This window comes from Nerophis ophidion, linkage group LG06, assembly GCF_033978795.1.
Source record: "Nerophis ophidion isolate RoL-2023_Sa linkage group LG06, RoL_Noph_v1.0, whole genome shotgun sequence".
Taxonomy (NCBI): Eukaryota; Metazoa; Chordata; class Actinopteri; order Syngnathiformes; family Syngnathidae; genus Nerophis; species Nerophis ophidion.
Window position 1 is genome coordinate 64,291,467 of NC_084616.1, and position 71,119 is coordinate 64,362,585.

General features: G+C 42.5%; 4 protein-coding genes and 2 non-coding genes across 11 annotated transcripts in view; all 6 read right to left on the bottom strand.

The window, feature by feature from the left end:
- LOC133555095 (aquaporin-4) overlaps positions 1-174 on the bottom strand; it is a 19,065-nt gene extending 18,891 nt beyond the window's left edge. Inside the window, exon 1 of the mRNA XM_061904574.1 lies at positions 44-174. Coding sequence (XP_061760558.1) covers positions 44-55 — 12 coding nt within the window. The 5' untranslated portion in view covers positions 56-174. The remainder of the gene's footprint in view (positions 1-43) is intronic.
- A 13,476-nt stretch (positions 175-13,650) lies between these two features.
- Positions 13,651-31,475, bottom strand: baz2a (bromodomain adjacent to zinc finger domain, 2A). 4 transcript variants are annotated; one of them, XM_061904577.1, is made up of 31 exons: positions 30,983-31,200; positions 27,319-27,442; positions 24,895-25,644; positions 22,910-24,601; positions 22,565-22,810; positions 22,127-22,486; positions 21,987-22,047; positions 21,687-21,795; positions 21,511-21,612; positions 21,184-21,406; positions 21,049-21,110; positions 20,198-20,263; positions 19,723-20,109; positions 19,398-19,652; positions 19,097-19,311; positions 18,942-19,016; positions 18,671-18,836; positions 18,533-18,595; positions 18,305-18,449; positions 17,613-18,220; positions 17,213-17,531; positions 16,986-17,141; positions 16,745-16,905; positions 16,604-16,669; positions 16,231-16,514; positions 16,018-16,153; positions 15,798-15,944; positions 15,477-15,721; positions 15,257-15,400; positions 15,012-15,191; positions 13,651-14,923 (listed from the first exon to the last, which is right to left on the bottom strand). In XM_061904577.1, exons 2-30 carry the CDS (start codon positions 27,440-27,442, stop codon positions 15,032-15,034), a joined length of 7,527 nt encoding a protein of 2,508 aa, XP_061760561.1. In that variant the 5' UTR covers positions 30,983-31,200; the 3' UTR covers positions 13,651-14,923; positions 15,012-15,031. The 4 variants fall into 4 exon arrangements, with proteins under 4 accessions (XP_061760561.1, XP_061760560.1, XP_061760562.1 ...); XM_061904576.1 differs by lacking the exon at positions 30,983-31,200 and adding an exon at positions 31,454-31,475 and having other exon boundaries at positions 13,651-15,191; XM_061904578.1 differs by having other exon boundaries at positions 13,651-15,191; positions 21,049-21,107.
- Positions 31,476-38,894: 7,419 nt separating this feature from the next.
- On the bottom strand, positions 38,895-55,586 carry LOC133555097 (prostaglandin E synthase 3-like). The gene is made up of 8 exons (XM_061904579.1): positions 55,421-55,586; positions 49,181-49,294; positions 48,968-49,037; positions 48,798-48,896; positions 47,008-47,097; positions 43,882-43,938; positions 39,935-39,962; positions 38,895-39,842 (listed from the first exon to the last, which is right to left on the bottom strand). Coding segments are annotated over exons 1-8 (480 nt in total). The 5' UTR covers positions 55,423-55,586; the 3' UTR covers positions 38,895-39,822.
- An 8,814-nt stretch (positions 55,587-64,400) lies between these two features.
- The window catches only part of naca (nascent polypeptide associated complex subunit alpha), a 15,317-nt gene continuing 8,598 nt past the window's right edge, over positions 64,401-71,119 (bottom strand). Inside the window, exons 3-10 of one of the 3 annotated variants that reach the window (XM_061904581.1) lie at positions 68,281-71,119; positions 68,211-68,244; positions 67,797-67,882; positions 65,402-65,479; positions 65,173-65,319; positions 64,951-65,079; positions 64,738-64,860; positions 64,401-64,526 (exon numbers count right to left, since the gene is read on the bottom strand). The exon at positions 68,281-71,119 is cut by the window's right edge and continues 313 nt beyond it. In XM_061904581.1, the coding sequence (XP_061760565.1) occupies positions 64,512-64,526; positions 64,738-64,860; positions 64,951-65,079; positions 65,173-65,319; positions 65,402-65,479; positions 67,797-67,882; positions 68,211-68,244; positions 68,281-71,119 (3,451 nt within the window). In that variant the 3' untranslated portion in view covers positions 64,401-64,511. Of the gene's footprint in view, positions 64,527-64,737; positions 64,861-64,950; positions 65,080-65,172; positions 65,320-65,401; positions 65,480-67,796; positions 67,883-68,210 lie in introns of all 3 variants that reach the window. The other 2 variants (XM_061904580.1, XM_061904582.1) reach the window with 2 other exon arrangements.
- Positions 64,592-64,664, bottom strand: LOC133555308 (small nucleolar RNA SNORD59). The gene has a single exon (XR_009807328.1). It is a non-coding gene; the product is annotated as a small nucleolar RNA SNORD59 (small nucleolar RNA).
- Positions 65,551-65,623, bottom strand: LOC133555309 (small nucleolar RNA SNORD59). The gene has a single exon (XR_009807329.1). It is a non-coding gene; the product is annotated as a small nucleolar RNA SNORD59 (small nucleolar RNA).

Here is a 71,119-nt window from a genome sequence, read left to right on the forward strand (position 1 = left end):
AAAACAAGGTTGAACCAAACAGGAAATAAGTGAAGATGCTCACCTCACGCCACATCCTTTCAACACCCACAGAGTGCCTCGTCAGGGGCGTCTTTCGCTGGTGCGGCCGTCTGTTGGGCTGTGAGGCGCTCAGGGTCGTCACTCCATCCCTCGTTAGCGTCTGAGAGTCCTCTGATGAGCGCAGCCTCCTCCCACACACCCCCCCTCCTCCTCCATATCACACACCTCAGTGTGTAGTGTGCACATTAGTCATCATGGCCATGAAAGCGTGTGTTTGTGTGTGTGGTGTCTTATCTGTCTCGTCTGACGGATTCCTCTCCACATGTCTTGGGTGACCTTGAGCAATTAGGTCCATCTTGAAGGAGCTTTAAGGTGAAGTGATTGTGTTTTCTCCAGAATGGCATCATGCAATTGGAAGAGAGAATTGTGCAAAAGACAAAGTCATTTGTATAAATACGCTGGTGTTTTAACTGATGACTACCTCACTTTTAAACCTTTTATTGATAAACTAGTGAAGAAACTGACACTTCAAATTGGGAGTTTTTGTTCTGTAATAAGAGATGTTTTCTTCTCTTTTTTAATCGGTGCTAAATGATGGTGGCCTTTTTTTATATGAATGCTACTCGTTCTTCTTTGATGTTCATCACAAACTGGAGAGCCATGACACACTACTGTGACCCTCTGTCATTGGTACACTTTTATTTGCAAGGCTTTTCTACTATTTCCCGACTACATTTGTGCATTGATTACACAGAGAAATACGAACCCTTATGCTCTAGGATCCAACGATCAGCTGTTGCTTTCGTTCATTTTTACTCGGACTGAGCTTGGGAAAAAATATGTTGTCTACAGTATGCCAGAGTTTTCAGCGCCTCTCCCGAAAACCATCCATCCATCCATCCATCCATTTTCTACCGCTTATTCCCTTTCGGGGTTGCGGGGGGCGCTGGCGCCTATCTCAGCTACAATCGGGCGGAAGGCGGGGTACACCCTGGACAAGTCGCCACCTCATCACAGGGCCAACACAGATAGACAGACAACATTCACACTCACATTCACACACTAGGGCCAATTTAGTGTTGCCAATCAACCTATCCCCAGGTGCATGTCTCTGGAAGTGGGAGGAAGCCGGAGTACCCGGAGGGAACCCATGCATTCACAGGGAGAACATGCAAACTCCACACAGAAAGATCCAGAGCCTGGATTTGAACCCAGGACTGCAGGACCTTCGTATTGTGAGGCAGACGCACGAACCCCTCTGCCACCGTGAAGCCCTCTCCCGAAAACCTCCCGGAAGAAATTTTCTCCCGAAAATCTCCCAAAATTCAGCAGGAGCTGGAGGCCACGCCCCCCCTCCCCTCCCCCCCAGCTCAAACATGCACAGTTCAAAGCTTGAAAAGGAGGATTGCAGGCGGATCTTACGGCATTTAAATTCATTTTTAAAAACGACTGCTAATCCTGCAACCCTGTAACGACTGCCTTTTCGGCCGGACGACCATGGAGAATTCAAGTAGGAACACTCCGGAGGCAGAAGTTCATTACGAGGGGCGGACTCACCGGCTCTCAGCCATGTTTCCGTCACACAGAGGAAGTCAAGTCCGCCGGAAGTGAAGAAATCCTTCAGGATGAACGTTTTGTTTGTCAAAGATCTCGCGTTCACAAGACCGAACCTGGCGGGGGTCAGCATGTCCAAGGGCGCAGCTAATCCAGGTGGGGCCCGACACACAGCCCGCACGTGGCGGGGAGAGGAGACACGAGGCGGGAAAGGAAGGCAGGAATCCGGCCAGGTGAAAAAGCTGACTGGGATGTCGAAAAACCAACGTCGAAGTTGATCATATCAGGGGAGAGGGGCAAAGATCCTACAGTGTTTGGCGGTCATACACAAGCATTGAGCTGACAAGAGACGAAAATAGACGCAAACAACACAAAAACAAACAGAGCTGACAGCGAGAGACAGCAGGGCAAAGCAAATACTGGCGCCATCTTCTGGAAACTCGGAAGTGACGTTACTCAAATAGTGAAAGGTAAGTGTTGTTGTTGTTTTTTAGTAACCATGAATTGATTAACGTGGACCCCGACTTAAACAAGTTGAAAAACGTATTCGGGTGTTACCATTTAGTGGTCAATTGTACGGAATATGTACTGTACTGTGCAATCTACTAATTAAAGTATCAATCAATCAAAAAAAAGCAAGCACAGTACAGTTAGTAGAACAACTGTGTTTTTATTACTGTGTATTTGATAGGTGCCGTCTGAAATTAAACTATTTTATTTATATATATATAATAAAATATATATAGCTAGAATTCACTGAAAGTTAAGTATTTCATACATATATATATATATATATATATATATATATATATATATATATATAAACATATATATATATATATATATATATATATATATATATATATATATATATATATATGAAATACTCGAGTTGGTGAATTGGCTGTAAATATACACCCCTCCCCTCTTAACCACGCCCCCCGCCCCAACAACGCCCCCAAACCACGCCTCCGCCCCACCCCCGACCACTCCCCCACCCCCCGAAATCGGAGGTCTCAAGGTTGGCAAGTATGGTCTTGGTAGATTATATCATTTCACCTAATTGGGTTAAAAGTTGGTACATTTTAAGTCTACTTTATACCTTTTTGTGCCGTTGTGTACGTGATCATTTACATCCTTATTTATCCTTTCCATCCTTTGTAACTGAGCTACTGTGTGGAAAATGTTCCCTTGTGGATCATTATAGTTTGCAAACCAGTAATTATAATCAGTGTCGGTGCTGTCCAGAGCTCGGAAGACTAACCCTGTAATACTCTTCCATATCAGCAGGTGGCAGTAGGGAGCTAATTGCTTTGTAAATGTCGGGAACAAGGTTAGTCATGACCACAATATGCAGCCGACAGCGTGAGGCAGTGTGCAGGTAAAAATGTATCTAATTTTTAAACCAAAAATAAACAAATGGTGAGTGCACCTAAGAAAAGGTATTGAAGCTTCGGGAAGGATATGCGGAACAAAACAAACTGAGCTGGCTACAAAGTAAACAAAGACAGAATGCTGGACGACAGCAAATACTTACAGCGTGTGAAGCAGAGACGCCGTCCACATTCGTACCCGACATGACAACCAACAATGTACACACAAATGTAAATAGTTTTGATTCCTAAAACAAAGTGGGTGAGGGGGATAGCACTCAAGGAAGACATGAAAATGTAACAGGAAAATACCAACAAAACAGGAAACGCTACCAAAATAGGAGCGCAAGACAAGAACACTACACACAGGAAAACAGCAGAAAAGTCCCAAAAAGCCAGGGTGTGATGTGACAGGTGGTGACAGTACACCTACTTTGACATAAGAGCTACATTGACGCAAGGTTGGTTATAGTTTGAATTCGTATCCAACACTTTCGACTTTTTACTCTCGATACTGCTGAGTTTCATTTTTTAATGATTTCTGCTGGTGGTGTGCCTCGGGATTTTTTCAATGAAAAAAATGTGCCTCGGTTTGGAAAAGGTTGAAAAACACTGGTCTGTGCAGCTTGTGCTTGGAACATGCTACAAAGAGACTGGAAGCTCACTGAATGTTTATCCTTGAATAAATTTAAATCAAACCTGAGAGCATCCGGAAAGAGCCTCAGTTATCTGTAACTGTTTTACTTGATGTCTATCCTGTCATTTTAACGTGTAATGTCCATGTCATTTTATTTGTAACTTTGCTGCCTCCTGGCCAGGACTCCCTTGAAAAAGAGGTGTTTAATCTCCATGGGATTTTTTCCTGTTTAAATAAAAAAATAAAAAAATTGTGAACTTGTGTCTTAAACAATTGTTAGCGGTCTAGAGTAGAGATTCTCCAGGCAACTTCAACACTTTACGAATACCCTCCTCCATTCACATCCCATCTCCCTGGATTATAAACAACCTAATGTAAATAATCAAATATACTTCTAATGTATATACTTGTTCTTATGCTATCTGAACTCACTATGTTCTCTGCTGGCTGTACATATCCTACTAAATCAGACCTACACTGTTTCAATGTCCACATTTCTCTGTTGATGCAATTGTTGATGACTGAAGTACTGATATCAACCAAAGCTCCTCATCCCACCCCCCGGATTGTAAATAATTCAATGTATATACTATGATGATTAACCTGTGTGATGACTGTATTATGCTGATAGTATATATTTGTACCATGAATTGATTAACGTGGACCCCGACTTAAACAAGTTGAAAAACTTACCATTTAGTGGTCAATTGTACGGAATATGTACTGAACTGTGCAATCTACTAATAAAAGTATCAATCAATCAATCAATCAATGGTGTGTGTACCACTAAGGGTACGCCAAAAAGTCACCTATAATTAAATATTCAAACAGTGTTACTGTTCAAATTGCATGTACTGTTTCAGTGGCCCAAAATATTAACCACGCCTTGTTTTTAAATTATTAAGGCCTAATACGCTACTGTATTCTAATGTTGATGAGGCGGAATACGTTGGACCACCACTGCTCCTAAGCACAAGTCTATGTACTCTTGATGGTCTCTGCAAATCTCTCTGGAGCTAAAATATCACATAATTTTTGTACAAATGTTATCATGAATGTGCCTGTTACTACATTATTTTACACCATGTACTGTATATAAAAATCTCTCTGGAGCTAAAATATCACATCATTTCTGTACTCTAACAATCTTTCACAAATCCATCCAAGTATGCATGCCACCTATCAGCTCGCCATGTTATATTTTAGAGAAAATATTTATTTTACAATTTTAATCGTGTATGCCAGGTGTGTCCAAACTTTTTTCCACAGACATGAAAAGATGCAGAGGTCATTAATTACCAACATCCAATCGGTGGACATCCCAGTCAGAGCCGACATTGTACAGTAAGTGATTGTTTTATTATGTTTGAAGTTTCTTGTTTAATACTTAGCCATACTGCTACATGATGCTTAAGTGTTTTATTGTCGTTGGGTCTCTAATCACTCAGCCTTTTAAGACGCATCCTCTACATATTCAGGCTCAAAAATATAAGGTTCTAGATCATCATTTGTGTCAACTACTCATTGTTGTCTTTCATGAAGTCTGCCATGATTAGTAGATGTAGTTGTTCGCAAACATTGTGATGCACACTGTAAAATCAATGTCCTCAGGGAAAAAGTAAACGTAATGCTTAAAATGAGAAAAAATACGTACATATTAAATGTTATGAATGTGCCTGTTACTACATTATTTTACACCATGTACTGTATATAAAACTCTCTCTGGAGCTAAAATATCACATCATTTCTGTACTCCTAATAATCTTTCACAAATCCATCCGAGTATGCATTCCACCTATCAGCTCGCCATGTTATATTTCAGAGAAAATATTTATTTTATAATTTTAATCGTGTATGCCAGGTGTGTCCAAACTTTTTTTCCACAGACATGAAAGGATGCCGAGGTCATTAATTACCAACTTCATTATGAGCTGACTGAAGAATACATCTCCTCTCTGAGCTGCAACCTTATCGTGGTAGAGGAGTTTGCGTGTCCCAATGATCCTAGGAGCTATGTTGTCCGGGGGCATAAAGCCCCCTGGTAGGGTCTCCCAAGGCAAACAGGTTCTAGGTGAGGGATCAGACAAAGAGCAGCTCGAAGACCTTTATGAAGAAGAAAAATCATGGACCCAGATTTCCCTCGCCCGGACGCGGGTCACCGGGGCCCCCCTCTGGAGCCAGGCCCGGAGGTGGGGCACGATGGCGAGCGCCTGGTGGCCGGGCCTGTTCCCATGGGGCCCGGCCGGGCACAGCCCGAAGAGGCAACGTGGGTCACCCCTCCAATGGGCTCACCACCCATAGCAGGGGCCATAGAGGTCGGGTGCATTGTGAGCTGGGCGACAGCCGAAGGCAGGGCACTTGGCGGTCCGATCCTCGGCTACAGAAGCTAGCTCTTGGGACGTGGAACGTCACGTCACTGGGGGGGAAAGAGCCTGAGCTAGTGCGCGAAGTCGAGAAATTCCGGCTGGATATAGTCGGACTCACTTCGACGCACAGCAAGGGCTCTGGAACCACTTCTCTCGAGAGGGATTGGACCCTCTTCCACTCTGGCGTTGCCGGCAGTGAGAGGCGACGGGCTGGGGTGGCAATTCTTGTTTCCCCCCGGCTCAAAGCCTGTACGTTGGAGTTCAACCCGGTGGACGAAAGGGTAGCCTCCCTCCGCCTTCGGGTGGGGGGACGGGTCCTGACTGTTGTTTGTGCTTACGCACCAAACAGCAGTTCAGAATACCCACCCTTTTTGGGCACACTCGAGGGAGTACTGGAAAGTGCTCCCCCGGGTGATTCCCTTGTCCTACTGGGAGACTTCAACGCTCACGTTGGCAACGACAGTGGAACCTGGAGAGGCGTGATTGGGAAGAATGGCCGCCCGGATCTGAACCCGAGTGGTGTTTTGTTATTGGACTTTTGTGCTCGTCACAGTTTGTCCATAACAAACACCATGTTCAAACATAAGGGTGTCCATATGTGCACTTGGCACCAGGACACCCTAGGCCGCAGTTCCATGATCGACTTTGTAGTTGTGTCATCGGATTTGCGGCCTCATGTTTTGGACACTCGGGTGAAGAGAGGGGCGGAGCTTTCTACCGATCACCACCTGGTGGTGAGTTGGCTGCGATGGTGGGGGAGGATGCCAGACAGACCTGGGAGGCCCAAACGCATTGTGAGGGTCTGCTGGGAACGTCTGGCAGAGTCTCCTGTCAGACAAAGTTTCAATTCCCACCTCCGGAAGAACTTTGAACATGTCACGAGGGAGGTGCTGGACATTGAGTCCAAGTGGACCATGTTCCGCACCTCTATTGTCGAGGCGGCAGATCGGAGCTGTGGCCGCAAGGTAGTTGGTGCCTGTCGGGGCGGCAATCCTAAAACCCCTTGGTGGACACCAGCGGTGAGGGATGCCGTCAAGCTGAAGGAGGAGTCCTATCGGGTCCTTTTGGCTCATAGGACTCCGGAGGCAGTGAACAGGTACCGACAGGCCAAGCGGTGTGCAGCTTCAGCGGTCGCGAAGGCAAAAACTCGGACATGGGAAGAGTTCGGGGAAGCCATGGAAAACGACTTCCGGACGGCTTCGAAGCGATTCTGGACCACCGTCCGCCGCCTCAGGAAGGGGAAGCAGTGCACTATCAACACCGTGTATGGTGCGGATGGTGTTCTGCTGACCTCGACTGCGGATGTTGTGGATAGGTGGAAGGAATACTTCGAAGACCTCCTCAATCCCACCAACACGTCTTCCTATGAGGAAGCAGTGCCTGGGGAATCTGTGGTGGACTCTCCTATTTCTGGGGCTGAGGTCGCTGGGGTAGTTAAAAAGCTCCTCGGTGGCAAGGCCCCAGGGGTGGACGAGACCCGCCCGGAGTTCCTTAAGGCTCTGGATGCTGTGGGGCTGTCTTGGTTGACAAGACTTTGCAGCATCGCGTGGACATCGGGGGCGGTACCTCTGGATTGGCAGACCGGGGTGGTGGTTCCTCTCTTTAAGAAGGGGGACCGGAGGGTGTGTTCCAACTATCGTGGGATCACACTCCTCAGCCTTCCCGGTAAGGTTTATTCAGGTATACTGGAGAGGAGGCTACGTCGGATAGTCGAACCTCGGATTCAGGAGGAACAGTGTGGTTTTCGTCCTGGTCGTGGAACTGTGGACCAGCTCTATACTCTCGGCAGGGTTCTTGAGGGTGCATGGGAGTTTGCCCAACCAGTCTACATGTGCTTTGTGGACTTGGAGAAGGCATTCGACCGTGTCCCTCGGGAAGTCCTGTGGGGAGTGCTCAGAGAGTATGGGGTATCGGACTGTCTTATTGTGGCGGTCCGTTCCCTGTACGATCAGTGCCAGAGCTTGGTCTGCATTGCCGGCAGTAAGTCGAACACATTTCCAGTGAGGGTTGGACTCCGCCAAGGCTGTCCTTTGTCACCGATTCTGTTCATAACTTTTATGGACAGAATTTCTAGGCGCAGTCAAGGCGTTGAGGGGTTCCGGTTTGATAACTGCAGGATTAGGTCTCTGCTTTTTGCAGATGATGTGGTCCTGATGGCTTCATCTGACCGGGATCTTCAGCTCTCGCTGGATCGTTTCGCAGCCGAGTGTGGAGCGACCGGAATGAGAATCAGCACCTCCAAGTCCGAGTCCATGGTTCTCGCCCGGAAAAGGGTGGAGTGCCATCTCCGGGTTGGGGAGGAGACCCTGCCCCAAGTGGAGGAGTTCAAGTACCTAGGAGTCTTGTTCACGAGTGAGGGAAGAGTGGATCGTGAGATCGACAGGCGGATCGGTGCGGCGTCTTCAGTAATGCGGACGTTGTACCGATCCGTTGTGGTGAAGAAGGAGCTGAGCCGGAAGGCAAAGCTCTCAATTTACCGGTCGATCTACGTTCCCATCCTCACCTATGGTCATGAGCTTTGGGTCATGACCGAAAGGATAAGATCACGGGTACAAGCGGCCGAAATGAGTTTCCTCCGCCGTGTGGCGGGGCTCTCCCTTAGAGATAGGGTGAGAAGCTCAGCCATCCGGGAGGGACTCAAAGTAAAGCCGCTGCTCCTTCACATGGAGAGGAGCCAGATGAGGTGGTTCGGGCATCTGGTCAGGATGCCACCCGAACGCCTCCCTAGGGAGGTGTTTAGGGCACGTCCAACCGGTAGGAGGCCACGGGGAAGACCCAGGACACGTTGGGAAGACTATGTCTCCCGGCTGGCCTGGGAACGCCTCGGGATCCCCCGGGAAGAGCTAGACGAAGTGGCTGGAGAGAGGGAAGTCTGGGTTTCCCTGCTTAGGCTGTTGCCCCCGCGACCCGACCTCGGATAAGCGGAAGATGATGGATGGAAGAATACATAAACAATACAGTATGAGTCTCTTGCACTGAAGGATAATGTCGCTTATTAGTTCATATTTTATCAGTTGAAGTGGCAATGCAATTAAGTGGCTTCCTCCCACTTCCAAATACATGCACCTGGGGATAGGTTGATTGGCAACACTAAATTGGCCCTAGTGTGTGAATGTGAGTGTGAATGTTGTCTGTCTATCTGTGTTGGCCCTGCGATGAGGTGGCGACTTGTCCAGGGTGTACCCCGCCTTCCGCCCGATTGTAGCAGAGATAGGCGCCAGCGTCCCCCGCGACCCCAAAAGGGAATAAGCGGTAGAAAATGGATGGATGGAGTGTATGACATTTTATAATTATATACTGAATATTGTTAGATATCAGGTGATTATGCAATGTATTATGCCTGATTGATGGATGGAGGACATTCTAAGCTTTGCTTCTTCCTGCTCCTTTTCCGACACGTTTTTTTTTTTAAAGTGCAATTTTTGTTTTTAGATATAAATTGTTAATTAAATCATCCACAATCATTACATGAGAGAAAAACATGAGTCATTCTCTTTTTAATGCATTGTAGATCATAAATAAACACTAGCAAGAGGAGGTTAGATGAGAGTCATCTATTCCACCTATAGAGCCTTCTAAAAAACATCTGAAAACTGCCAAAAATACTTAAGTTTACTCTGAGTTGATAAATGTTTGCATTAGACTATAAATCTTGCTTCTCACTTGTTTAGTACAAGGTTGAAAATCAACTCAGACCTGAAGGCGTCAAGAAAACCAGATGCTTGTTTACTTTCAGCACTTTTTGACAGAGTAGTGAGGATTATGATACATTTGATCACCTAAACTGTGAGTAGAAGTCTGCTGAAAGATCTAATAAACATCCAATCGGTGGACATCCCAGTCAGAGCAGACATTGTACAGTAGGTGATTGTTTTATTATGTTTGAAGTTTCTTGTTTAATACTTAGCCATACTGCTACATGATGCTTAAGTGTTTTATTGTCGTTGGATCTGCTTATCACTCAGCCTTTTAAGACTCATCCTCTACATATTCAGGCTCAAAAATATAAGGTTCTAGATCATCGTTTGTGTCAACTACTCATTGTTGTCTTTCATGAAGTCTGCCATGATTAGTAGATGTAGTTAGCAAATATTGCAATGCGCACTGTAAAATCAATGTCCTCAAGGAAAAACTAAACGTAATTCTTCAAATGAGAAAAAATACGTACATATTAAATGTTATCATGAATGTGCCTGTTACTACATTATTTTACACCACGTACTGTATATAAAATGTCAGGGCTTTTGGATGTTTTTAAGAGGGATTAATACGCAAAATATATCAAATCCCCATTACCTGCATTGTTAGCTGCTCCTTGCTCGCACTTTTTTATGATTCAGAATACACAATAAAAGAGAAAAACGTGTGAGCCTGTCTTACATAAGGATTGTGAATGATAGGCAAGTTTCTAAAAAAAAAAAAATTGTACGTACTTCCCCTTTAATATTACTATTATTTTTACAAATAATGTATAGGCGATGCTATTTTTCTTACTCGTGTGGATGAAAAATATTTGTGTTGTGTCCAAAATAAATAATAAACATTATTTGTCCTACGTGTAAAGAAGGTGTGTCTGGTAGCAGTATGCCAAAGAAAAGGAAAGCCATCAAGCTTGGGTGTGAAAACATAAAAAACTCAGGGACAGGAACATCTACACTTGTTAAAGATGAAGACTGTACCGTATCCTTGAGCATGTTAAAGGATCTGCTCCAATGTAAGAGACACTAAAAACCTAAGCAGCGTAGTGGTCTCATATTTAGAGGGAAAGGTTGCTTTGTCTGGAAGACCAGAATCAAATTGTTTTTTGTGTTTCTTATTACTGCATTGTATGTACAGTGGGGCAAAAAAGTATTTAGTCAGCCACCGATTGTGCAAGTTCTCCCACTTAAAATGATGACAGAGGTCTGTAATTTTCATCATAGGTACACTTCAACTGTGAGACAGAATGTGAAAAAAAATCCAAGAATTCACATTGTAGGAATTTTAAAGAATTTGTAAATTATGGTGGAAAATAAGCATTTGGTCAACCATTCAAAGCTCTCACTAATGGAAGGTTTTGGCTCAAAATCTCACGATACATGGCCCCATTTATTCTTTCCTTAACACGGATCAATCGTCCTGTCCCCTCAGCAGCAAAACAGCCCCAAAGCATGATGTTTCCACCCCCATGCTTCACAGTAGTTTTGGTGTTCTTGGGATGCAACTCAGTATTCTTCTTCCTCCAAACACGACGAGTTTAGTTTATACCAAAAAGTTCTATTTTGGTTTCATCACATGACATTCTCCCAATCCTCTGCTGTATCATCCATGTATCCATTTTGATATAAACTCAACTCGTCGTGTTTGGAGGAAGAAGAATACCGAGTTGCATCCCAAGAACAGCATATCTACTGTGAAGCATGGGGGTTGAAACATCATGCTTTGGGGCTGTTTTTCTGCTAAGGGGACAGGACGATTGATCCATGTTAAAGAAAGAATGAATGGGGCCATGTATCGTGAGATTTTGAGCCAAAACCTCCTTCCATCAGTGAGTGCTTTGAATGGTTGACCAAATACTTATTTTCCACCATAATTTACAAATAAATTATTTGAAATTCCGACAATGTGAATTCCTGGATTTTTTTTTCACATTCTGTCTCTCACAGTTGGAGTTTACCTATGATGAAAATTACAGACCTTTGTCATCATTTCAAGTGGGAGAACTTGCACAATCGGTGGCTGACTAAATACTTTTTTGCCCCACTGTATAAGTATATAAAATTCCACTTAAGAGATGTAGTACGGTGTTATAGGACCACCTGTGTATCACACATATCACCTCCTGCTGTTCCAAAAGTTTTAATGGAGTAGTACTTTTTAGGCCACATAATGCAGCATACTGTGACAAATCATTGTGAAACTGTATCGTCATTATAATTCAGTGTTGTGAGCAATATTTTCAAACAGACCAAAGTGCCTGCTTTGACCATATCTGCCACACCTCCACAACATCCATCATTTCTCAAAATTACTTGTGCAGCGTCCTCATGTGTCATGATGGTGTTGCCATGGCACTTATTCTGTTGCTGCATCTGGACATGCTTAACTGTTTTTTTTCCCCGTATTTGATTAATAAAAAACCCTTGTGTTTTGAAATAGACGTACGGCTTCTCTGCTTTTGGGGTTTAAACAGCTTTCGGCGGCACAGAGGATGCTATATGGGCCTTGGCATCAGGGGGTCATGGGGGTGTTTGAATTCAGACCTTCCGGGCGTCAGGGGTCCAGAATGAACTGGTCGGTGGGGAAGGGACTGATGTCCTGTTATGAGGTGGATAAGCCACTACTTACCAAAGCAACTGTTAAACTGTCATCCCCCCTTTGTGGGAAGCTTAAATGTGTGCGGTGTGGCGGGTGGGGGCAGCTCACTGGAACCCGCTAGCGTGGGGAGTTTTCGTCCCCTTCCACCCAAAGTGCTGACACAGACACAATTTCACCCACTAACAAAGTGCCAACTCGGTGATATGAGGGAATGACGGGGTGAGATGTATAGGAGACATTGTGTCTTGTGTGCATGTGAGGAGGGTCCTACTTGAGGGCAGAGCAGCTGGAAGTGATGGCAACGCCTCCCACGCGGCATGTGCCTCGGACAGGAGTCTCCAGGGAGGTGCTCCACGATCTGCAAACACTCCACATTTTCATCAATCTTGTTTCTGCATTTTTACAATGATATACGGTACTATATCGAGAATGCATTAAAGCAAGTATAAGACATTCATTCAATTTTGAAATAAAATGTTGGTGGCATGGCTCAGATGGTAGAGCGGTCGGCCAGAAACTTGTAGGATTTGAATCCAGCTTCTGCCATTCTAGTCACTTATGGTGTCTTTGGGGCAAGACACTCCCCCCACGTTGCTCCCATTGCCACGCACACGGATGTAAATATGGCTTACATGTAATGGGGTTTGTCAATGGAAAGCACTTTTGAGTCACTAGAGAAAAAGCGCTATATAATCTACATACATTTTTCAATTCACTCAGTTCACGGGCAAGGTGTGTGACACTAATATAGGGTGAAACAGCAGTAAGTGTCGTAGCAAGTGAAAAAAAAAACACAGTACTTCAAAATTAATTTTATCACCACAGTGCAAATGTCTGGACTTGGCAACTATCTGCCCAAAAATGCTTATGCAAAATTGCCTGGTTGTTAAGACTTGAAGTGATTTTACATTTGGCTTCGGCTACCATAGGCATTAGAAAAAACTACCATATTTCTCGGACTCTAAGTCGCAGTGAGACTTACACTCAGGAGCAACTTATGTGTGAAATTATTAACACATTACCTTAAAATATAAATTATTATTATTTAGCTCATTCATGTAAGAGACTAGACGTATTTAGCGATTAGGAGTGACAGATTGTTTGGTAAACGTATAGCATGTTCTATATGTTATAGTTGTTTGAATGACTCTTACCATAATATGTTACGTTAACATACCAGGCACCTTGTTCACTATTTATTTATTTTAAATTGCCTTTCAAATGTCTATTCTTGGTGTTGGGTTTAATCAAATAAATTTCCACAAAAAATGCGACTTATGTTTTTTTCCCTTCTTTATTATGCATTTTCGGCAGGTGCGACTTATACTCCGAAAAATACGGTACTTCCCGTTTTAAGATTGATAAAGATGATGTATCCAAACAAACTGGGCAGAAGGATATCGTAAACACAAGGAAGTCCAAATTACTACTAGATGTGTTTTTTATTCAACTCACAGTACATTCTACAGATGCACACGTGTTACATTACCTTAATACAACAGAATCTGATAATACCTCATCTTTAAAAATGAATTGGTCCTAAAAATATAAAGGAACAAAATTTGAAGTCACCAAAACTGTACATTATTAAAAATTCACATGACACCACATTTGGTTTTCTGGTCTTTTTTTTTTTTTTTTCCTTTTTGTAAAACATTTTTAACGTGTAATAAGGAACAATGTACTGTATATGTTCTAACCAACTGATCTGAGGTCAGTGTAAGAAATATGTTTAAATAAAAGCTGGACTGTGGTGCGGTCCTGTTTGTCACACGCGCCAAAGAAGCCGCTTCATCATACACTACTGGCCCACAAGTGAGATTAAAAACAAACAAAAAAGGAATGTAACCCAGGTACAAATGCAGCCAGTGCTTTGAAGTCATTTGCAATTCCTGTACAGCACACAATGTTCGATTATTTTACACACAGTGTCACAACATATGAGCAAGCATTCAGCGTCATCTTTCCAATAGACAGACCAACCGGTGCAAGTAACAGTTCTATACAATCTGTTTACTACTGACTGCTGCTTCTTCACTGTGCAGTGAAATACACATGGACTGACTGACATCAAGTATCCTCCAGTCTTCCACACAGCAACAGCAGTAGAAATGTGTGTGTAAGTGTGTGTGTGTGTGTGTGTGTGTGTATGCGCGCATGTGCAAGACTGAATGGAGGTTATACAAAGTCTACCCAAAAAGCTATTTCTTTTAGTTGATCTGGCCTTTTTCAGAAATCTGCTCGACCAGTCTATGAGGTCATCTGTACAGTCACTACGAGCTATTGCTATTAAATAATCCCAGCTATTGTCATCTTTATATATATATTTATATAGAATATATAATGAAAATATATAGCGCAACAAAACTTCTAGGTATATAAGACCGCATTACGTGACATTTCTATTGAATAGGTGAGAAATGGTCAATTATCTATTGTGTTTGTTGTGGATCGATTACCAGGTCCAATGTCAGTCGCTCGACTGCAAAAAAAAAAAAAGACAATAATTTAAAAAAAAAAAAAAGGCAATGAAAAAATTTGAGACTTTAAATCCTCCGGGCCTGAGAACGAATCATCGCCCCCCCTCCCCCAGAGATGGACTTGACCCAATGCCTCGCTACGATACAACTTGTGAAACAGGTGTGGCACAAACAGGAGATGAAGAATGACAAGTTCAAGTGAGTTCAGTTGCAGGCCTGAAGAACGAGAGACAAATATTAAGTCTGTACAGATATACTTTTACAGGCGAGGATACCGTCTTTGCAGTAACGAAGGGTTGCTTACAGCACCGATAGTCATGTGTTCTATTTGTCTTTGTTCGAGTAGAACTCAGCCCAGCGGCTCTCGAAGAAGCGCCTCATTGAGTGTCCCGCCATCCCCACCACAGAGGTGTCCTCATTGAACAGCACACAGTTGTTAAAGACCAGCTGAGCATCTGCAGCAAACTCCTCACAGCTGCAGTACCTGCAACACAGAAATGAGGGACATTAGCAAGTGGGACGTCGTAAGAGACACACAAGAAAGCTTACCCTCCCTGCAGCAGCCTTTCTCTCATGGTCAGGAAATCCATGGGGTTCTTGACAATTCGGCGGTAACCCGACACCAGACGCGGGTTAACAGGCTCGAGGAACGGCCATGCGTCTGCATGAGCCTCCATCTCCATCAAGATGATCCTAGCAGGATATCAAAAGATTAACATCCACCGACCACATGGTACTGTTAAAAGAAAGCATTAGGTTGACAACTCACTCGCAGAATGTGAGGTCTGGCTGGTTACGGGTGGTCATCCGACGTCGCTTGGCGGCCCCTCCTTCTGCTGGGCTACGAGACGACGAAGAAGTTGCAGTCATGGTCGTCGCCACCACCACTTCCTTGTGCCGCGTTGCCATGCCAGAGCTCCTTCGGGTTGTGGTGTCATCATCTGAGCTGTTTTCTTCATATCTCTTCTTCTTCACCCTGGTCCTCTTTTTAGGGTGCGGTGACTTGCTCTCGTCCTGAAAGACAGAAGACAAGAGCTGACCATCTGCTGCAAACACTGACATGGAGTTGCTTCTCTGCTTGAGTTCTGACCTTGGCAGTGCATGTTGGACAAAACCAGTCCCCTTCAGGCACCTGAGTGATCTTGGGCTTCAGGCAGTACATGTGACAGCCTCGATCGCAGCCGTCACAGAGCAGCAGACACTCGTCGTTGTCACCTTTCCTGCACACCTGGCACGCCTGGAGGAAAGAGTCTTAGTCAAATTGACACACCTGAAGTTCAGTGGAATTGAAAGATGGTAGCTCTTTATACCACTTTAGTCACAGATCTTTCCCAAGCGATTGCTTTCTCCAGCTGCATCAGACAGAGACACAGCTGAGGGGCACTGCGGCAGCGATCCAGAGCCTGCCGCCATGTTCTGAGCCTGGATGTGATCTCACTTTCCAAGCTGGAAGGGAAGAGAAGCATCTTAGAAACACAAAAAAGTATTATTGTGCCATGTACTCCAAAGGCAGTTCTACTAACCTGATGACATCCATGGGTTGTTCTTCTCCAGGGGTTGGCGTGAGAGGAGCGAGCCGCATCACCTCAGCCGGGTTCCAGAGTGGCTCCTTTAGGTAGCGCCTCTCGATGTTCCGTTCCAGGTTGGCGAGGCGCAGCACAGCCAAGTCCAGCGGGTGGGTGGCGATGCGAGGCAGGCCAGACCACTCCTTCTTGGTGCGTACTGTCCAGTCATCACGGGGGTCGGCGTCATGTTCGTAGTACTGGAGGTCCTCGCGGTTGGAGTCTGGCTCTGGGATTGTGTACGGCTTACATGAGGAGAGTGAGTCCAAGTTAGCCACATTTGTGAGTGTGTGTGTGTGTGTGTGTGTGATGCTGTCCAATCTGATTATATTACCTGAAAGTCTATTGCTGGTACCTCAACGCTTGACTCAGCTTCATTGACCACACTCTGAGGGGGAGCCTTCAATAGAAATGAAACAACAATATTTATTAAATGTCTAGTATTTATTAAAATGTGTTATTGTTGCTTTCTCACCTTCAGGTGAAGGTCAGAAGCCATGACTCGCTGCTCTAGGTTCTCTACCCACTGGAGGGCGCTGAGGTCTACATCCATTGCCTTTTCCTGCACTTGCCAAGGTTGCTGCAGAGCCTCTAACAGCACCTCCTTCTTCTCCTCCTTCAGCTCAAACATGGGATCTAATGGGAGATAGTTATTACAGAATAAAATGAGCAGTTCAGACAATTTTCAGAGTTTTATGACTCAAATATTTGCTCACCATTGATAGGCTTGGTACACATCTCCTTTAGGCTCTCCATATTTTTGGCCAGGTGTTTATGGAGTATTTTTTCTCTTACTCCTCGTGGATGGAGAGCTTGCAGGGTGCTAAATAGCTCTTCTGGATCTTTGATCCACCACCAGCCGCGCACCATTGCTGCAAAAGATATGAAGTATTGTGACCACAGTGTTGACGAGGTAAGAACATTTCAAGTGTTTTCTACTTACATGCTGGAATGGGCTTAACCACCAGCTGTGTAAAGTACTGCTGCTCGAGGTCATGGAGAAGCGATGCGGGAGGGGGACCTCTGCGCTTGGCTGAGGCTCCACGTGGCCCCCTGCGGGCAGGGCTACTGCCTCTGCTGCCTCTTCTTCGCCTGCGACCTGGCCTGGCTGGGGTGGTAGGAGCCCGTTTGGCAGCATGAAGGAGTGCGGGCTTACACTCAACAACAGGTGGTGTTTGTGTTGTTGAGAGTACTTCTTCTGTAGCAATCTCCTTCTGTGGGTCAGCAGAAACTTCGCCAACAGAAGTCAAGGGTGGGTCCAACTGAAGGATAAAATTGAACATTTAAATGTATTTATAGAAGTTGCATTATAAAAGTTTACTATGTTATGGTTAACATCAAACCTGTATGAATGGGGCAGCAAGATCCTGCGAGGGCGATTTAGGGGGTGAGGAGGGCATGTTGGGCTCACTCAGACAGTTGTCATCACTTTGTGTTTGGGGGAGTGGAGTAAACCATTGGTCTTGCTTCTCTGCAGCATCCTTTACAGTCTCTTCTGTTTGACCGCCCTCTAGAGGTTCTTTAAGGCAAGTGTCACTGGGTACTGCATGTCTTGATTGGCTGAGCCAGTTCAGGAAAGCAGACTGCGAGAGATCTTGAGTACAGGCCCCAACTGGAGAGCCTAGACCATCTTCCCCCGCTGACCTGACGCTACTTCGACGCTGGCGGCGGATCTTTGCAGTGCGAAGGTGGAGCTCCACCTCAGGTTTGATTTTTCGCGGTCGCCCTCGTCCTTTTTGGCTGCTCATGAGGGATGCAGTGCCAGGGAGAGGGTCTTCCTCTGGGGACAATGTCTGCGTTTGAGGGGTACCAGAGAAAGGCGAAGAAGGCAGAGTCTGAGGGGGAGTAGTTTCCATTGGAGTGTCTTCTGCTTTGACAGGCATCTCTTCTGTTTCAGCCTCCTTTTTGAGGAACGTAACAGGCACCTCTGCTATGACCACATCTCCTGAAGCTATAAGATAATGAAAAACATTGGAAAAATCAACAAATCAGCAATTTGTTTAAAGTTTATTGTAATGTAAACACATGTACTTACTTAGAAGCTCTTCTGGACCCTCAACTAAAACTCCTCCGAGATGAGGGAGAGCCAAGTACCTTCTTCTGTACCGGTCCTGGCCCAACATTACAGACCGCATGGAATGAGACGACTGAAGCAGCTTTTTCCGGAAGAACGCTTGCCGCTGAAGATGGCCAAAGGAAGAGGATCATTTCACTGCTTGAAACAAAGATTATTAATGCTGTGATAGAAAAGCATTAGTCTTACCTTAGTTAGCTTGTCTATCTGCCTTTCAAGATCAGGAATGCTGGCATTGGTAGGACTTTCACTCTGTAGAAAAAAAAACCCAAATATTTAAATAACGATTTTCTGGTTCTAGTACATGCAGTTACTGCGCATACATACATCACTGAGTTTGGCGTCTTCTTTGCGACCACGGCGACTGCTTCTGTCTGAAACAACACTCTGCTCCAGATTGTCCTCCTCAGCTACCCGAGCACTACGTCGTCTATCCTCTAAACAAAGTTCTTCTTCTGAGCGTCCTGTGCGACGCGCCAGCGCAGTCTTAAGTCTGTGAGGAAGTATGAGGAAAAAAAACAACAAAAAAAACCTTTAACATCCAAGTCATCTACCACTTTTTCTTGATCAAATTTGTAAAAGCATGGATGGATCTTACTTGCGCAATTTGCCCTCAATGATCCACTTGTTCTTCCTGTAGCTTGACATGTTTTCCAGCGTGTTGTCAATGTCACTGAAATGTGAATTTTTTTTTTACAAGTGAGAACCTCTTATTGCCGAATACGAACGTATTCAAAAAGCTCTTGTTCTAACCTTGTCACAACACTGCTCCCGTTCAGCTCCTCCACCACAAAACCCAACATAGATGCCTTGGTTTCTGGTGACAAGGAGTGAAAGGTTTTGGTCCTCAGTGTGTTGCACACCTCCGTCTCATAACCATGTGATTCCAAAAAGATGCGAAGAACCTCAGAAACTGTGCTGCGCGTCAGCTGCAGATCAGTCAGTTTATCACCAAGAATCTTTACAGACTGTGGGTGAAGAGCAAAACGAAACAGAGGTCTGAGTAACATCTCCAGAATTCAGATTGTGTTAAAAAAATTGATGTATCACACACCTGATAACAGGATGGCAGGCCTGGATCACGGAGAGCAACCTCAATTAGCTTTATGAGCAGGTCTTGAACCTCCCCCTGGCTTTCTCCTATACCAAGCAGACCTTCCTGCAGGGTGGCAAGACTGGGGATGTCTTTGGGTACATTGAGACCCACCAGTTTCCCATAACCATGAAGAAACTCGACCACAGCTAGGCAGTGAGAAAAAGCTGTGCCAGAAAGAACCATACCAGGCACACGGGACAGATCTGGCAGGGGCTACAAGAGGAAGAGTCATTATCGCCATAATCTTTGTGATCGCATGTTAAAAATGAAAGTAAAAACTCACTTTGTGGTCAGTAAGACACATGTCTTCGGTGGGTTTTCTCAACTCTTCTGCAATCAGCTGTTGTCTCTTGCGTTCCTCTAGTCGCCTCTGGGTCTGCACTCTTCGCTCTGCGGTTCTCTTAGCTGCCAGGGTGGCACGAGCTGCTGCCTCGGCCTCAGCCTGGGCCTTGGCCAGAGCCTTGGCTTTACCACGAGCACTCAACACTCTCTGGCCCTGAGCTATCCTCTCCTCATCTGTCTGCTGGATTAGAGGAGTTGCCTCCACCTTGACTGACCTTCGTCGGCCTGGCTTCTTGGGCTCGGCAACAGACTGTTTCGCATCCTCTGTGAGCGGTGATGCTGTCAGGTCTTGTGGCTCGGCTTTTACCTCTAAATTCTGGGTGTCTTGCTGTTGCAGAAAACAGTACACACACATACTGCTGAGTAAGTACTGGTGTAAGGGATTATGTAATGATAGTGACATTTTTGGGCAAAACCTTGGCTCTCTTTTTTTCTTCTCTTATCCTCTTCATCTTCGCATCCTCCATTCTCTTCATTCTGGCCTAAGTGTTGAATACAAAAATCAGGAGAATGGACAGACCTCTGCCGCACTCAGTAAACTGCAATTTGTTTTAGTTGAGGCGTGTTGTTTACGAATGACCACCCACAGGAGGCTTGCTTGCCTGGCTAAAGACATAGTAGAGGCGGTACTAAGTTATGTATACTCATCTCTATGGTGGCAAAAATAATTTCTCCAAAAAAAATACACTTCTCACAAGTTTTCACACAATTCTTTCATTATCACTGGAGGACGAGAAATAGCTAAAGAGAGCAGCAGGAGTCAAGAAGTCGTGCTAACCGCTAAACAAGCTTGAATATAAAATAGCAAAACAGAAGTGCTTAGCACACTTCAGCGTTGAGAGTTACCAGTTTTTGAAACGAAACTAAAGAGCCAAGACATACACGTTTGAAAACATAAGAATATGCTACTGTACAACCAGCAGCCAGAGGAGCCTTGCAACCTGCTGTGCAATGATTCCATCAATAATATGCCCTGTAAGATATTGAGATAGTGTCATCGCAAGACACTATGGATGTTTAACAGGTTACTAAGATTCTGGAAATCATGTTTTAACCCAAGTGTAGAGGTTACACATATACTTGCCTGCTTTCAGCCCAATTCATTATAAGACAGAGCAAAAAAAAAAACTGATTTGGATATAGTCAGAAAACTCCCCAAATAAGTCAAAAGATTAGAAAATTTGTCATTAAGTGCAGCAATAAAGGAGACATGACAACCACATCATAGTAACATCATAAACAATTACAAACAATTACAAGTGCAAACCTTCTTCTTCATCTTCTTCTTGATTTTTGACATTTTCTCTTTGTCTTCCTCTGTGAGGCCTTCTAAAATAACCAAATAGAAGATAGTAATCACATGACACAGCCATCACATTAAAATCAATCATCGCTCACTCACCCTTAGACTCAAGTCTCTTCAACAGTTTGGCATCAACTTTAGTCAGGAAGTCAATCATCTTGGCTTTGGGGGGTCTACCTGGGCGGCGTACCTGCCCTGTCTTCAGGCTACAAATCCTGCTCGGTTTCTCTTTGTCAGGGTTTGGCGGTCGACCTCGCTTGCCGGTGATGGCCATGATCATAGAGGGGATCTCCTCATTAGCCAAGATAAACCACTTCATACCCTGCCACACATCATAAAGAATAAAGTGTTTGCATGTTTTATATTCTTGCAGAAACTGCAGTTTTTCATTTATTGGCAAGCAATTTATTAAGTGCAATTATTAACCTCAGGGCTCTCTCTTTCTTCATAAAAGTCTCCAACAGGCATGCGAGGGCTGAAGCTGAAGTGTTCTCTAGTGACAATACTGTCATGGTGTTTCTTCAAGTACTGAAAGATGCAATGTAGGGATACGATTATAAACGCCTTTATCCCACCACCATAATCAACAATCACAGCACTACCTTAATAATTTCTGGGAATTGCTTCATTCTCCTTCCGCAGGGTGCGTAGTACCAAGTCTCACCCCTCATGCGGTCATCTAGTTTCCTCACACGAATCTCTCTCTTCCATCTATTATCAAGAGAAAGCTTTATTACATCACAGTCAAATATATTTTGGAATGTCCTTTTAGTGTATGATAGCTTGATATGACAGCCGTTTTATCAAGCTTAAAGGGTACTTAAAGACAAATAAGCAGAAATCAGTGGCTATTTTGCGTAAAATACACTGTAAAAGACTGTACATGTAAACATGTATGTTACCCATGCATCAGAGGAAACTTGACTTGCTGCTCAGTTGCCACCCTCCTCCTGTTAGGTTCACCTGATGAAAACCACACACAGGCTCAGCACAGGTACTGTCAAACCAGCAGTATCCTAAAGCATCTTCTCATCTTTATTACCCGCAGTGAAACTTTGTTCTTCATTGTCGTCAGCATCACTGGCAGCTATTTCAGCACCTTGTTTTGGTGGTTTTGTATCATTTCCATCTTGGTCCCGTTTTCTGGCCCTATTCACCTTGGGTTTGTCAAAAGGTGAGCTGATGGCGGCCGGGTTGGCGAGAACCGCTTCGATTGTGGCTGTGACGGAATCCATCTCCTCAGACAGAGGCCCAATCTGTTCACATTTGTCTGGACTTTTGAGAGATACCCTCCTCCTTCTCCTTCCCTTGGCTTCCACAACTTTGTCACCATCCTCTTCAGCCTTTATCATCTCCACTTTTGGGGTTCGACCACGTGGCTTTCTCTTGGGCTCTTGAGGTGCTTCAAAAAAATAGAAGGGTCATGCAAGTTATATTTGATGATGGAGTAAAATGTCATACTTATAAGATGGCGTATTACCTGATTTTCTCATCCATAATGCCTTTGGAGAATCAAGTTTAGTAGGTGTTTCTGGGCTTTTCAGAAACTCTCCAGTGGCTGACAAAACCTGATCAGTGACTGGCTGGAGCGGGTGTACAGCAGGGCTCTGTGCCGGAGTACTAAAGGCAATGAAGTTCTCATCTTTCATCTTGAAACTCGGTGGAGTCATGTTCTCGATTGCCGTGGTTGTTCTGCAAATTGCTCCGGAGTCTGGCGTATCATGACCTATACAAAAACGATACAATTTAAAATGTGAGCTCCAATTAATGAGATAAATGACAAGCTACTGTTGAGTTGTTTTAGCTTAAAAATTCAAGAAAGTACCTTCCTGAAATAGTTGAGATGCCCCAAACGCAGTACTGTTTTGGGAAGACACCAGTGCCCCAGATAGCTCCTGCTCACGAGTGGAGTCCAGCGTGTCATCTCTGGTGTAATCCAAGAAGGAGCTGCCGTTTCTAGTTGTGTCGTATACAGAAGACGGTTCTTCGTCGGTTTGTGAGGTACTGGCAAACTGAGAAGTGTCATTGCCCAGGTAACCGCTGTTGCCAAAGCTGCTGGAGTCATGTATGTGCAAGCTGCTACCAGACATATCTAAGAAAGAACTAATATGGAATCTTGACGCTGAGCTGCTGGCTAACTTGCTGCCATATTGGGAGGAAGTATATGAAGAGTGGTCAAAACTTTTTTCAACAGTCAGGCATTCGTCGGCACTTGGGCAATGAGTTTGCGCTGCCTTTAGTTGGTCCCCAACACGGCCAGTTGACATTGGCTCCTTCTGCATATTGTTGGACTGTCGTTCAGAATGGAAAGGTTGGTCTGGAAGATCAGATGATTTCTGAGGATCGGTATCTTTGTGTGCCTCAACCTGAGGATTGGTGTCTATGTGTGTCTCAACCTCAGGGAGGCACTCTTCTGCCTTTGTGCCTTTTTCACGCGCAAAGGCGTTCCTTGTGTTATTCTGACAACGGTGCTCTGGCAACTGACTAAGCACACTGACAGGTATGCAACTCGCAGGATGCTCCGCAGAGTCAGAATTGTAGACCGCTACAGAAGCTGCTGCAGGAGGCAGAGACACCAAGGCAGGAGGGACAGAAACAGGTGCACTACTGGAGGCTTGAGTGGTTAGTAGAGGTAGGGCAAAGAGAGGTCTGGCTGAGGGACTGTCATGGGCAGATAATGAGGGCAAACACTGCCCCTCTGGGGGGGATGGTGCTGAAGAGACAATAGGTCGAACGGCGTACAAAGAGTCCGTTTGGGGCATGGATACAGGTTTATTACCAGCAGAAAACAACACACGAGGTGATGTTTTTGAAGAAAGAACACCACCTGATGCATCACAAACTGATGAGTTGGATTTTAGAGCAGGCATGAGGGGAAGTGTTGAGCTTTGGACCATTTGTTGAAGGGATAAGATAGGTGTAGCCCCGGCGTAAGAAGAGGTGGCGACAATAGCAGGCGCTAAGACAGCTGTAAGTGGCCCAGAAACCTCTAACTCGGGTGATGTAGACGAAGAAACAATTTCAGACAAGACTGGGTGAGGAGCTGGCAAGGAGGATGATCCCACTATTGGATGTTTGGATCCAGGAAGCATCACCTCTTTTACTGCAGGAGCAGGAGACTTGAGGTCTTTCCCCATTTGCAAAAGAGAGGAATGCATGGGAGCAGAAGCTGATGATGATTGGGGTGAACTAGATTTAACATCATGGTAAGAAGTAATAGTAACCGCAGCAGAATCCATTGGAGAGTCAACAGCTGGAGTGCCAGACACCAGAGAAGGTACCTTATTTAGAGACACCGTGGAGGAAGATAAAGATGGTGGGTGCAATGTCTGGGGAAGTGCGCTCAATGAAGGCTTGATGACACCTTCTGGCTGCTGGGTCGTCGGCTTCTCAGAACTCTGATGATGATCACTTGTGTGCCTGATGTAAGCCGTGGAAGAGCCAGGAGCCCTTTGAACAACGGGTGTCTCCTCTGAGCGACAATGGGACACCTCCTTGTTTTCCTCTTTCATATGCCCTAAGGAAACACCACATTGAGTCAGCAGGAAAAAAAATGACACGATAATAAATATGGAAGACATCACATATATGATGGTCCAACATGTTTTAAATGAATTATGTGTCAAAAGATGGCTTTTTCAGGGAATACTCTCAATGGTTCTACTCATAATGACATGTTTGCTACAACAGTGGCACCTGCTGGTTAACCACAATAATGCACAGATCACAATAGTGAATCTAAAGCACAACATAAGAAAAATGCTTCAAATGAAAAAGACTGTTGATTGAAAGTATGTGATGCGTGGTCACCTTGCATGGAAGAAGACACGGTGCTAGCATGGGGGGTCTTGTTAGCGCCGCTGTCCTGCACAGGGGATGATGTCGTCCTCAAACCCGAGGGTGCCTCGTCTGTGTCATGTGGAGGTGTAAAATTCTGGGCTGTCGGGAGCATCGTCTGACCTTGTGGCGTCGATTTCTTTGGATGCTGAGGTGATTGCAGAGATGTATGCGTCTGCTGGTAGAAGGGCATCCCATTTGGCATCACGCCATAGTGATGCGGGAGATGCTGGGAATGGAGGTGCTGTTGCGTCGGCGAAGTGGACACTTGCTGCTGGTGAAGCGGTGACGGAGAAACTCGATGATGTGACGGACTCTGAAAGGTACCATATATACTGCGGGAAGTGTAACTGGTAGTTTGCGGTCCCGGGTTACTCCTGCTCCAGAAACGACTTCCAGTGGGGGGCAAGTTTGACGGGTCCGCCACAGAAGGTGGCTGGGAGCTGGCCATGTCCCCATTGAGTTGGTACTGTCCATGAACTTGGAAGTTAGCTTGTGACAAAGGCTGCATCATCCCCGGTGCAGGCTGCTTTTGGTGCAACCCGTGGCTGGGAGGAGAGGCCAAGGTTGGACTGTACTGAGGATGTGCTCCCCACAGGTAGCCCATGTTGCTCTGGTGGTGGTTGCTGATGTGCGGGTAAGGACCGGAAGGTGGTTGAGAACCAGGTGCACCAGACCCGAGTACAGTAGTGACGCCATTCACATTCATTTCGCCATTCATATCTGTCAAACACAAGAGGCCAACTACCACTTAGATCAGGGGTGCCCATTATGTAGATCGCGAGCTAGCGGTCGACCGCGGGGGGTGTGTCGGTCGATCGCCAGCCAGGCTTTTAAAAAAATGGACCTAAAAATTAGCGAACATCAATCTTCACCAAGACGTCACTTGATTGACATTCACGGCACCTGAAGGTCTTGTGAGATGACGCTGGCTGCTGTGAGATCATTATTAAGAAAAAATGACCCAGAGGAAGGCAGGAAACGCTTTTTATTTCAACAGAATCTTGCGCCGTACCTTCCGTCAAAACTCTAAAGGCCGACTGCACATTTCCTATCTTCAAAATAAAAGCCCTGCTTCATGCTGCCTGCGCTAGCAAAATAAGAGTCTCGGAAAGCTGGCGTGCACATGCTACGCCAGCTTCCTGAGCGATTGCTTGTGCACGCCAGCTTTCCGAGGCTCTTTATTTTGTTGGCGCAGGCAGCATGAAGCGGGGCTTTTATTGTAAAGATAGGAAATGTGCAGTCGGCCTTTAGAGTTTTGACGGAAGGTACGGCGCGAGAGTCTGTTGAAATAAAAACTGTTTCTCGCCTTCCTCTCGGTCATTTTTTTATAATAATGATCTCGCAGCAGCCAGCGTCATCTCACAAGACCTTCGGATGCCGTGAATGTCAATCAAGCAAGCTACGGAATTTGCCGCCAAAGTTTTTCTTGTAAAGTGTATGGAAGCTGGATAAATAAGATGCCAAAAACCAACCACTTTAATGTGGTATTGAACAGAAAGGAGGACTTTTTTTCTCCTTCATTCGAAAATGTGGGCGTTATCATCACTACTGTCTGATTCCAACCGATGCCTTGCATTGGTTGGAATTAAACACATTAAACACATTTAACTTGTTAAAAAAAACGTCCATCCATCCATCTTCTTCCGCTTATCCGAGGTCGGGTAACGGAGGCAGCAGCCTAGGCAGGGAAGCCCAGACTTCCCTCTCCCCAGCCACTTCGTCTAGCTCTTCCCGGGGGATCCCGAGGCGTTCCCAGGCCAGCCGGGAATCATAGTCTTCCCAACCTGTCCTGGGTCTTCCCCGTGGCCTCCTACTAGTTGGACGTGCCCTAAACACCTCCCTCGGGAGGCGTTCGGGTGGCATCTTGACCAGATGCCCGAACCACCTCATCTGGCTCCTCTCGATGTGGAGGAGCAGCAGCTTTACTTTGAGCTCCTCCCGGATGACAGAGCCTCACCCTATCGCTAAGGGAGAGCCCCGCCACATGGCGGAGGAAACTCATTTCGGTCATGAGCCAAAGTTCATGACCATAGGTGAGGACGGGAATGTAGATCGACCGGTAAATTGAGAGCTTTGCCTTCCGGCTCAGCTCCTTCTTCACCACAACGGATCGGTACAACGTCCGCATTACTGAAGACGCCACACCGATCCGCCTGTCGATCTCACGATCCACTCTTCCCCTACTCGTGAACAAAACTCCTAGGTACTTAAACGCCTCCGCTTGGGGCAGAAACGTCTCTTTCATAAATAAATATAAATGATATATATGAATGAGGTAGATCCCCTCGATTTGATCAATTAAAAAGTAGCTCGCCTGCAGAAAAAGTGTGGGCACCCCTGACTTAAATGTTTCAGAACAGCAAAACTCACTCATGAGGAATAAATAATACTCACTCTTTCCTTGCTGAGGAAAACTCGAGGACGAGCCATTAGTAAAAAGAGAATCCCCTGAGGAACGTGTCAGTCCTGAGTTTTTTGAGGAATTGGTGCCATAGTTGAAATGATTATTCGCTTCCATCTATAAAAAGAACACATTACTACATTTAGAAGATTCAAAATGTAGCCCTTAACTCGTCTTCATCAACATTGTGCAATTAGGGAACATTACACAGCCAAGCACGTGGGTATCACTCAGTTCCCATTGCTCCTTTTTTTTTTAAATACCGTATTTCCTTGAATTGGCGCAGGGCATATAGTATGCGCCTGCCTAGTATTACCGCCTGGTCAAACTTGTGACGTCACGAGTGACACTTCCCCTGTCATGATTTTCTAAATGGAGGCAGCTGATTTCAATACCGGTAATTTGAAATCGCATAAAGGGAAGAAGATTAAGCGCTGGCGTGGCGCAGTGGAAGAGTGGCCGTGCGCAACCCGAGGGTCCCTGGTTCAATCCCCACCTAGTACCAACCTCGTCACGTCCGTTGTGTCCTGAGCAAGACACTTCACCTTTGCTCATGATGGGTGCTGGTTAGCGCCTTGCATGGCAGCTCCCTCCATCAGTGTGTGAATGTGTGTATGAATGGGTAAATGTGAAAGTAGTGTCAAAGTGCTTTGAGTACCTTAGTGCAGTGTTTTTCGACCTTTTTTGAGCCAAGGCACATTTTACGTGTTGAAAAAATCCGGCGGTACACCACCAGCAGAAATCAATAAAAAACTAAACTCAGTTGACAGTAAAAAGTTGTCACAATTGTTGGATATAAATTTAAACCATAACCAAGCATGCATCAATATAGCTCTTGTTTCAAAGTAGGTGTACTGTCACCACCTGTCACATCAAGCCATGACTTATTTTGAGTTTTTTGCTGTTTTCCTGTGTATAGTGTTTTAGTTCTTGTCTTGCGCTCCTATTTTAGTGGCTTTTTTTTTAAACTTTTTTTGGTATTTTCCTGAAGCCGTTTCAAGTCCTCCTTTGAGTGATATTTCCAGCCTCTAATATTTCAGTTGTTTTCGGATGTCATGTTCGGATGTACATTGTGGACGCCGTCTTTGCGCCACAGTAAGTCTTTGCTGTCGTCCAGCATTCTGTTTTTGTTTACTTTGTTGCCAGTTCAGTCTTAGTTTCGTTTTGCATAGCCTTCCCTCAGCTTCAAAGACTTTTCTTAGGGGCAATCACCTTTTGTTTATTTTTGGTCTAAGCACCTTTTTACATGCACGCTGCTTCCTATTGTTTCCGACATCTACAAAGCAATTAGCTAAAGGCGGCCACCTACTGATATGGACGAGTATAACATGGTTACTCTGCCGAGCTCTAGACAGCACATCATTTGCGAATTATATTTACTGGTTTGCAAAAAATATTTTTAACGCAAATAGGTGAAATTAGATAATCTCCCACGGCACACCAGACTATCTCACGGCACACTAGTGTGCCGCGGCACAGTGGTTGAAAAACACTGTCTTAGAGGTAGAAAAGCGCTATACAAGTACAACCCATTTATCATTATTAAAAATAATAATAATTATAACTTAGATTTATATTGCGCTTTTCTAAACACTCAAAGCGCTTACAGAGAAGTGGGACTCAACATTCATTCACACCTGGTGGTGGTAAGCTACACCAGTAGCCACAGCTGCCCTGGGGTAGACTGACGGAAGCATGGCTGCCAGTTTGCGCCTACGGCCCTTCCGACCACCACCCATCATTCATTCACCAGTGTGAGTGGCACTGGGGGAAAAGGGTGAAGTGTCCTGCCCAAGGACACAACGGCAGCGATTTTTTGGATGTCAATAGGTGGGAAGCGAACCTGCAAACCTCAGGTTTCTGGCCTGCCGCTCTACCCAGTACGCCATGCCGCCCCAAATTATTATTCAGTAGGACTTAAGGTCCAAGCTTACATCACACTAAAATTTTTACTGCATACCTTTGGTAAGTGCCGGAGTGAGAAGAGGTTTTAAAATGGGACAGCGTGGCGTAGTGGAAGAGTGGCCGTGCGCAACCCTAAGGTCTCTGGTTCAATCCCCACCGAGTACCAACCTCACGTCCATTGTGTCCTGAGCAAGACACTTCACCTTTGGTCCTGAAGAGTGCTGGTTAGCGCCTTGCATGGCAGCTCCCTCCATCAGTGTGTGAATGTGTGTGTGGATGGGTAAATGTGGAAGTAGTGTCAAAGTGCTTTGAGTACCTTGAAGGTAGAAAAACCGCTATACAAGTACAACCCATCCATCCATCCATTTTCTACCGCTTATTCCCTTTTGGGGTCGCGGGGGGCGCTGGCGCCTATCTCAGCTACAATCGGGCGGAAGGCAGGGTACACCCTGGACAAGTCGCCACCTCATCGCAGGGCCAACACAGATAGACAGACAACATTCACACTCACATTCACACACTAGGGCCAATTTAGTGTTGCCAATCAACCTATCCCCAGGTGCATGTCTTTGGAAGTGGGAGGAAGCCGGAGTACCCGGAGGGAACCCACGCATTCACGGGGAGAACATGCAAACTCCACACAGAAAGATCCCAAGCCTGGATTTGAACCCAGGACTGCAGGAACTTCGTATTGTGAGGCAGACGCACTAACCCCTCTGCCACCGTGAAGCCACAAGTACAACCCATTTATCATTTATTTAAAATAATTAGCGCATGCTTACTATTACTGCATGCCATTGGTAAGCGCAGGGGTGAGAAGTGGGTTTTAAATTTATTAGCGCCCCGGCGGCAATTCAAGGAAAATACGGTATGTGTTATTAAGTTTCCTCCTTATTAAACTCGGAAAGTGTCGCTTGTTGTCAGCACCATTTTGTGCCAACAACAAGCATCAAAATGTCGCAGCTAGAGCGGAGAGGAGATGAGAGCGAGGCCCAGCGAGGCGCAATGGAGTTGCCTAAAAAAAAAGGTTGATCATTACGGCTGATGAGGTGACTAAACGTGTACACAAGATTCGCGCAAACCCAAGACATGGCCTCGGTCCATTCACGACGGGCGGCTCAGCGAAGCTACGTCTTGGCAAAATGCCCCATTTATAAACGTACATAGTTGGCCCTGGTAGCACTAAAGCAGCCCTCTAAATACCACATTTCCTAATTCAACGAGGCCATTGCGAGCGCCGCGTTAGCTCCTTTCTCACACGAACAATTCACGCCAGAGCGACGCTCGTCAGTCTTCAAAGACGGCATACAGAAAGTTCAAAGCAATAAGAAACCGGGTGACAAGTTTCCATTCACGCCGGAGACGAAATATCCTCCCTCGGCTCCAAGGTTATTATGCAAATCCTCACAATGGAAGCGAGCGAGTGATGCTAGCTAGCGAAATAAGCTAACTGACCCGGAGCGTCATCGACGCTGCGATGTTAGCAAACATCCCGGCATCGAGTACCGCGACCACGCGGCTTTCAACGCACGACGAGCCGCAGGAGTGGATATAACCACGCCGACATGTCGAGTTCGGTGTGATTAGAGGCTAATGACACGCTACTCGCCTATTAAGAGCAGGATGCCTGCTCCCTTTTGTTCGTGGGCTAGCGTGAGCTCGCCGCCGGATAAATGACTTTTGTTTACGCGGTGCGCTTTTTGCACAGCATCACCCACTCAACTTGGATATTTCCACGCAGAACTACCATACCTTTCATTACGCTGATCTCGAAGACACCAGTGCCTTCACAGCCTCCGCCTTGGTGGAAATTGAAGCAGCGACCGCGCACGATAAATAATTAAAAAAAAAAAAACAACTCTTCCCCTAACCTTTGGGTTTTAAATTAGAAAACATGGCTGGTGTGCTCCAGTGCGGCCATGATCACATAGGAGGGCGAACAGAAGCAAGCGTTAGCGCTGCGACAATGACCACACACGCATCCGGTCAAAGAGATGTTCTTCAAAGTAAAATACCTTACTACGCTTGAGCACCTCGTATAGTAAAGATCAAGTCAACACAGTAGTATGGCGTCACTACGAATGGCTACAACTAAAAAAAAAAAAAAACGAGTTTAACTGTTGCCCCTACATTCCTTACAATGCGTGATAGCCACGAAAATAACACTTTACAAAAGTGGAATATCAATAATCAAACGTAGTTGTCTGGTTTACTGGCACTTACCAGTTAGTGAACTAGAGTAAGTCACTTTTATTCCACTGTAGAAACAGGAAATGTCTTCAGCATTTTGGGCTGGACAAAAAGAAAGCAACCGACAAAGAGGAAGTTTACGGTCGAAGTAGTCTAGACCAGTGTTTTTCAACCACTGTGCCGCGGCACACTAGTGTGCCGTGAGATACAGTCTGGTGTGCCGTGGGAGATGATCTAATTTCACCTATTTGGGTTAAAATATTTTTTCCAAACCAGTAATTATAGTCTGCAAATGATGTGTTGTTGTTGAGTGTCGGTGCTGTCTAGAGCAGTGTTTTTCCACCACTGTGCCGTGAGATACAGTTTGGTGTGCCGTGGGAGATGATCTAATTTCACTTATTTGGGTTAAAATATTTTTTGCAAACCAATAATTATAGTCTGCAAATGATGTGTTGTTGTTGAGTGTCGTGCTGTCGAGAGCTCGGCAGTGACCGTGTAAATACTTGTCCATATCAGTTGGTGGCAGCCGGTAGCTGATTGCTTTGTAGATGTCGGGAACAGCGGGAGGCAGTGTGCAAGTAAAAAGGTGTTTAATGCTTAAACCAAAAAATAAACAAAATGCGGGTGCCCCTTAAGAAAAGGCATTGAAACTTAGGCAAGGCTAAGCAGGACGAAACTAAAACTGAACTGGCTACGAAGTTAACAAAAATTGAATGCTGGACGACAGCAAAGACTTACTGTGGAGCAAAGGCGGCGTCCACAATGTACATCCCAACATGACATGACAATGGACAATGTTCCCACAAAGAAGGATAAATACGAGTGAAATATTCTTGATTGCTAAAACTAAGTAGATACGGAAAATATCGCTCAAAAGAAGACATGAAGACAATATATATATTTTTTTTCCCCCAAGATGGCGCTACTGTAGTGGCTGCTGTTGGCAGGAGCTCTGTGCTCTTGTGTCATCCTTTTGTGTTTCCCTCTTGTTTTCATATGTCATTATATTTTTTTGCCTTTTGGTCCAGGACCCTTTGGGACTGTGACAAGGGGTGGCACTTTCGTGACCTCTGTGGTGCTTTTTTTGTGGACTTCTGGATCCGTCTCTCGGCAGCCATTTGGCCATGGAGACCAGCTGCTGGGTGTCTGCCAAACCGGAGTCGGTTTGGAGGGACTGGAGGAGATGCGGATGAGGGGACAGGGCTGCAGAGCTAGCACTGATCGCTGGGACGGAGAGGCTTCGCGGTGTCTTGGCTGGGTGAGCAGGTGTCGGACACCTCAGTCACCTTGGACGTATCCTCGCTCATCCATGTGGACTGGACACTGGCCGAGAGTGGAGTCGGCTGTCTTGGTTGCTTTGTTGGATCTGCTCCTGTCTCTGGCCATGCTCCCTCCACCCCAGCGGACAATGACGTGGAACACCGCAGAGGCCACCACAGTGGATATGTTTCTTTTACTTTTTATTCATAGCTGAATGTAGAAGTGTCTGGTTGTATCTGCTGCTTTAATGTCTTTAATGTCCTCTGTGTTCTTTGATGTTTGATGTTTCCCTCTTACATATGTGTACTATGGCTATGAGTTGTTGTTTTATCCTTGGCCTTAGTCTGCACCCCCTCTCCAGGGCCCAGGCTAAGACCGATTTTTTTATTTTATTTTAATCTTTTATTTTTTTCTCCCATTCCCTCCGCCCCTTGTTTACCTGTATCTCATCTTTTTTGTAAGGGACGCTGGAAGCCGGCAGACCCGTCAGCGATCCTGTTCTGTCTCCCTGTAATGTTTGTCTGATCTTGAATGGGATTGTGCTGAAAATTTTAATTTTCCTGAAGGAACTCTCCTGACGGAATAAATAAAGTACTATCTAATCTAATCTAATCTAATGAAGCTGCTACAGGAAAATACCCAAAAAAGAGGAATAGCCACCAAAATAGGAGCACCAGACAAGAACTAAAACACTACACAGGAAAACTCAAACTAAGTCAGGGCGTGATGTGACAGGTAGTGACTGTACACCTACTTTGAGACAAGACCTAAAATGCTTGGATATGGTTTAAAGTTTTATCCAACAATTGCGACAACGATGTTTTACTGTCAACTGAGATTTGTTTTTTAATGATTTCTGCTGGTGGTGTGCCTCCGGATTTTTTCAACGCAAAAAATTAGCCTTGGCTCAAAAAAGGTTGAAAAACACTGGCCTAGACGTTTCTGGGTCCGAAATCATTAAAGGCTCACAATTTACTTTTTATTTATTTATTATTAAATAAAAATAAAAATATACAAGATACACTTTCAATTAGTGCATCAATCCCCATTCACACTCATCCACACCCGCTCACACAAACAAGGGTTGTTTCTTTCTGCTACCAAAATTCTGGTTCCCACAACATATATAGCACAGTCTGCAAGGGACACAGTCCCTGAAACACACATGATTGTGTGTGCCGCCGGTCCACTAACATTATCATTAATTACTATTTTTTATGTAATTGTTTTATATTACTTTCTTTTTTATCCAAGAAAATGTTTACTTTTTTAATTTATAAAATAAAAAAAGGACCTCATCTTCACCAGACCAGGTTGTTAAAGGCATTGAAACTTAGGCAAGGCTAAGCAGGACGAAACTAAAACTGAACTGGCTACGAAGTTAACAAAAATTGAATGCTGGACGACAGCAAAGACTTACTGTGGAGCAAAGGCGGCGTCCACAGAGACTCCACCGGCGTGGCGCAGTGGGAGAGTGGCCGTGCGCAACCCGAGGGTCACTGGTTCAAATCCCACCTAGAACCAACCTCGTCACGTTCGTTGTGTCCTGAGCAAGACACTTCACCCTTGCTCCTGATGGGTGCTAGTTGGCGGCTTGCATGGCAGCTCCCTCCATCAGTGTGTGAATGTGTGTGTGAATGGGTAAATGTGGAAGTAGTGTCAAAGCGCTTTGAGTACCTTGAAGGTAGAAAAGCGCTATACAAGTACAACCCATTAATGAAATTAGACTTGTCTAAAGGTTTTTAAAACCAGGTCCAGTCCAGATAATGTCCAAGTCGGGCTCAGCAAGACACACCCTCATCCATGTACAACAACGATGTCAAACTCAAATACAGAGTGGGCCAAAATTTTAAACGGAACAAAGCCGCGGGCCAAGGTTGAACAAAATAACCTTTTAATAGGTACCCAAACAAGTTTTGCATTAAATATTGAACAAGCAAGGCTTATATAACTTTAGTGACATGCAAAATCCAGTTTCAAATAATAATAATAATAAAAAATATCAATGGCATATCAAATAAAATTGAACTAAAAATGTTATGCCTTTTTTTCTATTTGCAATCTTCTGAGGTAAATATCACATTTTTTCCATAGGCTGATAATACATTTGAAAATAAAATAACAATAATGAATGAACCAAACATTCAAGCTTTGAAGTAGCAAGAGAAAATGCATGAATAAAACGTTAATTATGGGTCAGTTTGCTGGAAGTTTCCCGGAAGAGTTAGTGCTGCAAGGGATCCTGGGTATTTGTTCTGTTGTGTTAAGGCGCGGATGTTCTCCCGAAATGTGTTTGTCATTCTTGTTTGGAGTGGGTTCACAGTGTGGTGCATATTTGTAACAGTGCTAAAGTTGTTTATACGGCCACCCTCAGTGTGACCTGTATGACTATGTGTGTGTGTGTGTGTGTGTGTGTGTGTTTTTGTGTGCGTGTGTGTGTGTGTGTGTGTGTGTGTGTGTGTGTGTGTGTGTGTGTGTGTGTGTGTGTGTGTGTGTGTAAAAGCCACAAATATCATGTGACACGCTGTTAGTTTGGTGGAAAAGCGGACGTGACGACAGGTTGTAGAGAACGCTAAAGGCAGCGCCTTAAATGCACGCCCCAATATAGTTGTCCATGTGGAAATCGGTAGAAATTCGGGAGAATGGTTGCCCCGAGAGATTTTCGGGAGGGGCACTGAACTTCGGGAGTCTACCGGGAAAATTAGGAGGGTTGGCAAGAATGAGTATTAGCGGTGAATGCGGTGTTAAAGCGGCACCGACGCTGTATAACACCGGCGGGCCAGCTCTAATGCTAAATTGATATTGGCTCAAGGGCCAAATTAAATTACACGGCGGGCCAGATTTGGCCCGCGGGCCAGAGTTTGACACCCATGATGTACAACAACAACAAAAATAGGGAAACAGATTGCATATAATTTATAAACAAAATAAAATTTTCATAAAGGTATTTGTGTATAGTTCAAAGGCTCACAATTTTTAATCCATCCACAAGTAAGGAAGACTTGGATTATTTCACTTTATGTACTTTTTTTATGCCGAAAGAGGCGATTTCAGCCACTTGAATGACGGCGGAATCATTAAAGGCTCCATCCATCCATCCATCCATCCATCCATCTTCTTCCGCGGGGGCAACAGCCTAAGCTGGGAAACCCAGACTTCCCTCTCCCCAGCCACTTCGTCTAGCTCTTCCCGGGGGATCCCGAGGCGTTCCCAGGCCAGCTGGGAGACATAGTCTTCCCAACGTGTCCTGGGTCTTCCCCGTGGCCTCCTACCGGTTGGACGTGCCCTAAACACCTCCCTAGGGAGGTCTTTGGGTGGCATCCTGACCAGATGCCCAAACCACCTCATCTGGCTCCTCTCAATGTGAAGGAGCAGCGGCTTTACTTTGAGTTCCTCCTGGATGGCAGAGCTTCTCACCCTATCTCTAAGGGAGAGCCCCGCCACACGGCGGAGGAAACTCATTTCGGCCGCTTGTACCCGTGATCTTATCCTTTCGGTCATGACCCAAAGCTCATGACCATAGGTGAGGATGGGAACGTAGATCGACCGGTAAATTGAGAGCTTTGCCTTCCGGCTCAGCTCCTTCTACACCACAACGGATCGGTACAACGTCCGCATTACTGAAGACGCCGCACCGATCCGCCTGTCGATCTCACGATCCACTCTTCCCCCACTCGTGAACAAGACTCCTAGGTACTTGAACTCCTCCACTTGGGGCAGTGTCTCCTCCCCAACCCGGAGATGGCATTCCACCCTTTTCCGGGCGAGAACCATGGACTCGGACTTGGAGGTGCTGATTCTCATTAAAGGCTCACAAATTTTAATCCATCCTTGTTTTAGGCACAATACCAATGGGGCGCAATTTGCAAAATGCGCAACCGCATTTTGCAAATTTAATGTCAAATCAAATCAAATGTTTTTGGGATTTTTTCACTATACAGTTTTCATCCACGACTAAACTACTGACTAAACTACTACCAAGTGTGGATTCAGGCCGGGTGGCCTATTTCAAGTTCCAGGTAACCCTACATTATTATATTTTATAAATAGTAAACCAAGTTGTGGTAGTAGTTTAGTCAGTAGTTCTGTCGTGGATGTACACTGTATAGCAGAGGTAGGGAACCTATGGCTCTAGAGCCAGATGTGGCTCTTTTAATGACTGCATCTGGCTCTCAGATAAATCTTAGCTGACATTGCTTAACACGATAAGTAATGAATAATTCCGCTGGTAATCAGTGTTAAAAATAACGTTCATAATATAAAACATTCTCATGCATTTTAATCCATCAATCCGTTTTCTTCTGCACCTGTTCATTAGAAGTATTTTATTTATTATTGGTTAACTTCAGAATAACAATGTTATTAAAATTAATAAGAGACTTATTATACTCTAAAATGTTGGTCTTACAGCCCTGCGATGAGATGGCGACTTGTCCAGGGTGTACCCCGCCTTCCGCCCGATTGTAGCTGAGATAGGCGCCAGCGCCCCCCGCCACCCCAAAAGGGAATAAGCGGTAGAAAATGGATGGATGTTGGTCTTACTTAAAAATGCACACATTTAGTTGTATTCAGTGTTATAAAATATTGTACGGCTCTCACGGAAATAGATTTTAAAATATTTGGCTTTCATGGCTCTCTCAGACAAAAAGGTTCCCGACCCGTGCTGTATAGTCATGAATCCAATAAACATTTGATTTTATTTGACATTAAATTTGCAAAATGCGGCTGGTATTGTGCTTACAATTATTTCACCTTACGTACTTTTTTTTATGCCGAAAGAGGCGATTTCAGCCACTTGAATGACGGCGAAATAATCAAAGGCACTTGAATGACGGCGAAATTAAAGGCTCACAATTTTTAATCCATCCACAAGTAAGGAAAACTTGGATTATTTCACTTGATGTACTTTTTAATGCCGAAAAAGGCGATTCTTTGAGCCGAGTTTAGATACTTTTCGAGGCGAGTGACGTAAGCGCGCTCCCGCCAGGAGGTGCATAATTCGGCACAACACCTGCAACGTTACCAATTACCATACGACCCTTTTCAATAACGCCAGCCTTTTATTAACGCACATTAAAACGCTAACTTTTCATCAACGCGAACCAATATTAAAACGTTTCTCTGAAGTACACGTCAAGAGCGACTACAAGGGCTGTATGCATGAAAAGTAAAATTCAAAGAGAAGCAGTGTTTTTGACGTTGTTTGAAGATTAAAGGTCTTGCAACTTGACGATCAACTCGGAATTTCCAGTTTCTAGAAAGCTGGCTTACAACTTTGACGCAATTGGTCACCTTTTGCTGCAAATACAAATACTTACAAAGCCAATTACCCACTACGTCAGGGGTAGGGAACCGGTGGCTCTTTTGAAGACTGCATCTGGCTCTCGGATAAATCTTAGCTGACATTGCTTAATATGATAAGTAAAGAATGATTCCACTTGTAATCAGTGTTACAAAAAATAATGTTCAAAATAGAAAACAGTCTCATGCATTTTTAATCCATCCATCTGTTTTCTACCGCACCCGTTCAAGAATTTGCGTTAATGGTAAGAAGTTATTTATTCTTGGTTAGTGTAGGGCTTGCCAGACCACCAAGAGAGCCTGTTTCAGGGTTACAATATTGTTTTATTTTACAATAAGTCTCTCAGTTGCTTTCCAGCAATTGTATTTTTCTCTTTCGTTTTCGCTCGCGCTCTGACTCCAGCCCCAACCCCGTCTCTCCTCCTGGCTGCTGCTTATAAGAGCGACAGGTGATTAGATAACAAGGCCCAGGTGGGCCGTCTACGCACCTGTCGCTGATTTCGAGGCCGGTCCTGGCACACGCCAGTTCGTTGCAGGCCAGCAAGCCACGCCCTCTCCACAGTTAGCTCGAGAATAACAACGTTATTACAAAGAATAAGAGACCTATTATACTCTAGAAATGTTGGTCTTACTTAAAAAGGCACGCGTTTAGTTTTGGTCAGTGTAAAAAAAAAAATATGGCTCTTACGGAAATACATTTTAAAATATTTGGCTTTTTGGCTCTCTCAGCCAAAAAGGTTCCCGACCCCTGCACTACGTAGTTTCCTGAGGAATATTTTGACTCTTATGGAAACTGCTTGAAGACATTTTGCCATATTTAAGATCTTTAGCATTAAAAAACTTGAATTCTACAACTTCAGCAACTACATTTCACAGACATGACCCACGTGATTAAAAAGACAAAAACACAGCGTTAAGCATTTATGTTTATTAGAAATATGTCAACAATAAAAAAGAATGTTCACTGAAATTCACCATTTTCCCCTATACATATTGTTAAATTGCAATTACAATTTGGTCATTAAACACTGCATCTCTCCAACACTGATTTCCCACAAGGGAGGCTCTGCACTGGATGTGGTTAAGCAGAGAACCTGGAGGAAAGCAAGTCATGTGATGTTGACACCTAACTAAACTTCAGTTCAGGCCTGCTTCTGCAGGCAGACTGAGCATGTCGGTATATTGGACAGATAAACAGTAATCAAATGGATGAATTCCATTCACAATTCTTGAGTAGATGGTTATTGGACAGATGCAAACATTTCTGCAATGATTTCAGAATATACCAACTGTACAGACTTTCAACAAATAGTAAAGGGAAACATGTGAGCTATAGATTTAAGCAACCAAAACAAAAAGACCAGCTTCCTGGATATCTAATTCTAAAGTCTCTAAAAAGGGGCCCGTTGTAATTGTTTGTTTTAAAGAAGAAACTACACTATACAGCTAACTTAAACCACAACAATGGAAAAGGGTGTGCCTAATTTCAATAAATCACAATTATGTTCATGTCAATCTTTTTAACACATATTGCTCAATTAAAGACAAGCTTTTCCATCCAATAATATGTGCTTCGTTGGTAATATTACAGTAAAGCAAGATACCTGACAGGTGCAGTACAGCAAATGGAAGTGGCGATAGCTGCTCTGTACAATACCATGCATATCAACCTTCACTGGACTGACTGGGTAGGAAGGAGCTCGGAGCAGAGGTTATGTATTTAAATATGGCTGCTGGCTGTACATTTGTTTTTTACCGCCTTTAAATAAAAGTGTAAATTAATTTTTCTTCCATTCTCCATGATCTTTTATTTATTTTTTCCCCCAAGAGTACCAATGCTTCTATTCCAAATCAGGCATTTCTGAAAGCAAAGCAAACATAATTAGTACTTTCAATCCACACGCTATTCTAAGGAAGAAACTGAGGAGTTCTTCACAGGTCAGGGTTTCTTACTTTCATCATCACTGTCTGCAGTGTCCTCCTGGTGAAACAAAAGGCGGTGAAACGTTACACAAGGATCAAACAAATCACTTAACAATAGAAATGTATCAATCGATCTGGCACTCATCAGGAGGGTTGGGTATCGCGACCAATTTCCCAAAATGATTCAGTTTCGCTTCAATTCGATGTACACTTAAATATTGGAAATGTCTTAAATCCGGTACAAAATATACAAAACTTTTTTTCTTCATCATAAAAACTTTAAACAGCTTAAACTTCCTCCAAAATCTCAAAAGTACAATTCTGAAAAGGAATTAAAAAAAAAATAATTCCAATTGCAAGTGTTATTGTTTTTTCTGGCACGCTTGACACTGCTCAATGTGGGAGATGAAGATGTTAACAGAAGTATCTGTCTTTTTCAGCTGTGATCTTACAACTCTTAGTTACAAATAACCGTTTCAGTCAGATGTTTACCTTGCATGGTCATAAAGTACTATGGTTCGCTTCAAGCATGACCACAACCAGGCAAAAATCCAAAAATCAAAAACAAGCATTGGCTTTTATTTGTATTTTTATGATTCGCGTAGAATCAGGTGATAATGTAATGTTAGCAACTCCATTATATTAGTTTTGCCCCGGACGGCTTATTGTTGGCAGCTAATGTTAGCATAGTTAGTGTGATGCTGCAGCTGCTCCACGCAAAAGACTACTACGTTATTTTTGGTCCCCTGGGTAGAGGCTAACTGTATGTTAGATCTTCACCAAGTTAATAATCATCACAGCCATCGCGTAAAATAGACTACAATTGTTATGACAATAATAATCACTGGTGGACTATGGTATGAGACTAAATATGTTACACACCAAGTAAAAGCAAGCGCAATCAGACAAAAAAGTATGGTAGCCGCTAATATAGATTCAAGATTCCTGATTGTTTTATTAGCATGAAACAACACAATAAATAGTAAGCATTAAAGGAGGAACTGCGCTTTTTAGGAATTTTTCCATTCACACTCAATATGTGAGGTTGTCTTTTTGTTTTTTAAGATTGTAAAAGATATAAACGCTTGAAAGATGTGGCTAATCTCTATGTTGCCTTCAAATCCCCCTAAACACATGTGTGCGCGCATGTGTGCATCCCACATGAAACGGACAGCGAAGCCCTGTCTGTCTGAGAGAAAGACAAGCATTATTGACCTACAGTTAACCAAGTTATTTCACTTTAACTTTTTCTGTGTTAATTGAGTTTTGTTCAAGCAGCAAAAAACAACAATGTTAAACGCAGCTGTCTTTGACAGTTTATATACTAATGTAACTGCATCATAAAGCCTACATGAACTCCACAGTGTTCAGGGATGAATAGTCTCTCCTATTGCTATTGTACCATTTTTTCCTGCTATACTTACATTAATCATTAGTAATGTAGCAGCCTAGTTTTTAATGGCAGGGTCCCTGCTATTTTTACATAATAAAAATCAACTACAGGCTTCCCAAATGCTGTAATAAATTAAGCATGATGAGTTGAGCATATGTCAGCATCAATCAATCAATCAATGTTTATTTATATAGCCCTAAATCACAAGTGCCTCAAAACCACGACCCCTCCCCCCCAGGGGACGGAAAGCAATGGATGGCGAGCGGATCTAACATATTGTGAAAGTCCAATCCATAGTGGATCTAACGTAACCGTGAGAATGAAGTCTAAAGTGGATCCAAAGCATGTGGTCCCACTTTTAACTCTCTGTTTTCAAACGCTTATTGCAAACGCTTTGACTTAGTAAGTCATTATTTTGTCTTAGTAAGCCATTATTTTGACTTAGTAATAACTAAGTCAAAATATTGACTTACTAAGTCATAATAATGACATGCTTAGTATCTCAGGTAAGCAGGACTGTAGGTAAGTAGGACTGTTTTGCGATTTTGTTTACACTTACAGAAAAAATAGAGATATACATCACCACTCAGCCAAGGGAGCAGAAAACACAGCCAAAAATTGTAAGCCTACTTCACCCCAGTCTGTAGTCTATTGCTACGCCCAGGCTGTGGTGGCAGCGATGAGGTTGAAGAAGTGATGGTGACAGGCTGAGTTGCACTGTTCCTTACACCCACCCACCCGTCCACCTATCCCGGGCAACGCCCCCTCCCTCCTGGAGTGTCACCACCACTTAACTAACATTTTTTGGGGGAAACACTGTACATGATATAGTGCACACATCCATACTGTAAATCAGCTGGTGTTAATGTTTTATGTTTGTGTGGTTTGGATTTTCCCATGCACATGCAGTTAATACATGTGATAGATACCGATATCGACCAATCTCGCTTAGGGCTGGGTGATATGGGCGAAAAAGTATACCTCAATGTATTTTTACTTAAACTCTATATTCGATATACCTCTCGATATACTTTCTGGTCAAAGTATAGATAAAAAGATTTTTTTTTGAGTGAGATTCACTGTAATTTAACTGAATGACAATTGTACTATAAACAGTCAGTGGCATTTTTATTAACACAGTCAAGATAGGTATTAACCGCACAGAAAAGAAACTGTTTAGGTAGCACAGAATTACATAACATAAATAAAAATAAATAAAATAGCTGTGAAAATAATACAAAATGTGTCTAACTCAGTTAAAACTTAAATTTGCAGACAGGCACATTTTAATTGTGTTAAAAAAGTGTGGTGTTTGTGTCGGTCGGATCGATCTTCAAGCAACTATAACTCTGGATTATTAGCTGTACGTCGTGGGCAAATATGGCAGTTGAGGAAAGAAGGGAAGCGTTTTTAATGCTTACCCCGTCGGTACAACTTAAAAATGTTTTTAAAAGTGCACACCGATGCAGATTTGCCGTGCAACTTGGTTTATGTGCGGGAGCATTTCTGAGTTTGCGGGAACAAGAAGGAGGATTCCTTGAGAACGATGAGTGCAGGAAACAGTGTTCCATGGTTAAAATGTGGGTCACTCTTTTTACATAAGACATTTGTTTAGCCTTTTCAAAAGGAAAATATATGCATCATTGCAAATCATAATTATCATGATGTCATATATATGTCACAATGCCAACACACCAAGCCTATTACTTTATAGATACTGTGATATGATTGTTTGTTTTGCAGTCAGTACAGATGTGTCCAATGGAATTGTGTTGGGCATTACAAACTCAAAAGTGATTCAGGTGCTGACGCAGGCCAAGCTTAAGGGTAATGCCGTCGCAAGGCTATGGTGTTACTACGCTAGATAAACAGTTCTTCTATATTAGCTCTTACAATAATAATGTCACTGCAGCTTGGTTACGGAAGGTAAATTAAGTATTGTTGGCGGTTTTTGAATATTGAGTGAGTTCGAGGCAGAATGGAATGCACCCATTTGCAGCATTGCTCGCCACTTAGAACGAGTAGATTACAAATAAGACTAAAAATTAAATAAGTGTGTTCTTGTTTCTCAAATGAATTGTGACGATAGACCGTTAGAAAAAAAGTGTAGTTCCCCTTAAAGAAGTCTCGATGAAACCGCATTACAGCACACAATTAGATGCTGTCATTGATTATATGCTATATTAATTTTTACAAATTAATCTTTTTTTCCTTTTATCGTTTACAAACTCAGAGGATAAAATCCCTGGATACAGGATGAGCTTGAGGGATAACGTCAAAAGATTTAAATGAGTACTAGCTGGTAGTTTAGGCTTTTGTTCAGTTGGTGCGTACTATTGACATTGTTTTATTCAAACAACAGAGTACAGTAATTTAAGAAAATAGAAAACAACTTTAAAAAATGTTTTGATATTGTTACATAGTCAATAGCACTCACAATAAGTACATTTTAAGAATTATAAGTAATACACATATTGGATGATCTAACCCATGAATGATCAGATTTGGCCGTACAAAATTCTATCAAAAAAATAAGACGGATAGGTTTCATGAGTGGCGCAAGTAAAACAAAATATATTCTTACATCTTCTTCACCATCCATACCAGGTTGGAAACCATCACCTCCCATGTTATTCATCATCTGCAATTGCAAAAGCAAATTATTAATGTTCAGACAATCAATTCAATGAACAAGGATCTTTGCTTTATTATCTCTTAAAATGATGACAACTCTATGGATTCTAATATCAGGTTTAGTTTAGTTTATTAAGGATCCCTATTAGTCTACACTGCAGTGAAGACTATTTTTCCGGGGGTCCAGGTGAGAGAACACACAAAGAAGCAAATGAATATGGGGCGGTATAGCTCGGTTGATAGAGCGGCCGTGCCAGCAACTTGAGGGTTGCAGGTTCGATCCCCGCTTCCGCCATCCTAGTATCTGCAGTTGTGTCCTTGGGCAAGACACTTTGCCCACCTGGTCCCAGTGCCACCCACACTGGTTTAAATGTACAAATTAGATATTGGGTTTTACGATGTAAAGCGCTTTGAGTCGCTAGAGAAAAAGCGCTATACAAATATAATTCACTTCACTTCAATAAAGATTTAATGAACAGTGCTGGGGTACAAAGACTATTGTGGGTTCAAATGTGTTCTCCTCTCTCTCCTGCGTTACAAGAAATTTACACTGTACCGCATATTAAAGCCTTGTTTGTCTCCATCTGCTTAATTTCAGATCAATCTTTGTTTTGCACACTACCATAGCAAAAAGAAAGGAAATGTCAACACAACAATGGAAAACAATCTAAACAAAAATCCAAACACATATTGAACACTTAATAACCTCTTAAAACCAAAATGCAAAAATAGGTAATACGTTAGACATGGTTAATTAAGTGTAACAATATAGTGCAAAGTGTGAAAATGTAAACAGAAAAACCTGATAACTACTTTAAGGATAAGGTGGTGTGGTATTACCAACTACAAGCACCTCAGTGTGATTACAGTTCTTTTTAAAAAGTCACCCAAAACTGCTGTACTGCCATGAAGGACCAGGTGATATTGAAAAAAAAAAAAGATCACGATAAATATTTTCATATGATCTGATTTTGATTTACATTTTTTTTTATATTATTAAAGCAGATTGTCCCGTGCAGGATTATACCAATTACCGCAGCCCTACTGTTAACTAATACAGTACCTTGTAACAGACATTAAGGCAATATATGCTAACAGCTGACAACTGTCGTTTTGTTCATATCTATATTTGTGTTTACTAGGTGCAACTGTACAGGTGACCCATGCTACAGTCCGTACCAGGTTTTACCGCCACAGTTTTGCTTCTTTTTCGGTACGTTTTGTGGGGGTAAAGAAAAAAATGTTTTCCTCTCAAAGTTATGTTTTTTTGCTTGTTATCTCAAACATTTTGCAGTAAACAACGTAAAATTGATGTAGTGAATACTGTAAGACTTTTATCTTAAAGGGGAACATTATCACAATTTCAAAATGGGTTAAAAACAATAAAAATCAGTTCCCAGTGGCTTGTATTTTTTGAAGTTTTTTTCAAAATTTTACCGGTCCCGGAATATCCCTAAAAAAGGCTTTAAAGTTCTTGATTTTCGCTATTTGCGATGCGACTGTCCATTTCCCTGTGACGTCATACAGGGCTGCAAATACAAACAACATGGCGGTTACCACAGCAAGATATAGCGACATTAGCTCGGATTCAGCGGTTTAAGCGATTCAACAGATTACGCATGTATTGAAACAGATGGTCGGAGTATGGAGGCAGATACCAAAAACAAAATTGAAGAAGAAATTGAAGCTATTGAGCGAATAGCTATTGACGCTATTCGGCCATAGTGTGGGTGTACCTAATGAAGTGGCCCATAGCATGGCTGCCTTATTAGCATCGCCGGTAAAATGCGCAGACCAAACGATCAGGACTTTCGCATCTTGTGACACTGGAGCAACTTAAATCCGTCGATTGGTAAGTGTTTGTTTCGCATTAAATGTGGGTATCTCGTTTCAAATGTACACACAGTTAGCGTAAATAGCATGTTAGCATCGATTAGCGTAGCATGTTAGCATCGATTAGCATAGCATGTTAGCATCGATTAGCTGGCAGTCATGCCGTGACCAAATATGTCTGATTAGCACATAAGTCAACAACATCAACGAAACTCACCTTTGTGATTTCGTTGACTTAATCGTTGCAAATGCATCTGCAGGTTATCCATACATCTCTGTGCCATGTCTGTCTTAGCATCGCCGGCCAAATGTGAAGACACTTTGGTACATTCAATGGGGGTCTGGTGGCAGATTTTTTGCCAGTGGTGCAACTTGAATCCCTCCCTGCTAGTGTTGTTACACCCTCCGACAACACACCGACGAGGCATGATGTCTCCAAGGTTCCAAAAAATATTCGAAAAAACGGAAAATAACAGAGCTGAGACCCGGTGTTTGTAATGTGAAAATGAATATGGCGGGTGTGTTACCTCGGTGACGTCACGTTCTGACGTCATCGCTAAAAGACCGATAAACAGAAATGTGTTTAATTTGCCAAAATTCACCCATTTAGAGTTCGGAAATCGGTTAAAAAAATACATGGTCTTTTTTCTGCAACATCAAGGTATATATTGACGCTTGCATAGGTTTGGTGATAATGTTCCCCTTTAAGTTAACATTTTGTCAATAACACTTAATAATCGTAAATTATTATTTAAATTACTTGTATACAAAGGCATGTGATTTGAACTTAATGAAAAAGACTGAAAATAAGCCGGAGTCTGGGGGCCGCATCCAAATCTTGCTTGTTTGTAGGTGACCAAATACTTATTTTTAGAGGAATTTACCAGTTAATGAATTAAAAAGCCTACAGTGTAATTTCCTGGATTATTTTCCCACATTCCTTCTCTCATAGTTGAAGTGTACCTATGGTGAAAATTACAGGCCTCGCTCATCTAAGTGGGAGAACTTGCACAACTGACGAAATACTTTTTGCCCCACTGTATGTATGTATGTATGTATGTATACAGTACATGCACATACAATGGGGCAAAAAAGTAGTTAGCCACAAATGCCGTATTCTTCTGCAGCATGCTAAAGATACTTCTCCCAAAATGAATATTTAAGATGAATTTATAAGAGAGCGTCAGTAACGATGATACGGGACACTGTAAATCGAGGGACACCTGTAGTAAAAAGTGCTTACGTCTGAGAACTGATCAAAGTTGCCCATCGCTTCTTCGGAGTCGTCCTCCCACTCTTTCCAGTTGTTAAAGTCAACACTGAGCCACCTCAACTGTGGAGAAACAAAGGCACCATAAAAATGCATTATATCAAACAAAATCTATATACCCCATTATAGGTAAATTTATATACCCATACAGATATATATCACAAGTCATGGTCGTATTACTTCTTAAAGTTACATATAATTTTAAGAAAAACATACCAAACATCCATGCTACCACTGGCTTTAGTCATAATTTTTTTAAGTGACATAAAAATGTTCCTGCAAAAGAGCAGTATTGTTGCAATATGATAAAATTACATCCAAGCAAGTTACAGTGCATCCGTAAAGTATTAACAGCGCTTCACTTTTTCCACATTTTGTTATGTTAAGAGCATTTTTCCAAAATGAAATAATACTTTTCATTCTAAAAATTCTTCAGACAATACCTCATACTGACAATGTAAAATGTTCAAAATTGTAAAAAAAAAAAATACAAATCCCAAATACATACATATATATATATACAGTATTTGCTCAATACTTAGTTGATGCACCTTAAGCAGCAATTATAAATGATAACAATAACAGTAATAACAATAGATTAGATTTTATATCACACCTCAAACTTTTTGAATACGATGCCAAAAGCTTGGCACACCTATCTTTGGGCAGTTTAGCCCATTCCGCTTTGCAGCACCTCTCAAGGTCCATCAGGTTGGATGGGAATCATTGGTTTTCATTTAGGACAGTGGTACCCAACCACCGGGCCGTGGCCCGATTGGTACCGGGGCCCAAAATAATTTTTTATTAAAAAAATAAATAAATAAATAATAATATATATATATATATATATATTTTTTTTACTAAATCAACATAAAAAACAGAATACACACTTACAATTAGTGCACCAACCACAAAAACGTCCCTTTTTCATGACAAAGAGAAAAAAAAAAAAAGGATTCGGTGCCCTAAAATATGAGCCCCACTTTAAGGCTACACATGCCTTGTCCATAAAAAGTTAAAATTTGAGGCCTGTAAGTATGCTAGCAGTTCCCCCATTACCATGCTAATTTTAGTATGCTAATGTTATATGCTTGCATTTTCGCAAATTTTGTATGCTTTACCCTAATAATCATCGATTACGGTACTTGGCACTATTTTAAAGGTATGCTAGCCCATTGTTTACAAGCGAATGTAAGCTACATGCAAACATTTTATGCTCAAATTTCAGGAAATGTTTAAAGTTTTAAACTCATAAGCTAACTATTTTAACAACACCAATATTTAGCATTTCAAGATTAATTTTACATTTCTGTTCAACTACTGCGCTTTGCCTTTAAAACCAATTTTACCTTTCAAATTATTCATCAAACCAAGTAATTTGAACCTTCAAACTATGCTTACATTAATTTCTACATTCCATCAGCATGTCAGTTCAGCTTCAGCATTGGACTATTGCAATTTCTACAGAAATTGCTTCATGTAGGTTTAATAAATTCACAAAATAAAATTAATATCACATTGTCATTACAAGGTATTGTGTGTAGAACTTTGAAAACAAAAATAAAACATAATTTCTTGTATTTCAGAATAGGGCTGTAACACAACAAAATGTAAGAAAAAAAGGAAGCTCCGTGAATACTTTTCAGATGCACTGTATATTGTACAATGAACATTATGTTGCATTACAATATATATTGTGATATTGCACAGCACTAATCGGATGCATTTCAATTTGCAAAAGTGTACACTTGTGGCGAACCAACCTGAGCCTTCTCTTTTGTAATCCTTGGCCATGACTTTCCTGGCTGGGCTTTTCGTAAGTAGCACAACACTGATCTATCGGTGCGTTTATGTTTGGATTCCTGAATTTGTAAGACAGAGATGGTTAATAAGAAAACACCTTGGTCGACAGAGAACAATACTCTGAACTTACATTTTCCTCAATGGCTTCAAAAAGTTCTATTTCGTTCACATGTCTGACATTGTCAGTTCCTCCAACACAACTGTGAAGAAAAAAAACTTAAGTACCGAATAATAACTAAACAAACCAAACAAAAATAAATATGATGATGTGGGACATCTTAAATGTGTGTGGGACAGGCACATGCAATTTAGACTGATTATTTCCGTTATGATGCATACATACCTGAAAATAAACTTTGTTTTATCAAAACTGACTTTTACATCTTTGCTGTCCACAACACAGAACTCTATAAAAACAGAGTCTCTCCGGTCGTACCACTTGGCACTTGCTGGTTGCCTATGAAGAAACACAAGCAAACATTTAAATTAGGAATGTTCCACACAGAGATTTATGTTGCCGATACTCATCATCTATGAAGGAGATTAGAGTTGGGCGATATATTGAGTTTATAAGACAGATCGATATATTTTTAAACAAGATATGAATTAAAAAAAACATTGTAATATTGATATGATTTATTTCATGTTAAAATTACCAAACGCCGCTTATTTGTTGTGTTCCTTGTTCTCCACCGCTTCCCACTCGCTACTAAGCCCCTCCCCTTCCTCCTTCCAAGCACGTATAAGAACATCCATGATTGGTTGGTTGTTTATTATGAGTCACGATTGGTTGAGATTATGGCAAAACATTAGGCACAGGCCAATCAGAGGCAAGACAGGGCGGGTCATCGAATCAGTAAGGGAAATCACAACAGACATTTCAAATGACAAGAGAGTTGTAGAAAAGAAAGGGGGAATATTCACACGGGTGATTTATACATTAAAAAAGCTAGTGGAAGATGGCAGAGGGATTATCTTTTTAGATTTTTCTTTTAGCGATTTAGACTTCCACCAAACCCACAATGGGTCTACTTGGCCACATTCGGATAAACGTATTCGTCAGGATAAAACATTAGTTTGAGTTGTTTACCATCTAAGCCCAAGTCAAAACTATTCGAGTTGCTGGGCATATTTTACACGAGAAAGGCTGCCAAAAAGGTGCGCCGAAGGGAGGAAGATCATAGGCGCACAATTAAGTAAAGTCACTTACTTGGCGCTGACCAGTACCATACGTGTGTCACAGTCCATTACATCGTCAGCAGGGAATTTAAAAGTGCCTGTCTGCAAATGTATTTTTTATCTGAGTTTGATACATTTTGTATTATTTGCACAGCTATGTTATTTATTTTACGAACAAAGAATATTTTTAATTATGTTATGTAATTCTGTGCTACCTAAACAGTTTCTTTTCTGTGCTGTTAATACCCATCTTGATTAACGGGGTTAATAAAAGTGCCACTGACTGTTTACAGTACAGTTGTCATTCAGTTCAAATTCAGTGAATCTCACTTTTAAAAATGAATATCTTTATACGTATACTTTCACCGGAAACTATATCAAGATACAATTCCAATATCAAGTTTAAGTTAAAATATATCGAGGTATACTTAATATAAGCGAGATTGATCGATATCAGTGACTATCACATGTATTAACTGTACATTTTTTGATTCAATTATGATTAGGGCCATTTACAGTTTAACAATATAAACAATATTTAAACTACTTCTTTATTCTCTTATTACATGCAATTAACTTAGCAAAAAAACTTAAATAGTACACAGTAACTAAAAAGCTATTTTAGGCCTCCACAATGAATCCAATTTTAACTGATCACCATTTTGGCAGCTACAAAAAAATTAAAGCGATCGTCAGCGAGATTAACATTTAAAAACAGGCCTCACTTCATTTCATACAAAGCACGTTGACAGTCAGCCAACCACCAGTGGGCGACCGATAGACGGACGCATGTGAGAGTGAGTGTCGACAGAGGTTGAAGGTAGATCAGACAGTAGCTCCCAAAAATATTAGGAAAAATAAATGCAATACTACATTGGTGGCCACTTCTCCCGGACAGGTTCCGACAGGGTACTAACAGGTGCGCATTTCAACCCTGCAACACTACTGTACACTTCGCCGTTCTCTAGGCACTACCGCTCGTTTCCGGAAACCCGGAAATTCTCCCACACGGATAAACCCACAACAAACGCCAGAACGGTTTGCAGGGTACAGCGGCATCGCATCCCAAAAAATTATCGAGGTACAAAGACACATTACGCATTAACAAAAATTCCCTTATTTCCTTAACCGTCATTTGCCCACACTGCAAAGCGGATTGCCACTATATCAGGCCACCCGCCACTAGCGCAGAGCCCCAACGAACAGCTACAAAAAGCAGGGTGCCTAAAATACAGAAAAATGCGCAGTTGGAATATAATTACAACACTTTATGTACATATTTATACAATATTTACATATTTATATAAGCTCCATTCACAGACAGAGTCCCATTGCTTTTATGAGCGGTCGAGCGAGTCAAAAGCCGGAAAAAAAACAACTTTATTTTATTTATTTGTAGCGGCCATAATTTTTTCATGGCGGGCCGCCACAAATAAATGAATGTGTGGGAAACCCTGCTTTATGAAAAAAAAATAATTCAAATACCAAAACTTACACTGACCAAGTACGATACCAATAGTTGTTTCAGTGTCGATATATTTTTTTCACTGTGCAAAGTTTTTTTCGAAATCTAGATTTACTTGGAGTGTACAGACAGAAGTACACTCCCAATCGTGTGGCCGTGCCAGCAACCTGAGCGTTCCTGATTCAATCCCCAGATTCTACCGGCCTAGTCACATCCGTTGTGTCCTTGAACAAGACATTTCAGTCTTGGGTCGTGGTTATCCTTGCATGGCAGCTCCCGCCATCAGTGTGTGAATGTGTGTATGAATGGATGAATGTGGAAATAAGTGTCAAAGCGCTTTGAGTGCCTTGGAGGTAGAAAAGCGCAATACAAGTATAACCCATTTACCATTTAATGGATAAATCTAAAATTAATCTTTATCCGCTATGCTAAATGGCTCCTACCGCAATACAGACTTGTAGTAACAGTTAAAAAGGCTGCGTGTTAACTGCCATTTTACTCTTCTATTAAAGGCCTACTAAAACCCACTACCACGCAGTCTGATAGTTTATACGGCGTGGCGCAGTGGGATAAATGGCCGTGCGCAACCAGAGGGTCCTTGGTTCAATCTCTACCTAGTACCAATCTCGTCACGTCCGTTGTGTCCTGGGCAAGACACTTCACCCTTGCTCCTGATGGGTGCTGGTTAGCGCCTTGCATGGCAGCTCCCTCCATCAGTGTGTGAATGTGTGTGTGAATGGGTAAATGTGGAAGTAGTGTCAAAGCGCTTTGAGTACCTTGAAGGTAGAAAAGCGCTATAGAAGTACAACCCATTTATACATTATGTATATATCAATGATGAAATCTTAACATCGCAACACATGCCAATACGGCCGGTTTGGTTTACTAAATTGCAATTTAAAATTTCCCGCACGTATCCTGTTGAAAATGTTGCGGAATGATGACGCTTATGCTAACGTTATTGGTTGGAGCGGACATTTCAGCCTAGCACCACTCATGGCTAAAAGTCATCTGCTTTAATCACATAATTACACAGTATTTTGGACATCTGTGTTGGTGAATCTTTTGCAATTTGTTCAATTATTAATGGAGACCATAAAAAAGAATGCTGTTGGAGAAAAGCGGTGGATTGCAACTGCCGTTATCAAAACAAACAGCCGGTGTTTCTTTGTTTATAGTGAAGCTTTAACACAGAGCGGTCCAGCGAACATGTTTCTCTACCACATGTCAACCAGCAAGTTTTTTGATGGAAAAATTGTGATATTAAGTCGGCTCTTACCGGAGACTTGAGCGGATTATGCGACCTCCTCAAGCAGCTGTCAAAAAGGCAGCTGTGATCTTTGCTCCTCCATTGGCTTCTCTCAGAGACACTGGCAGTCAACACAGCCCCCCGACTTTCAGGTATGACTTTATAATCTCACTAAAACAGTATTAACACAATAAGCAGATATGGAATTTTCCAGAATTATCCTAGTAAATGTGTCTAATAACATCTGAATTGCTCCCACTGCCGTCACCTTTTTTTTTTTAGTGCTTCACTCTAACTTTCTTCATCCACGAATTGATTGATTGATTGATACTTTTATTAGTAGATTGCACAGATCAGTACATATTCCGTACAATTGACCACTAAATGGTAACACCCGAATAAGTTTTTCAACGTGTTTAAGTCGGGGTCCACGTTAATCAATTCATGGTACAAATATATACTATCAGTTTAATACAGTCATCACACAGGTTAATCATCATAGTATATACATTGAAATATTTAGGAATCTTTCATCCTCGCTCTAATTAATGGGGAAATCGTCGATTTTTCGGTCCAAATCACTCTTGCTGCTGGTGGCTATGATTGTAAACAATGTGAGGATGTGAGGAGTCCTACAACCCGTGACGTCAAGCGCACATCATCTGTTACTTCCGGTACAGGAAAGGCTTTTTTATTAGCGACCAAAAGTTGCAAACTTTATCGTGGATGTTCTCTACCAAATCCTTTCAGCAAAAATATGGCAATGTCGCGAAATGATCAAGTATGACACATAGAATGGACATGCTATCCTCGTTTAAATAAGAAAATCTCCTTTCAGTAGGCCTTTAACACAGAGCGGTCGCGCAAACATGTTTCTCTACCACATGTCAACCAGCAAGTTTTAGGATGGAAAAATTGTGATCTTAAGTCGGCTCTTACCGGAGACTCGAGCGGATTATGCGACCTCCTCCTGCAGCTGTCAAAAAGGCAGCTGTGATCTTTGCTCCTCAATTGGCTTCTCTCAGAGACACTGGCGGTCACCACAACCCTCCGACTTTCAGGTATGACTTAATAATCTCACTAAAACACTATTCACACAATAAGCAGATAAGGGATTTTCCACAATTATCCTGGTAAATGTGTCTAATAACATCTGAATCGCTCACACTGCCGTCGCCTTCTTTTTTTTTTTTTAGTGCTTCACTCTAACTGTCTTCATCCACGAATCTTTCATCCTCGCTCAAATTAATGGGGAAATTGTCGCTTTCTCGGTCCGAATCACTCTTGCTGCTGGTGACTACAAACAATATGAGGAGCCCTACAACCCGTGACGTCACGCGCACATCGTCTGCTACTTCCGTTACAGGCAAGGCTTTTTTTTATTAGCGACCAAAAGTTGCTAACTTTATCGTCGATGTTCTCTACTAAATCTTTTCAGCAAAAATATGGCAATATCGCAAAGTGATCAAATATGACATGTAGAATGGACCTGCTATTCCCGTTTAAATAAGAAAATCTCATTTCAGTAGGCCTTTAACACAGAGCGGTCGCGCAAACATGTTTCTCTACCACATGTCAACCAGCAAGTTTTTGGATGGGAAAATTGTGATATTAAGTCGGCTCTTACCGGAAACTTGAGCGTTTATGCGACCTCCTCCTGCAGCTGTGATCTTGGCTTCTCTCAGAGACACTGGCGGTCACCACAGCCCTCCAACTTTCAGGTATGACTTTATAATCTCACTAAAACACTATTAACACAATAAGCAGATAAGGGATTTTCCAGAATCATCCTAGTAAATGTGTCTAATATCTGAATCGCGCCCACTGCCGTCGCCTTTTATTTTTAATGCTTCACTCTAACTTTCCTCATCCTTGAATCTTTCATCCTGGCTCAAATTAATGGGAACATCATCGCTTTCTCGGTCCGAATCACTCTTGCTGCTGGTGATTATAAACAATGTGAGGAGCCCTACAAACCGTAACGTCACGCGCACATCGTCTGCTACTTCCGGTACAGGCAAGGCTTTTTTTATTAGCGACCAAAAGTTGCGAACTTTATTGTCGATGTTCTCTAATAAATCCTTTCAGCAAAAATATGGCAATATCGCAAAATGATAAAGGAATACACATAGAATGGAGCTAATATCCCCGTTTAAATAAGAAAATCTCATTTCAGTAGGCCTTTAAATGCTCCAAAGAGCCAAACCTCGTTAATCATCATCATTGACGAAGCAACAAAGTGACTACCAAGAGATAGGACTTGGATCAAATAAGTGACAGGCTGTTATCCGAAACTTGAAGTGAACGCCACAGTCCAAACTTGGCCAGCGCGCTGATAGCCGAGAGCTTCTAGAACCTGCTAGAACGTCGTTGAATGAATCCTTAGCCAGCCGAGCTAACAACAGCAGGTTAGTGTAGCCATGCGGTGCACCTGACACATGCCCTTACCTCACAGAAAGATAGTCGTATTACCAATCAATCTTTTCTCACGACAACAAAGTTGAACTTTGTGTACTTTAGAGAGCGTTCTAAAAGCATTCGAGACATTCGGCAAGTTAAAAGGCAGCTCGCAGTTCACCGAGGTAAAGGCCATCCTCCCGCCTTTACGAAGCATGTTGTCGGGCGGCTAACTTTAGCCGGCGACACCCGTACTAATCCCACTTTTCCCCGGCGTGTGTCCCACAACTTACATGTCTGGACGTGAAGCGTGCTTTTATTTAGGAGACAGGAGAATCTAACGAAGAGTGCTACTGCCCGCAGAGTCGGAGCGGTTGCCACGGACTTGCAATGCAAAACGTCGCTAGTGCGTAGGTTGTTACGTAGCGGCGGACGTTGAGAATACCAACGGAGGCGCAAGTGGGTCCTGCCGCTATGACGTCACAGCAGCCTTCTGGAGCTTTCAGGCGCAGCTGCTTGTGAGTGGACAACATTCACGACACATTTGGGCTTTGTTTTAAAGATGTGCTATTTGGATTTACATTGTATGAGAAAATAAATTAAAAAGGAATTTTAACTTAGCAACCTCATTATACTATTGGCTAGGTTTTATATTCATAAATGTAACTTTCGCAATACCCGACCTGTTTTTTTGTGCCTTTAAAAAAGATTTAGAATTCCACGTTAAAACACTCTGTACCTCTAACAACCAAAAAGCTGTGAAAACTATGATGCTGTGTTCCAAATTTAAGTTATTTTCTGAAATTGAGTGAGCCTATGGCTTTGCACTTTGTTTGTTATATATATACACTGTATATGTGTATATATATATATATATATATCCATCCATCCATTTCCTACCGCTTATTCCCTTTCGGGGTCGCGGGGGGCGCTGGCGCCTATCTCAGCTACAATCGGGCGGAAGGCAGGGTACACCCTGGACAAGTCGCCACCTCATCGCAGGGCCAACACAGATAGACAGACAACATTCACACTCACATTCACACACTAGGGCCAATTTAGTGTTGCCAATCAACCTATCCCCAGGTGCATGTCTTTGGAGGTGGGAGGAAGCCGGAGTACCCGGAGGTGTGTATATATATATATATATATATATATATATATATATATATATATATATATATATATATATATGTTTACTTATATAGCCCTGAAAATACTAGTGTCTGAAAGGGGTGCACAAACCCCACACAAACCACTATGACATCCTCGGTAGGCCCACATAAGGGAAAGGGGAACTCACACCCAGTGGGATTTCGCTGACAATGATGACTATGAGAAACCTTGGAGAGGACCGCATATGTGGAACCCCCCCCCCCCCCCCGCCCCCCTCCTCTAGGGCAGGGGTGTCAAACTCAAATACAGAGTGGGCCAAAATTTTAAACCGAACAAAGCAGCGGGCCGAGGTTGAACAAATTAACCTTTTAATAGGGACCCAAACAAGTTTTGCATTGAATATTGAACAAGCAAGGCTTATATAACTTTATAGTGACATGCAAAATCGAGTTTCAAATAATAATAATAATTTAAAAAAATATCAATGGCATAGGGCTTCACGGTGGCAGAGGGGTTAGTGCGTCTGCCTCACAATACGAAGGTCCTGCAGTCTTGGGTTCAAATCCAGGCTCGGGATCTTTCTGTGTGGAGTTTGCATGTTCTCCCCGTGAATGCGTGGGTTCCCTCCGGGTACTCCGGCTTCCTCCCACTTCCAAAGACATGCACCTGGGAATAGGTTGATTGGCAACACTAAATTGGCCCTAGTGTGTGAATGTGAGTATGAATGTTGTCTGTCTCTCTGTGTTGGCCCTGCGATGAGGTGGCGACTTGTCCAGGGTGTACCCCGCCTTCCGCCCGATTGTAGCTGAGATAGGCGCCAGCGCCCCCCGCGACCCCAAAAAGGGAATAAGCGGTAGAAAATGGATGGATGGGATGGATCAATGGCATATCAAATAAAATAAAAATAAAAATTGAATGCCTCTTTTCGGCGGTGTGGTTGAGGTGGACGGGGTTTGGTGATAGCGGGGGGGTGTATATTGTAGCGTCCCGGAAGAGTTAGTGCTGCAAGGCTTTCTGGGTATTTGTTCTGTTGTGTTTATGTTGTGTTACGGTGCGGATGTTCTCCCGAAATGTGCCATTCTTGTTTGGTGTGGGTTCACAGTGTGGCGCATATTTGTAACAGTGTTAAAGTTATTTATACGACCACCCTCAGTGTGACATGTATGGCTGTTGACCAAGTATGCCTTGCATTCACTTGTGTGTGTGTATAAGCCGCATATATTATGTGACTGGGCCGGCACGCTGTTTGTATAGAGGAAAAGCGAACGTGGACACAGATTGTAGAGAACGCCAAAGGCAGTGCCTTTAAAGCCCACCCCAAATATTGTTGTCCAGGATGAAATTCGGGAGGGGCACTGAACTTCGGGATTCTCCCGGGAAAATCGAGAGGGTTGGCAAGTAAGAGTATTAGCGGTGAATGCGGTGTTACAGCGGCGGGCCAGCTCTAATGTTAATTTGATATTGCCTCAAGGGCCAAGTGAAATTACACGGCGGGCCAGAGTTTGACACCCATGCTCTAGGGGAACCAAAAGCAATGGATGTCGAGCGGGTCTAACATGATACTGTGAAAGTTCAATCCATAGTGGATCCAACACAACCGTGATCCAACAAACCACTACACAGCAATACCATAACAATGCAATCCAATTCCAAAACCAAACCTGACCCAGCAACACTCAGAGCTGCAATAAACAGAGCAATTGAGAGGAGACACAAACACGACACAGAACAAACCAAAAGTAGTGAAACAAAAATGAATGTTAGCAACAACAGTATCAATATTAGTTATAATTTCAGCATAGCAGTGATTAAAAATAAATAAATAAATGATAAATGGGTTGTACTTGTATAGCGCTTTTCTACCTTCAAGGTACTCAAAGCGCTTTGACACTACTTCCACATTTACCCATTCACACACATTCACACACTGATGGAGGGAGCTGCCATGCAAGGCACTAACCAGCACCCATCAGGAGCAAGGGTGAAGTGTCTCTTGCTCAGGACACAACAGACGTGACGAGGTTGGTACTAGGTGGGGATTGAACCAGGGACCCTCGGGTTGCACAAGGCCACTCTATCACCGCGCCACGCCGTCCCTCATTGACATTATCATAAGACACACGAGCATTGCATCTCATAAGCTTGACAACACACTGTGTCCAATGTTTTCACAAAGATAAAATAAGTCATATTTTTGGTTTGTTTAATAGTTAAAACAAATTTACATTATTGCGATCAGTTGATAAAACATTGTCCTTTATAATTATAAAAACTTTTTTTTTTTAAATCTACTACTCTGCTAGCATGTCAGCAGACGGGTAGATCCTGCTGAAATCCTATGTATTGAATGAATACAGAATCGTTTTGAATCAGAAAAATACCGTGTTTGAATCGAGAATCGTGTTGAATCGAAAAAAATCGATATATAATCGAATCGCGACCCCAAGAATCGATATTGAATCGAATCGTGGGACACCCAAACATTCACAGCCTATTTTTCCGTAATGCTTCCACTTGGTTAAGTAGTTTCTTACCCAGTTGAAGACCAACACTTTGATGCCATACCTTTTTAATGTGTTTTTTTAAGATGCTGCGATTAATTGTGTCAAATACTTTTGTTAAATCCATAAACCACTGCAGCAGCACATTTTTTGCTACACATTGCATTGGTAATCTCATCCGTTATTTCGATTAATGCCATTGATGTTGAAATGTTGGCTCTGTATCCGTATTGGTTGTCTGTGAGTGTTTCAGTTTTACTTATGAATTTGTTCAATCTGTTGTTAAACAGTTTTTTAGTAATTTTAGAAAATTGTACAAGTCGAGAAATAGGTTTGTAGTTTGTAAACTGGTGTTTGTCACTAGTCTTTTAAATTGGTACAACTTTTGCTCTTTTCATTGTGTCTGGCCTGGGAGCGCCTTGGGATCCCCCGGGAAGAGCTGGACGAAGCGGCTGGGGAGAGGGAAGTCTGGGCTTCCCTGCTTAGGCTGCTGCACCCGCGACCCGACCTCGGATAAGCGGAAGAAGATGGATGGATGGATGGATGGCATTTTGTTTGGAAATGTGCCTGTTTGAAAAGAAAGGTTACTGATATATGTTGAAGGTTCTGAAATCTCTTTCATGTTTAGGGCCTTGCCTGGCAGCTCCCGCCATCAGTGGGTGAATGTGGAAGTAGTGTCAAAGCGCTTTGAGTACCTTGAAGGTAGGAAAGCGCCATACAAGTATAACCCATTTATCATCTACCTTTTTTTTTATCATTTCCATATCAATTTCGTTACCATCAGTTGAGGTCTTGAATTTACATTTTTGATTATTTACTCTTTGGGATTCACGGTGGCAGAGGGGTTAGTGCGTCTGCCTCACAATACAAAGTTCCTGCAGTCCTGGTTTTAAATCCAGGCTCGGGATCTTTCTGTGTGGAGTTTGCATGTTCTCCCCGTGACTGCGTGAGTTCCCTCTGGATACTCCGGCTTCCTCCCACCTCCAAATACATGCACCTGGGGATAGGTTGATTGGCAACACTAATTTGGCCCTAGTGTGTGAATGTGAGTGTGAATGTTGTCTGTCTATCTGTGTTGGCCCTGCAATGATGTGGCGACTTGTCCAGGGTGTACCCCGCCTTCCGCCCGATTGTAGCTGAGATAGGCGCCAGCGACCCCAAAAGGGAATAAGCGGTACAAAATGGAAAATGGATACTCTTTTGTCACACAAGTTGGGATTTCTGTCTGCTTATAGAAGCTTTCAACGACTTTGTTCATATTGCCATTGTTTACATTTCCGCCTGAGAAGTATTTAAGGTAATCCTTCTTAGCACCATTTTTAATAATGCTATTTAGGATGCTCCATGTTGCTCTCAGATTGTTTTTGTTCCAGTCTAATAATTGACTGTAATATTCTTTTCAACATGTTCGTAGTATGCCAGTTGGCTTGTTCCTATACGTTTTGTACTTGTTTTCTGCCTCTGTAGATCTTTGTGTTCTATATAATGTATTATTTTAGTTGTAAGCATTTTTCTGTCCATTTGTAATCCATGGTTGATTGTTTTTCTTTTGCTTCTTACTAAGTTGTTTCAATGGACAGTGGTTGTGATAAAGCGTCTCAAAAGTATTAAAAAAATTACCATATACATCATATTCATTGTAGATATTGTCCCAACTTTGATCTCTCAGATCATTCTTTAAAGCTGCCATACTTTGTTCTGTACATATTCTTTGAAAATTATTTCTGTCATCAATGCTCCCGTTCTTGTAGTTTCCGTCATGGATTATGAAAACTGGCAGATGATCACTGATGTTGGATATTAGCAGACCACTAGTGGTATTATTATCTAAATCATTAGTAAAATCATTATCAATAAGTATGGCGCTGTGTCCTGAGATTCTGCTTGGTCTTGTAATTTTAGGATACAAACTCAGGCTATACATTGTGTCTATATATAGCGCCCCCCGCGACCCCGAAAGGGAATAAGCGGTAGAAAATGGATGGATGGATGGATGGGTTCAAGAGGTCAATGTTCATTTCAATTCAGTTCAGTTTCAGTTTATTTTGAACATGCATAAAATACAATTACAGTGCAATGCATCACATATTTCCAGTTGTAGACGGACAACATTCACACACTAGCAGAGCTCATTTAATCCTACCCCTTTTCATATTGAAGCAATTTTATCCCATTTCCTTGTTCTCTGTAACAAAACAGTGAATAAATAAACAATACATAATTAATGTACCATAGTAAGTAAACAAATATTAAATACATAAATCATATTGATCTGGAAAAAATAAAGAAAAACGTTTAAGATATTCATCATAATTGTCCTTCTTTATACTTTGGTAACAGTTGTAGTTTGATCTGTAATTCAAACTGATTATATGTTTGTTTGATTTCTTTGGTTAATCCGCTCCATAATTTAAATCCATATACAGATATGCTCAAGGTTCTAAGTGTTGTACGAGCATACACATGTTTTAAATTAGATTTTCCTCTATGGTTATATTTCTCCTTTTGTTTAGAAGAATTGTTGTACATTCTTGGGTAGCGGGTTATAGTTTTCTTTGCACATCATTTTAGCTGTTTGCCAATGCACCAAATCGTTGAATAATAATATTTGTGATTAGATACATTTTTGGTCAAGAACCTCTTTTGCTTTATTCATTATTGAAGTGTTTCTTGTTACTTCATGTTGTATACACCCAGTTTCCAGTTAATTTTATCGTCTATTTTTATATCATTATTTTCTTTTACCATTTCAATGTGTCTACTTGTATTTGTGCTTGACTTTTCCTTTCGACTGTTGCCAAATAACATTATTTTAGCTTAACTGAGAGTCTGTTTTGGTCATAAATAACAGAATTAAGTTATTTTTTGACTGACTTCTGTAAAAGTTGCTTTAATCCATCTCTCAAACGTATCAATGTTTGACTTAGGTGTTCTATACATACAGATGATTAATATGTTCTCGTGTTTTCAAAGACATTTCAATGGTTAGGGATTCCAAGATATGATCAGTAGTTAATGACATATTTGTTTACAACTTTGTAGTTCAAGTTCTTTATCACGTACACAGCTCAAACGCTTTAAGTCACTTACGGAAAAGTGTTTTATATATTTTATTCACTTCACTTCACACTAGAATCCTACAGGTTACACAGTTTGGGAAAGACGCCCAAAATACTTCCAGAACTGAAAAATGTTTAACTCTATCACCAACTTTGAAGCAGTGCTTGGGAGATCAAATACTTCTTGCCATCATCACATAACAATTAACCTTAAGTTGTATTTTTTTTAGAAAAAAATTGTCTATTTTAATTTTATTTTACAACAGCAAATACAACTCATACAAACCTTTATAGAGAAAGAGAAAAACAAACACTAAAACCCAAATTGCGTAAACTAACACTGAACAAAACACATAAACCCCAAACACAAATAATGGTAGGATGTCAGGTCATGTTGGAATCCCAATCAACTATTTGGCTCTTTTCCAAAGCAGGAAACTTTTCAGGAACTTTCCCATTTATCCTGGTAAATAAAGTACCCCCCTGCGTTTCCATCAGAACCTGCCCAGGTAGATTTAGTTCCTCAGGAACTACATTTAGTTTCCTCGTATCAAGGTGGGACTTTTGAAAGGCCCCAGGAACATTAGAGAAGTGGGCTGAGCTGTCAAACGCTGATTGGTTGAACACATTTGGGGTGTTTCTAAAACTTTGTATTCAAAGTTGTATCCACTATTACAGTATGCAGGACAACTTGTTTAAACTGTTGTTCCGTTGAATCCTATTCTTTACAAACTTTATTTCAATACAAGAAGTGGACCGGGATTTTAAACGTATTTACAGAGGATGATGAAGTATTCAGCTAGACTTCAAAGCGGCAAGGCAAACTTAGCTCGCACTGGGACTCCAACCACAAAGCTTGAAGAGAAATGTGAGATACAGGACGACAGGAACAAAAGTAAATCGCATACAATTTTTCAAGTGTCCAAGCAATATTCCTGAAGCATTCAATGGAGCACATGTAAGACGTGCACACTGTGGCCATACCAGCATCACAAGTGTCCCAAAGTGAAATGTTATAATAATCAAATGACAGCAGTTATTGTCATGAAATTATCTTCTAAAATAAGTAATTTGGCCCACTTACAATAAAAATAACACAAACAAATCTTTTTTTTGCACGGGCTATGTACTAGCATTGCAGTGGTGTGCCGTCAGAGCCAGCAAGGCCTTCTCTGCTGGCCTAACAACCAGAAATCATGATCATAATTAAAGATAAAACATTTTTTTTTATTTACTTTCCCTAAATATCTAAAATTATTCATATTCTTTTCATGTCATGTTATGCTCCTTCCAGTGCTGTGGTTTTTAGTTTGTTTGTATCCATTTAACCTTCTGAGTAGATTTGTGACTCTTTTGACCTCAGAGGTCATTTATGCTTTAATTTTGACCAAAACTTGGGTTTTATTCCAAAAGGAATCTTTCTAAGAGGGTTTTTATATTTTAATTTCAAATACTTTTATATACAAACCATACAAATGTTATAGCCATAGAGTAGCTAAAGGAGAAAAAAGGCATCACGAAGTTGAGTCTACAGAGCATGCTAACAGATTAGTAATAAAATATTTTTTTGCTGCGTCCGATTACAAACTTAGTATAATGGGGACAAATAGGTCCCCGTTGACTACTTCCATCCACCCATTTTCTACTGCTTGTCCCTTCTGGGGTGGCAGTGTGTGCTGGAGCCTATCTCAGCTGCATTCGGGTAGTGGACAGGGTACTTTATAACAATTTAAGAATTGACACTGGTTTTGCTCCACACATTTCAATATGAAGATTTTGGCAAGTATCTTGAGTGTTAGTATTTTGTCATCTACTTTTTCCTGTTTTAACACTTTTGCTTGCTTTTAGGTTTCTCTGGATTTTGAGCTGGTTAATCATCTGTTCCTTAATAAAATGCCCCTCACCTTGAACTTCTTGAAGTTTCTATTGTATTAATTTGAAAGTAGTTATTTGTTCATCCAGAAAAGTAAGAATGCCAAAATCAGTAATCCATTTTATTTTGAGCCTCTATTTTGGATTACCACTGTCTAGTTTGGAATCACAGTAGCTCAAAGAGTTATGGGCATGATCTGGCAGCAGTGTTAAGGTTGTATGAAACGTTTGACATTTTATTTTTGCCGAAACCAGGAGGTAATCAATGCGAAAATATAATTGGGCGAGTGCTGAGATTGTGCAGTATTATTTTTTTCTCAAATCAACCGGGTTGTCATCTCTTTAAAGATGGATTAAATTATTTAATAAATTGTCAAATTGTTTATATCACTTTTCCCACAAAATTTTAAAAGATGAATTCCGACTTTACAGTTGAATAACTCCTCTCCATGTTGCATATTTCAAGTTTGTTCGATGTAAATCGTTGCTCCAGTCAAATAATTTAGGTCTCTAATCTCGGCATCACCAACAGATAAAAATCTTCACACAACTCATTCTGAAATTTGGGTAAAAAGTATGTATGCAGCTTTGTAATTGAGTGGAAAATTTAAATAGTCTTAAATGTATGTGATGCGGTTTAATAACTCAGAAAAAAAATACGTCTTTATAACTTACCTTTAGCTCTTAAAACAAGTAATTTTTTCCCCAAAGAAGGACAAACAACATTTTCATTTTTGTCAAGCCACAATTTTATTTCCATAGTCGGTATAAATTCTATAAATCAGCCAATATTGAATCAGCAACCACACAAACACTCCTTTTTGCCAGGGTCCCCTTTACATTGTCAACTCCTGCAATGAAAACAAAATTGATCAGCAACTGTTATGACTTCTTTCCTCCCTGAAGCTCAAGAGCCTCTTCTCAGGCACAGAATTGGCTTCACTTGACTCAGAAGAACGAAAGTCACTGTATTAAATCATCACTGAAGAGTTCTTGGTTTGAGCAAACCACTTGAAACGGCCTACTCATGTTATTATCTAGTAGATAGTCTGGAGAACTTACCATAATTGCATTGACAATGTCGTTGTTGTTGTTTTTCAGGGCACGAACAGCCTTTGCCCGCGATACGTTAGCTTGTGACATTACCAGTTCAATGTCTTTGACCTCAACTCCAGTCTCGTCAACCTAAAATAAGAGCAGGGTTGGAAATGCATTGTATTTACAAACAAAGCGTAAGCTTTTGATCATTTGTCAAAACAAAGACAATCTAAAAACCTCTTCTTCTTCGCTCTCCTCCTGTACTGTTGGTGTCTGTGTATTTTCCTGGATATTTGACACAGCTTCTCCCTGCACTTTGAATTTTTCAGCAGCAGCCAGCTGTGCTTGTTGGGAGAGATCTTCGATCTAATTTACAAAACAGGGGGAAATCAATACAAGAACCCTAACACAAAAACACATGCATGATGTAAAAGGAGCCATAACTTGATTACTCCATACCTTAGCTTCACCGAATACAATATATGTGTCTGATGCAGGGCTCTTGTACACGTCTGGTTTGGTAATAACGAATAAGATGTTCTTGGACTTGCGAATGGTTACTCTGGTGACACCTGTTACCTGTCTGAGACCAAGCTTTGACATTGCCTGTTTAAAAATATAAAGAAAATAAGTAACATGTTGCATGGATGTAGCAAAGTTTGATTTCACGACAGGAATTTGCGATTACCTTTCGTGCTTTTTTTTCACTGCGGCTCTGTTTGGCTTTACTGACGGGTTCCTCATCTAATTCAGCAGCAGCCGCAACCTGTTTCAAGCAAAATTCATCCTTAAATGTGCAACCAGAAAAGTTGGCATTTTTATCCAAAAACATATTATTCGTCTCAGTACAGAAAGGGTGGCTTCAGTATGCTCAGAAGAACGAAAGTCACTGTAAAAACATCATTGAAGAGTAGGAGTGTAACGGTACATGTATCTATATTTGTTTGAGTACAGAACCTATGGTTAGGGTCAATTTTACACACAGAATAAATTTCAAGTGAGGCACAGGATGGGTACATTCGCCATTGTTATGCACCTCTCACAAGCCCAGGTATTGCGCCAAAAAGCGAATTCAAATTTTGTAACCAGATATTATATACTGCACTAATTTACTTTGTCAACAATAAAGCTTATATTAAAGCTGTCAAATTATTACATTATGGCGATTTAATGAAATAATTTAATATTTGGCACGTTATGTTTTTTAATGCCGTGGCCTAGAAAGTCACAGACCTGATCCCAATAGAACATTTATAGAAGAATCTGAAAATCTGTTGCCGAGCAACAGCAACAAAAGCTAAAGGATATGGAGAAGAGCGTATGGAGAATTGGGCCCAAATCACCACGGCTTTGTGTGCAAACCTGGTCAATACTACAGAAAACATCGGCTCGCTGTAACTGCAAACAAAAGTTTTTCTGATACATCAAAAACTTATTCAATGCAATAAAATGCCTATTTCCTAAATATCATACAATGATTTTCTTTCTTAAAATAAGATTTAAAATTTTTACAAGACATACATTGAAGTGTTTGCTGCAGTTTACTTGCTACTGATGAGCCACAAGCGAGCAGAAATGGATAAAGAAAGGTCACATTATGGAAATTTCAAGTTCAAAACCATAGCAACTTGTTCTCCCGATAAGGACTATTTTTCACTGTAAGAGGCAAAATCCCTGCAGCAAACGTCGTTCCAGAGGTGGGTAGTGCTTCACTTTTGTGTTCAGATTACGGTAAGCTACAGAGATAACATAACATTTAGATTGTCGCTGTGACTGCTTTAGTAATAAGTAAGTCAACATAAAAGCTCAACAGAAATGAAAGACAGTCGGCAGGACGTCGAAAGGAGACTTTTTATTGTAAACAGTCGATCCGACATCAAAATATGTCAAGGCACTTTCTCAAACCAATCACACACTTTTCCGGCTTCAAAATAAAAGTGCTACGCTATTTAACTATGGTTTAACTAAGTTAAAGGTTTTCCCCTTTATGTAGCGGCTACTTAGTCACCATACCCAACAAAATAAAAATAATGTATTGTAGCGTCCTGCTAACATCGTGCCTTGTGTGTTCAAAGACCGTGGGAAAATGACTACCATAACACACTAACATACACATTATCACCAGCCACACGCACGGGGTTGTCTGGAGCAGAGGCAGCGTGTCCGCGCTTAAATATATTCAAGATATAACCGCAGACAGCTATCTTCACAATTTAAGATGACACTCTCGGTTCTTAATGAGAAATGCTGCCAGCAACGCGAAGAAAGTGTGCTTTTCGCCTTGAACATGGCGCGACAGAATCAACACAGTTTCTAAACACAAGTAACGCCAGTAACACCATAAATAGATGCCAGATTTGTTGCCAGTTGTACTTATTGCAGAAAAGGTGACAAAGGGATTTGAGAAATTCTTAAGTACATTGTACAAAAAGCAGCATCAATTTAAAAATGCAACCAAATATTGTGTAAGAAAATATATGTTGATACTATACTTAACAGATTTGTTTTAAATGTATATCCACATCCCTTTTTAAAGAATATATGCAACATAGCAAATCATGCAATGACATATCAGCCGCCACAGGTTTAGGGGAAACCCTGACATTGAAAATTAAAAAATGTCTAACATTACCATCATGCTTTGTAATGTTATTCTGGGATATTCACACCTAGAGGAATGCTAGTATATCACTTAAGGAATATGGGGGTGTATTTTTCTGGCTGGCTGAAACATTGTTTTAAGTCTGTTATAGCATGTTCTCGTTGAAGCCTAAAATGTGATTTTCTGCATTTTTATTTTAGATTTCATGTCTCACTGTTGAAGTGTACTTATGATAAAATATTGGACTTTTACATGCTTTATAAGCAGGAAAACCTGCAAAATGGTCAATGTATCAAATACTTGTTCTCCCTGCTGTATAGCAAAGTACAACCCCACATTTGAACAATTTCTATATGATACATTTATATTTTGTTAAAAATGTTATTACAAAAATAACCGTATGTTCTAATGTTTAATTTAAGGCGTACCGTTACACTCCCATTAAAAAGTCTCACCAAAACATAGGGCAAACATAACACACCTGGGCTTGCTGTGTCTGTGTTTGTGCTGAATCCTGTTCCTCGAGCTCCGGGACTGAGTCGTCACTCTCGGATTCTGTGCCAGACCCTATGTGCATGAACCAAAACAAAGTTGTAACACATAGACCCTTAACTTACCGTATGTAGAAAATGCTATTATTCTGGGCAATGACAATTAATAAAAATAGTCAAAAATAAAATTGTATTTTGCTCTGTCAACCACATTTATTTTGAAAAGTGTGTAGTTTCTGTGTAGCGTTCTAAAGACATTAAAAACCAACATAGATTAGACCTTCAAATAGAACAAAATGTATTTCCTCGTTTTTTTATAAATATACCTAACTAATAAGCACATTAGAAAACATATCCCTTTAACAGGTGGACAGATTAGTAGCAAGGAAGAAAGAAGGAAATACCCTTATCATTCTTGATCACAGGCTGCACCACTGCTGGGGTTCGATCAACTGTAGGAGCAGTTTTAAGTGATGGGACAGGATCTGTACTTATCTCAACATCAGATTTGACAGGGGCAGGCTTTGCAAGGGCTTCAGCAAATGTAAGTTTGGGGGACTTTTTTTCAGAGGCAGAAGAAGAATCCGCAGTAAGTGTGGAAACCAATTTGGTGTCCTCAACTGGTTTGGCGCTCTGCACAGGAACTGGTTTGGTTTCTATATCAGGCTTGAGCTCAGCTTTCTTCGCCGCCACTGCTACAACATGCTTGTCCTGTGGGGCTGGCTTGGCAGCCTCCATGGGAGCGGGTTCATCCTGTGGGACAGGCTTGGGAGCCCCCACGGGAGCGGGTTTGTCTTTAGGGTCTGCCTTTGCAGCCTCCAGGGAAACAGGTTTGGCAGTCTTGTCTCCTTGAGCAGGCTTAGCGGCCTTTACAGGAGCAGCCTTGCCCTGTGAGGTTGGTTTGGCTGCTCCCACAGCAGGTTTGTCCTGTGGGGCTAGCTTTGTAGCCACCACGGGAGCGGGTTTATCCTGTGGAGCTGGCTTTGTAGCTACCACGGGAGCGGGTTTGTCCTGTGGAGCTGGCTTTGTAGCCACCACGGGAGCGGGTTTGTCCTGTGGAGCTGGCTTTGTAGCCACCACGGGAGCGGGTTTGTCCTGTGGAGCTGGCTTTGTAGCCACCACGGGAGCGGGTTTGTCTTGTGGGGCTGGCTTGGTAGCCTCCACGGGAGCGGGTTTGTCCTGTGGGGCTGGCTTGGTAGCCTCCACGGGAGCGGGTTTGTCCTGTGGGACTGGCTTGGTAGCCTCCAGGGGAGCGGGTTTATCCTGTGGGGCTGGCTTGGTATCCACCACAGGAACAGTTTTGGCAGCCTTGTCTTCTTGAGCTGGCTTTGTGGACTTTACAGGAGCAGCCCTGCCCTGTGAGTTTGGTTTGGCTGCTACCACGACAGCAGATTTGTCCTGAGGGACTGGCTCGGAAGCCACCACGGGAGCAGGTTTGTCCTGTGGGACTGGTTTGGTAGAAGCCACGGGAGCAGGTTTGTCTTGTAAGACTGGCTTAGCAGTCTTCACAGGAGCAGGTTTGTCCTGAGATACTGGCTCAGCAGCCACCACGAGAGTGGGTTTGTGCTGTGGGGCTAGCTTGGTAGCCACCACGGAAGTGGGTTTGTCCTGTGAAGCTGGCTTAGACGCCGCCACGGGAGCGGGTTTGTCTTGTGGGGCTGGCTTGGCAGTAGGTTTGTCCTGCATGACTGGCTTAGCAGTCTCCACCGGAACGGGTCTGTGCTTGGGGGTTGGCTTGGCAGTCTCCACGGGAGCAGGGTTGTCCTGTAAGACTGGCTTGGTAGCCATTATGGGAGCGGGTTTGTCTTGTGTGGCTGGCTTGGCAGTCTCCACGGGAGCAGGGTTATCCTGTAAGACTGGCTTGGTAGCCATTATGGGAGCGGGTTTGTCTTGTGGGACTGGTTTGGTAGAAGCCACGGGAGCAGGTTTGTCTTGTAAGACTGGCTTAGCAGTCTTCACAGGAGCAGGTTTGTCCTGAGATACTAGCTCAGCAGCCACCACGAGAGTGGGTTTGTGCTGTGGGGCTAGCTTGGTAGCCACCACGGAAGTGGGTTTGTCCTGTGAAGCTGGCTTAGACGCCGCCACGGGAGCGGGTTTGTCTTGTGGGGCTGGCTTGGCAGTAGGTTTGTCCTGCATGACTGGCTTAGCAGTCTCCACCGGAACGGGTCTGTGCTTGGGGGTTGGCTTGGCAGTCTCCACGGGAGCAGGGTTGTCCTGTAAGACTGGCTTGGTAGCCATTATGGGAGCGGGTTTGTCTTGTGTGGCTGGCTTGGCAGTCTCCACGGGAGCAGGGTTATCCTGTAAGACTGGCTTGGTAGCCATTATGGGAGCGGGTTTGTCTTGTGGGGCTGGCTTGGCAGTCTCCACGGGAGCAGGTTTGTCCTGTGAGACTGGCTTGGCAGCCTCCACAAAAGTGGGTTTGCCATGTGAAACTGGTTTGCCAGCCTCCACAAAAGTGGGTTTGTCGTGTGAAACTGGTTTGGCAGTCTCCACGGGAGCGGGTTTGGCCAACGAGTCTTGCTTAGCAGCCTGAACAGGAGCGGGTTTTGCATGTGAGGCTGGATTGGTAATCGCCACAAAAGTGGGTTTGTCCTGTGAGACTACTTTGGTAATCCCCACTGGAGCAGGATTGTCAGCAATTTTGTCCTGTGGGGCTGCCTTGGCAACCTTTACTAGACCAGGTTTATCCCAAGGAGTTGGGTTACCAGCGTTGTCTTGTGTAGCTGTTTTGGCAGTCTCCACCAGAGAAGCCTTCATGGGAGCAGAACTGTCCTTAGGGGCTTGCTTGACAGCTTCAGGAGAGGTGTTTGCTGTTGCTGCTGCTGCCTTAACACTCTCAATTTCCCCCAGGGATTCAGCTTCAACCGAGGCCAAGCTGACATTTGATACCTTTACAGGGGATTTAGTTTGCAATGCATTTATGGTATCCAAGGAAACAGTTGGGACTTCTTTTTCTTGAGTTAGATTTTTTTTCTTAGGAATCTCAGCGGGCATGTTCTTTTTCTGTATTTCCTCTAGAGGCATGTTCTTAGATTTGGATTCTTTTTTAGATGCACCTACAGGTGTCATGATATTACACTGATTTGGAATTTGCATTTGCCTTTCAGGTGGGATAAGTGGTGGGAGATCATCATCAGCAGAAACAATAGCATGTGTCAGCAAAGCTACTTCAGCAAATTGGGAAGTTGCTGGGTCTGCAGTAGCTTTTGCAACAACTGGTGATCTTTTTGGCTCAACTTGGCCAGGTTCATCACCAACAAATGGCTTGCTACACATTGATTTTTTACTTGTTTCATTGACTTTAACATTTTGA

Bases quoted from the DNA above. Each gene is read 5' to 3' on its own strand.
- baz2a (XM_061904576.1), bottom strand. From the start codon at position 27,442: ATGGAAGCGAATAATCATTTCAACTATGGCACCAATTCCTCAAAAAAC. The intron at 21,407-21,510 runs GTTAATAATTGC...GATGTGTGGCAG, and splicing joins AAGAAAGAGAGAGCCCTGAG to GGTATGAAGTGGTTTATCTT. The intron at 16,670-16,744 runs GTGAGAAAGCAA...TTTCTATTGAAG, and splicing joins CTTCTGACCTTCACCTGAAG to GCTCCCCCTCAGAGTGTGGT.
- LOC133555097 (XM_061904579.1), bottom strand. The intron at 48,897-48,967 runs GTAAGTTCAGAG...TTACAAATTCAG, and splicing joins TTGAAGCCATTGAGGAAAAT to GAATCCAAACATAAACGCAC. The intron at 39,843-39,934 runs GTAAGAAACCCT...CTTTGCTTTCAG, and splicing joins TGCAGACAGTGATGATGAAA to AAATGCCTGATTTGGAATAG.